Source organism: Mustela nivalis (genome assembly GCF_964662115.1).
Source record: "Mustela nivalis genome assembly, chromosome: 16".
Lineage (NCBI taxonomy): Eukaryota > Metazoa > Chordata > Mammalia > Carnivora > Mustelidae > Mustela > Mustela nivalis.
In genome coordinates this window covers 20456163-20517110 of record NC_139035.1, presented here as the reverse complement: position 1 = coordinate 20517110, position 60948 = coordinate 20456163, and the positions used below count along the sequence as shown (strand labels likewise).

Below are 60948 nucleotides of genomic sequence, written 5' to 3'. Positions count from 1 at the left end.
AGCAAGTATTTCTAAGTAGAAATGTGAGGGGATTTTAAAAAGACACCTTTTCTCATCTAGCATTTCAATTATTTCATGTTTAGATATTTAAATCAGAATCCTGACCCTCAATTTCCTAAAATGTACGAGGGAAACATGACCTTCACAGGGTTCAAAGAATTTTAAATTATAATGTAAAACTTACAACAAAGCTACAGTAATCAAAACAGTGTGGTACTGGCAAAAGGACAATCATATATATAGACCAGGTGGAATACAGAGCCCAGAAATAAACCCTCACATATACAGTCAACTAATCTCAAGTAAGACTGCCAAGACAATGTAATGGGAAAATGGCAGTCTTTTCAACAAACGGTGCTGGAAAAACTGGATATCCAAAAGCAAACAACAAAGCTGAATCCTTTCCTTTTACCATGCACAAAACTCAAAATGGATCAAATACCTACATATAATAGCTAAATCTATAAATAAAACTCTTAGAAGAAAACATATATAAGACGTTCCTAACACTGATTTGATAATGCTTTCTTGGATAGGCAGGACACAAAAAGCATAGGCAACAATGAAAACAACACAAATAGGCAAACTAGACTTCATCAAAATTAGAAATTTTGTGCACCAAAGGACACTACCAAGAGAATAAATAAGCAACCCACAGGATGGGACAAAGTATTTCTACATCGTATATCTGATAATAGATTAAAAAACTCCACAATTCAACAAATCACCACCCAATTAAAAATGAGCAAGATATGAACATTTTTCCACAGAAGATACACAAACAGCCAATAAGCATATGAAAAGATTAGAATCACAAGCTTTTAGGGAAATGTAAATCAAAACCACAATGAAATAACACTTTACCCTCATTGGGGTAACTATTAAAAAACAAACAAATACCAAGTGTTGGTGGGAATGTGGAGAAACTGGAATCCCAGTACACTGCTGGTGAGAATATAAAACCGTGCAGGCCCTGGGGAAAATGGTTTGGGGTTTCTCAAAAAATTAAACATAGAATTACTGTATATTCCAGCAACTGTGCTTCTAGGTATATACTCAAAGAATTTGAAACAGGGACTCAAACAGATACTTGTACAAAAATGTACAAGTAGCATTATTCGAACAGCAAAAAGTGTCCATCAATCTTAGTCCATCCAAAGATAAATGGATAAACAAAATACAACATAAATATACAACATGGATGAACCTTAAAAACATGCTAAATGAAATAAGACAGACACAAAGGACAAATATTACATGACTCCACTTATAAAAGGTGCCTAAGATAGTCAACTTCAAAGAGAGAAACAATAAAGGTTACCAAGGGCTTGAGGGATGAGGGTGGGGAAAGGAATGGGGAGTTACTGTTTAATGAATCCAGAGTTTGTTTGGGATGATGAATTTAAAGTTGTGAAACTAGATAGCAGTGATGTACACAACACTGTGAATGTACTTAATGCAACTGATTTATCAAATGATAAATTTGGTTATGTATATTTTACTATAATAAATTTTAAAATGATAATGTATCTTAAAGGCCCTTACCTCATTTGGTGAGCCTTTTGTTCTTCAATTGAAAGAGTGGGTATACAAGTTACTTAGATAAAGAGTTACAAAACCTTGGGTTGGTGGTGATGGTAAAGAGTACCCACCCACCACACACACACACACACACACACACACACACACACACACACTACACTCAGTGCTCTACCAAATACCTATTATATTTTGCAAAGAATTACACATCTAACGAATTCACTAACGACGCAGAGTTTACATCCTCCCATACCAACAGAGAGAAACACATACACTCTAAGCACAAAGCTTATATTCACAAATAATTTTCTGCTTCAAGACAAAATTTCAATTAATCACAATGGGAATTTAGTTATTTAATGCAACCACTAATCTAATATCACGAATAAAATCTAAGCAGTTATATCACAAAACCAGGGTTATATGCAGTGGACATGCATTAATAATCTATACAACTTAACATTACACCAGAAAAGGAATTGAATACAAAATTTCCCTTGATTTTTGGTGGTCTTCAAATTTCACGGCACAATAAAACTATAAAAACAGATTTGAAATATTTTCAGTAAGACAGTAAAAAATTTAATGAGCCTATAAGTTTTCATATTGGACTGAAGATTTAAAACATCAAGCTGGCCCCAATCTGTCAAAAATGACAAATAAATATTTACAATGTCTAGACAGGTTATTTAGTTACAATGGAACTGGAGGACTACTCAACCCTGGCTGGCAAAAAAAAAAAAAAAAAAAAACCCTTTGAGGTTAATTTCTCAATGCAATCAAGTCTCTGTAAATACTGTGATAATTATAAACCTGGAAACATACCTGGAATCAGGACAGTGATGAAAAGCAACACACAAGTCAATCTTATTTCTGATCTGTCGTCATAAAGCCTTCTGGCTCTAAAAGCCCAACACTGTCCCTAAATATAAAACTAAATTAAGAACAAAATGACTTTACCCTACTTGCTCACATTCTTCTACAAAATAATCTCTCATTAGGGCAGGGCTCAAGCTCCTTTAACTTGCTTCTCTAGTGTGTGATTAGCAGAGCACCAAATTTATAAAGTGATAGGGCCACCCAAAATGCTGAACACACTTTTCAAACGGAAGAAAACTTTTTTTTTCCAGTTGTTAGTTAGTTCTATGTGCCATGTTATTCTTGAAACTTTCATGGCTACCAAGAAGAAAAGAATTAGGGAAGCTTTGAACATATCTTGTACTTTTCATCAAGGCTAAAGTGCAAAATATCTCCATATCTCTGGTATTTTAATAGGAAAAAACATCAAACACACATAATAAAGGAACTGAAGTGACAGTAAAGCTAATACAAAAAGACCTCTTTAAATATACACTTGAAGACTACATAAGACCAATTTAATTTTTCTTTCTTCAGTGAAATCTGTAAATGAACCAAGTTCTCATAGAACTTGACATTTTATTTCTCTTTCCCAGGATCAGAAATTCCAAAATTAGAGGGGAAAAATGGAAAAAAATAACATTGCATGACAATGGACACTAAGTTCATAAAGAACCTTTTTTAAAAAATGAGATATTATGGAAGAAAATACCATGAAAATAATAATCCTATGAGAATTGTTTTTTAAGCACAGTAAGTTTGAGCCTTGGTCTTCATGAAGATACTACAGCTTATATAGAAAACTATAAATATACAAGACTCCAGGAAAAAAAGTCAAAATACATATTATTTAACACTCTGTAGGCCTAAAAAACTTTAGAGGGGAGGGAAAAGGACAGCCAACTGAATCTTCACTTAAGAAGATGGAACTGTGAAAAATTCCTGGGTCAAACGGGTGCTCCAAATGGAACCATACTTCATGAAAACATAAAACTTAGATATATTTTTAAAAGGAAAGAAAAAGTCCTGAATAACTGCAGTCCCTTCCAAAAAGGAAATTTTAAATTAAGGGGAAAAGATTCTAATAGTGTAAACGAGTCTGGCTCAGAAAGAAAACTGAACAACATATCCAATATTCTGTCCGTAAAAGTAAAGACGTTACATCTTTAATATTAAAGAAATAGGCTATAAAAAAAGTTCATTCTCAGACTTGGTTTTAGTAAAAGCTCATTTGTGCTCCTTTGTGGGTGCATAATAAAGTTCCATGGGTTTGTTCACTTTCCAGTATTTCTCACTGACCAATTCCAGAGAAAAAGAGCCATTTAATACCTAAAACAGAAAAAGAAACAATTAAAACACTATTCAAAGCACAGCAGTGAGATGAAACAAACATCAAAGTCCATTTTTTTTACTCTTAGGATAAAACTTGTCACATACTATTCATAAAAGGACAACCAAAAGATATCAAAATAATTACCCCATTGCAATTTCTCATTCTGTCAGGATCTCAGTGTCCCGAACATTTTTATTAGGCCCCACCAAAACACCTGCCAGTCTCAGATGGTGAATGTGCTCCCGGTTTCAACAGCCTATTCTTTTAAATACTCACAGTGAACTGCCCACTGGCTGTTGCTATGTAAATGGTATACTGCTTCTCACTGGCTGTATCAAGGTTCATCTGGTTTGATTCTCCTTTGCTTCGAAGTTCCTCCAAAGCTAACCTCACAGCCAGATACTTGGATAAGTGATCAACAGTGGCATTACCTGAAGTCTTTATGTATCTGGAAAAATAAATCATTAATAATTTAACTTCTACACTAATGATAAAAACATACTCAAATTATAGAATACATTTCTAACAAGCTGAATAAAATGTAAATGTCTCAATTACTGATAAAAGAGTACCAAAAATTTACTCCTCTATTATCTAAACATTTTTTATTGCAAGGTGCAGAAAAGGGGCAAGTACACACACACCATCTGTCTCCAAGAGCATGAAAGCTCTACCTTACCATCTGTAAATATGACAAAGACAAAAATCAAATAAATACAAGGAGTACTGCAGCCTTGGGAAAGAAAATACCCCTCAACCCCAAGAAGCAGAATTCTCCCATCTACAGCAACAAGAGGAATAATAAAATTCTGAGCAAATTTTATACTAAGAAGTGATCAATTTTCTGGTTTTTAAAACAGAGCCAAGAAGCACTAATCTTGAGACTTTTTCTTAAAGCATGGTTTATAATTCAATCACTCTTTGAACAAGTTAAAGGACTCTTCTTCCCCCTCTACCTAGGAGGCTCACTCCTTTTGTTTATTCATTTATTTTTAAGATTTTATTTATTTAAATGAGAGAAAGAGAGAAAGCATGAGTGAGTGGGGGTAGGGGCAGAGGAAGAGGGAGAAGCAGGCTCCCCACTAGGCAGGGAGACCAACACAGAGCTCAATCCCAGGACTCTGGCATCATGACCTGAGCTGAAGGCAGAGCCTTAACAGACTGAGCCACCCAGGTGCCCCAGAGTCACTCCTTTTAGATACACAAATGTGGGTAGGAAGCACATGAAGAAGAAGGAAAACTGTAATCTAGGCAGCCAGAACATCCAAAAGAACCCTGGCAATCAATGGCATGACAAATACTGCCCTTATTTCTTACACAAAATTGCCTTTTAACTCCAAATTAAGTATTATGAATTCAAATAATCTGAAGCTAACCTTGCTAACACTTACCTTGTCTGTGCACTATCATCTTTTTCCATTAGTGTGGGATGAGGCCTGAATACTAATTCAATTTCACTAGCACCATCCATTACTGGATCAATTGCCACTGTTGCATTGTTGTTATCAAGCTCAAGCCCGGAATCGTCAGATGTTTTGGTCCGTTTGTTACTAGGTCCTGCTTCCTGATTACTGTGTGTGGAAGCATTACTACAGTGAGAACTGTCACCATTGTCTTCTGCTCCACTGCCATTTTCGATCTGTTGTTTCTTGCCTCGCTGTAATCTAGTGAAGGGAAAATAAGGAGTTGCATAAAATTTATATTTAGACCTTCTGAATGCATTTTGAAACATGTTTACTGAACTTTAGAAGTCTTCATAACTGAATTTGCTCCAAGCTGGATAATGGCATTTATTTTGAAACTTCATGTCCCAGAAATTTCTAAAGAACCTTACTCACACGGATATATCTGAATGACTTAAACAAATGTTTGTTTATAGTCACAAAAATAATTTTCTTTGTTGACTATAGGAATTATATTATTTACATGTAGATAAATTTTTTTGTTATGAGATTTTAAATCTAAACAAAGACATGATTCAGAAATGAAAATGTAAAAGTTCTAAAGGAAGATATTCATGCCTCTTTAATTAAAGGTTCTTATGGAAACAAGATTTAAGAGAACGTTAAGCAGTCCCTCCCTGCCAACCTCACTCAAAGTCTGCTAATGCAATATAAAATTATGCTGATGAGAAAAATGAGATATAGCTAAATCACAAGCATGGATACAGAAGCAGTCTAACAAGCTCAAAAACAGAAACAAACAAAAGAACACCAATAACTGGGCAAGGTGCTTTGTATACAGATCTGTCTTACTCATCAAAACAATGGTTATGGAAAACGATCATCACGGTAGTTAACATTATCGTCATTTTATAGTTGAGAAAATCAATGAAAGTGAAGTTCAAAGCTCTATGGTTAGTTATAAGCTAGTATAAGTACCAGAACTAGAGCTAAGATGTGATGCACATTCTACCACACTGCCCCCCCTCTCTACCTGTATATGAAAGAAATATGAGAAATGACCTGCACTTCTAAGATAGTATCATTATTACTTGTTTACTGCCAGTACAAGCAAATCATAGCCCACTGCTTAGGAAACATGCTCAAGAACCTGTAATTTTTGTTTTTTTAAACAAAAACACAAAATACTGTTTATGAAATCTATATATCATTTCAAATTTAAGTGGGGATCATTTTTTTTTAAGACAGAGATCACAAGTAGGCAGAGAAGCAGGCAGAGAGAGAGAGAGGAAGGGAAGCAGGCCCCCTGCTGAACAGAGAGCCCGATGCGGGACCCGATCCCAGGACCCCAAGACCACAACCTGAGTGGAAGGCAGCGGCCTAACCCACTGAGCGACCCAGGCGCCCTATCATTTCAAAATTAAGTGGGGAATCATTAACATATCAAATGACAAAACTATGATCCAAAAAGATGTAAACAGATAGTGAAATATTAGTCTTAAAAATGTGAAATAAGGAGCACCTGGGTGGCTCAGCCTCTGCCTTTGGCTCAGGTCATGATTTCAGGACCCTGGGATGGAGCCCTGCATCAGGCTCTCTGCTCAGCGGGGAGCCTGCTTCCCCCCTCCCCCGGAACTCTCTGCCTGCCTCTCTGCCTACTTGTGATCTTTGTCTGTCAAATAAATAAATAAAATCTTAACAAAAAGTGGAATAAGCCAGTCACAATTCCATGTATATGAGGTATTTAAAGTAGTCAAATTCATCAAGACAGAAAGTAGAATGGTGGTCACCAAGAGATGATGAAATGAGTTGTTTAATGGGTACAGAGTTCTGGTTTTATAAGATGAAGAGATTTCTGGAAATTGGTTATACATTAATGTGAATGTATTTATAATACTGAACTGTACTCTTAGAAATGGGTGAGATGGTAAATTTTACATTATATCTTTTTTTATCACAATTTAAAATACATATATATGATATGAACAGGCCAAAATTATGAAAAAGAAAAATACAACAGTGAAAATATAAAGACCACACTTAAATATTTCCTAAAATCTACAACTAAAGCAAAAGCAAAGTTGTTTCAGTTGATTATAAAGTAAGCTAAGAGGGTTACTTGTCTTAATGTATTTATTTTTATCCCAAACTTCTTTCCAAAAAAGTGTGAGGTTGACAGACCTAGGTCAATTTATTTCAGGAATCATTCTTAAAATGATGTTCATAATAGAGATTAATAGCTTATTATATCTTGCATTTATCAAATCATATGTATAATACTCCACACCATTCTAGAGGTAGCATTTCAAGACCTACACCATCAAACTTAAAAGTCATTTGAGGAATAAGAACAGTAATTAGGAATGTCAATATTTAGCTTCTACCCTTGCCTGGCAGGGAGCCTGCTTCTCCCTCTGCCTGCTGCTTCCCCTGCTTGTCCACACTCTCTCTCTCTGACAAATAAATACATAAAATCTTAAAAAAAAAAAAATTAGCTTCTACTATTTAAAGAACTAGTAGAAAGAAGCAGAATCTGAAATAAGTAAAGAATCCAACATAAATATTTTGACACAGATCAAGATTGCTACACATAAGAAACTAATTTTAATTCAATATAATAGAACTTTAAAAAATTCATACATTCAGAAATATTTACTGAGCAGCTATCTGAAGCCAAGCATTGTTCTATGCACTGCAATTATAACAATCAGAAATACTGACAGTCTCTCTGCCCTCTAAGGGCTTATATTGTTCTATGTAGCAGGTAACACATAAATGTCAAGAGAATAAGTAAGCTCTGTGGAGAAAAATGAAGAAGGGAGGGTAAGATGGTTGGGGTCCTGAGGTAGAAGATGGGAACTTAGCAGACATCTGAAGAAAGAGTGTGCCATGTGGATTATCTGGAGGAAGGTTCCTTAAAGAGAGAATAATAAGTATAAACGGCCTGAGACAAAACCATGCTTCGGAAATCAGAAGATCAGCAAGATAACTGTAATAAAGTTGTGAATAATGAAAGGAGCTTCCATCACATACGCCCACCGTTAGAAACGTTCAAGCAAAATCAAAGGACTATCTATAGAAGATTTTGCAAAGGGGACTCTTTGTCCTGCTTAAAATGGTATCTAAAATGAGCACCATTAAAGTCCCTCAACCTCTTAGAAATGCATAACTCTTTCAAAATAAATACACTCAACACTTAATACTTTACTTTACTCAACAGAGTTGTAGGTCAGTTTAATACAGTTACAATGTAGCACATCTTCAAAACCACTTCCAAACCTTAAAAATAGCAACGCCTGGAACTCAATCAAAGATTCTGGTTTGTTTGGTTTGGGATGATACTGGAGGTCCTAAAATTTTAGAACTTTCTGTGATTCCGATGTTCAGCCAAGGTGAGAAACACTAAACTGGGATGGGGCTTTACTGGCATCTCTTACTTTGGAAAACAATGACCCTCACTGAGGCCTGAATATATTAGGAAGTATCAGAAAGGAAACTACAATGTGGGTAAGAAAGTGGCCAGATTATGCAGGGTGCTGAAAGCCATCATTAAGGTCATTTAACCTGAAAGCGAAGAGAAGAAAGATATAAAAGGCTTCAAAGCAAAGGAGAACCATGATCTGACTTTCAATTTAACAGAATCACTCCCGCTGATGTGCTGAGAACAGACTCTGTAAGGGAAAGCGTGGAAAATAAAAAGACCAATTAGGAGGCTATTTCAATACTTCAAATCAAAGATGGTGGTGCCTAGACCAATGTGGATATATTATGGAAAAAGTTAAATATATATTTATTCACAGGTTGGGATATACAATGTGAGAAAAAAGAAAAATATTAAGGGTGACTCCAAAGTTTTTGGCTAAAGCAAGTGGAATGACAGTTGCCATCAACTGAAATGAACAAGAATGAAGAGGAGTAGGGGGTAAGAATAAAAAGTTCAGTATTGGACATGCTAAATTTGAATTAAGGAATAAGCTAATTTATACAAAAGGAACCAGGAGAATATTGTCTCCTGAAAGCCAAGTGAAGAAAACCATTCAAAGAGAAATTAAGTGTCAAATGCTGCTGAGGAAGACAGGAAAATGAGGTCTGAGAATCAGTAATTAAATTTTGCAATTTGGAGGTCAATGGAAAATTTGAAAAAGTGATATGGAGGTAGTGGAGGGGAAAAAAAACCTGAATACAGGGGGTTCAAAACAGAATGGGAGAAGAACTGGAGATAGTGAGCACGACTTTTTCAAGCAGTTTTGCTACCGAAATAAAAGAAAAAGAAATGGTAATTGGAGGGGGAAGTGGATACAACAGAGAATAGTATTGTAAACCAAAAACCCTATTAACGCCTGGAGGTATACATTATGCCTGCATGGAAAGGAAATCATGCAGAACTTTTATTTATTGTTACGTTGTATCTTTTTCAAAGTGGAGGCTGCTAAGTAAATTCAATACTTTAAAAGTATTCAGAAAAATGGCCACCATCACTGGCCTTCTTTCTCATGTACCTGTTCATGGCCTGTATCTTCAGTCCTTCCTCAATGCTGTGACTGAGTGCTTGCTGATTATTGTGCTTGTTGATCCTGGCTAATACTCTCTCTTGATGAGCTTCATACTCATCACGACTTGGATAAATTTTGCTGATAAGCGCATCAAAGTTTGGGTCTGGCCTTAGTGATCTTTTAGAAACTAGCTTTTTCCGACAGGTAGGACATTCTTTATTGCTAAATAAAAAGAGGGAAAAGAAAATGTAAACAATGTCAGTATCTTTGAGCTAAGGACAAAAACATCCAACTTCTGGATAGTTATCTCTACTCTAATACCTTTACTCAGTCACAGAAATTTAAACGGATTAATCTGAATTTCTTTGAAAATCTGATTGGTTTGTAAGCAAGATTTTGGGAACTTCAGGCAGTATTTGCCAACAGGCAAAAATTCTATTACTTTCCAATGATAATTCAAACATAATCATTTTAGAAATAAAAATCTATTCCTTAAAAAAAAAAAATCTATTCCTCGCTAATAAAAATTTTCCTTGATATCCATGCCCTACAAGGAAAATTTAATCACTAATGCATATTAATTTGTTATTGATTCTTTTATTAAAATAGCATTCATAAAGATACTTTTTATATAATTTAGAAGTGGAAGAACCACTGTTTCATGCTTTGTAATTTCCTCAAATACTCATGCTATAAAGCTTTTTAAACTATATAAAACCAACTATTTCAAAACAAAGATTCTCCAATAATTAAAACTTAGATTTAGAAAAATTTCCAATTCTTAAATGAATACTTAGAGAGTATTTCTCAAAACCCATATAAGCACCATGTTGGTATAATTAAATACCTAGTATAACTCATTTCAACATACCCACTTCTGAGGGCTGTGATAATGCAGTCTGCACAAAAACGATGTAAACACTCCTTTGTCGTCATGGTGTTTTTCAACATATCCAAACAAATTGGACACATTAATTCACTGTGTAGACTTCGAGGTGAAACCACAATTTCCAAGCCATCCGTTATTGCCTCCTATAGAAGAGTCACTTTAAAATTAAATGCTACCTATTTTTTTTTTATTATGGACAAGTTCAAACATAACAAAAGAACTGAAAATGACAAAAACCAACTATGTGCCCATCACCCAGCCACCACCACTATCAACTCAGTTTTATCATAATCTTCCCCAACATACCAACCCCACCAATTATCTTATTTTAACGCTAAAAAATAACATTATAATGTGTTGAAAAGCCAAGTAACATAAAAAAAAAACCACTGAATTTAGAATCAGATGCCTTACGTTCTAGTTCCAGCCATATTAACATGACTCTAAATAATAATTTAACACTGTCTTCTTACCTTCAAAATGAGGAAGGTAAAGCAAAATAAACTTTAATTCTTCTATCTCCAAAATTCTACCATTTTGATAACAAACTATGTATTTCATGCCATCCATTTAAATATTTTAAGATTCCAATACAAGTATTTCTAATTTACACACAGTTTAACAGGGTTTCATTTTGAAAGCACTTCTTGAACCTTAAGTCTTGATCCACAGAAGCAGTTTTATACAAAGTGGTCAGGTTCTCAGGCTAACCTACAAACTAATTTAATCCACAGTACCAGTATTAGTATTTCTAACTGTTATGTGTAAAAATGTTTCAGTGCAAAAATGCAATTGGAGTTCCAGTGTAGAATTCCAGCACATCTCCCAGCGGCAGAGAGGACTCCTGCTTTCTTCACCATTACCCACCTTTCCCACAAGGTGGCACTGAGCACAAATTATCTAGCTCTAAAGTTACCAAATCCTGGCTCCTATGGATTGGGGAAAGATGTCTAATAGGTGGCTCCTGAAGAGGAAGGTGCAGGTAGAAATAAAAGGCTTCCCATATGTTACTTCCTATTTTCACTGGCTTGCCACACTTGTTTTTCCTCAGGGAAAGACACAGAAACTACTGTCCATTAAGATACTGTCCATGAAGGACTCAAGTAAAATATCTTTACATTTACAATAACTACCACTATTTTTGAATGTCTTATTATGTCTCAACCTCTCTATAGAAAGCACTTTCAGTGTTTTTACCTAATTCAATACACACAAACTTTTGATTCAGGAATTAAAACCTCCATTTCACAAATGAGGAAATTATCAGAGTATGACAATGACTCAGCTAGTAACTAAGTCTGTCCTTTTCCTCTTTAAAACTTGCCTAGCAAAATCCCAGCCCAGGATAAACTCGACCATCCACGTTCTTGATCTATGTACCTGTGCAGGTGTCTAGCACTGTGGTAGAAAAAAGGGCGGGGGGGTCAACCAGACTGGTATCACTAAAAATTTCACAAGTCTCAAACTGGCGTTCAACACCCTCAGCAATAAGTTTCTCTTGTAACAAACTTGTTTTTTCTACGCTATTTCACACCTTTTCTTCTATTGCAGAACTTCCTACATCTAAATATTCAAAAGTTTACCTTACCTCAAATTTCACTGCTGAGTTCTCTCATTTTCTGACCTTTTTATAAATCATTTTCTTTCTTGCTACAAAGAGAAAATATGCCTCTTCCTATCAAAAGTACCTTCCTTCCTCCCTTTTCAAGTATATCCTTTTTATTACTTTATTTGCTCTCAGGCTTCAGCAATCTCTGGACTCTCCACTAGATCAGCCTAGAGTAGTATCTGCATGGGGCTGCTGTCTAGTGAAATCTGACCGATACACCTGAAAGCCATGTGGACCACGGGGATGTCCTTGGTGCACCTCTTATCTCCCATCTTATAACAAAATTTTAAAACTTCCCAATTCCATGTTTCCCTCCAGTTTCTACTCCCATTTCTCTGCTTCTCTACAAAATGAAACTTCTCTGAAAAATTGCCTACACATTTTCACTTTTTTCCCCCTTCAACACAGCACAATCTATTCAAGTGAATTTACTCCTGCCAAGGTCATGGAGTACACACTGCCACATACAACGTGCACTTCTGTAATCCTACGTTACTCATCCTCTCAGTAGTGTTGAACACAGTAACTACACCCTCCCTCTTTAAGACGTCTCCTCTTAGATTTTGATCCTCTCTCCATCTCCTATTTTTCTTTACTTTGCCTATTCCTTCTCAGTCTCCTCTGCCAGCCTCTTTTCCATTTTTTCCTTTATTTCTAAACGTTGAAGCTCCTCGGATGAAATTCTGGGCCCCTCTGCTTATCTCTCTCTCTAGGTGATCTTATCCTATTTTCATTGCTTAAAATGTGCTGACACCCCCCAAAATTTTATATTTAGTACAGACCCCTAGGTTAACATTTCTGCCTGCCTAACAGGCATCTGAAAATGAGTTCAGTTTAAGCATGTTTATCTCCTTCAAACTTGCTCCTCCCCCAGTCTTTCCCATCTTTCCCTTCTTAATCTCTCTAGTGCCCCCTCCCATTGTTATTATAGCACTGAGCACTTTCCCCCTTTACACTTCTCAAATGTGTACTTCTGTGGATTTATTCATTTAATGTCTCTAAATTCCATAAGCTCGTGCCTCATCTATTTTATTCACTTCACCTAGTGCCTAGTGTAAGACCTGGTATAGAGTATACACTGACATTATTTGTTGAATCAATGAATGAAGTGTAAACCAAACATACACAAGACTACCTATATATAAGTTCATTATTATCATTTTGTTCTTTCAAGCTTTCATTTTCTAAAAATGTATCCCAGTTTCCGCATGTGTTATATTTCCCCCAAATTTATCTTAGTCATCATTACCTGAGGTGTTCGTTGTAATTCATATAAACTGAGTTCCCATGTTTTGCTTAATGGTTGAGTTCCGTTTGTCTGCACAGCCTGAGACATTGCTAAGAATAAAAAGGAAAGAAAAATAATTTCAGTATCCAGAAGGAAAGTAAATCTCAAAACTGATTTTTTGGAATTGTGAATCCTAAAAATAATCAAATGACACACCAGCTCCTCAAAAACTGAAAGTGCAAGAATCTTTTCATTTATAAATGCGAGCTATCTGAGTGCAAGACACCATGACTGATCTCTGAATGCCTAATAGGTAGCACAAAGAAAGACCTAAAATTATTACTGAATGTCCAGAAATCAAGTCTTAATCCCAAAAAATAAGTATGCTTCTAAAATTCACGGTCCTGGAACTTAGAACTATACCAGGAAAACTTAAGACTCTCCAGTATGGTCAATTCTTGCCAGAGATAACAAAATCTACTTCATAGTACTTTAAACTCCTGATCATTTGCCTCTACTTTCACAGCTCCACTCATGAAAAAAATCCCCTACTTGATATAATATATCAGTTTATAATGTACAGAAAGCTCTTCCTAATGCTGAACCCAAAACTGCTACCTATTCAGCCCACAGCTGCCCTCTGGAGGTACACGGATTATGACTAATAATTTTTCTGTATGACAGTCTTTCAAATATTTGGGTACTGTTATGTATCCCACCTGATTTTTCTTTCCTTTTGGCCAAACATTCTAGTTCTGCCTATGGCCCACCATTAAATGTGATTTCAAGGTCTCCTCACCACCCTGATATTAATTCTGCCTCTCCCCTCTAGTTATAAATAAACTGAACAATGTTAAGGCCAATTTCTATGCTTGTCTTTGAATGGGATCTAGGATACATGAGAAGAAGGTGGTCTTAGAAAACTAACTCTTGGGGCACCTGGGTGGCTCAGTCATTAAGCGTCTGCCATCAGCTCAGGTCAAGATCCTAGGGTCCTGGGATCCAGCCCCACATCAGGCTCCCTGCTCAGCGGGAAGCCTGCTTCTCCCTCTCCCTTTCCCCCTGCTTGTGTTCAACTCTCGCTGTGTCTCTCTCTGTCAAATAAATAAATAAAATCTTAAGAAAAAGAACTCAATAAGCAATTAGTGCAACTTTGCTTTGAGAACTAAAAGCACTTCTAAAAGCTATTCTAGCCCCCTCTAAAATTCTATATACCTTGCCTCTTCTTTTAACAAAAGCCACATTCCATATGAAGTTTCTCCCTTGCCCAAGCACAAAATTTGAAATAAATATAATGAAATGTTTCAAATGAGCAAGTTGTGGGTTTTGTTTTGTTTTGTTTTGTTTTGTTTTTAACAATTTCAAGACTGGGGTGCCTGGGTGGCTTAGTTGGCTAAGCCTCTGCCTTCAGCTCAGGTCATTATCAGAGTTCCGGGGATTGAGGACTGCATTGGGTTCCCTGCTCAGCAGAGAGCGTGCTTCTCCCTCTGCCCCTCCTCCTGCTCATGCTCTCTCAAATAAATTTTTAAAATCCTTAAAAAAAAGAAGTTTTACAATTTCAAGGCCATCCGCTGAGTGTACCTTGAGTATTCTCAGTCGTTTTGCTTATCAGAACTAGTGGACTCCCAAACAAGCAAAAATTCCTTGAGCCTCTGTGCTTCCTGGTAGATACATGTGCCATTATTTCTGCCATAAATCCTACCACAACATAATGAATCTCTCAGAGAACTAAAATTACTCAGGTGGAATTTCTAATAATTTCAAATCCTAATCCCATGTCCCAACCTTTAACTGTTAACCTAAGGTCCACTATAAACAGAATAGTCCTTTCTTCTGTCTCCAGAAAGCTCCCCCAGCAAATTAACGGGAACCATCAAATAAAAGCCTTCTGCTGAAGGCTCACTTCTAGAGATATCAGCTCTCCTGAACATAAACAAATTATATCTGATTTATATATCTGTATTCCTGTGACAACAAGACTCAGGAAATAATTCACAAGTTAGTTGTAGATGCAGATTGTCCTGTATTTGGAAAAACTAGGATTTATGTGGCTTTGGTAAGTTTTCCAGTCTTTCTGTTTGTGTCTATATTACAATCATATGTTTCCTGGTATCTGGAGTCTTCACTGCTATTGCATGTATGTTACCTTACCAAACAATACAGCAGGTTATCCTGAGACCCAAAAAAAAGATACAATCTTGCTGACTGTCAAAACCACAATCTCTATTGAGAACATATCAGCAGTATAGATCTCAATAATATCTAGTGGCCTCTCCTGTGACCTGGCCAAGGAGGGTCAATGGAAACTAAGATTTAAAAATTCCTTTTTTTTTGTCTCAAGATATAATTAACACACACAGAAGAAGTCTATACCTAATTCATGACCTAAAGGCCATGCTCTATCTGTGTAAAAGGAAGCTCAGATTTCTACTTTTGGCAGTCACTAAACAGAAAAACTTTCAAGAATTAGTTCCTCTTTATGTCAATATACTGTGGCATTTAAATTTAATCTAAACTCTACCCTTCCCCAAAATCACTTAAAACCTTTCTTCTACTTTCATTTGGTTAGAAGCCGCATTTCTGCTTGTCCAAGCCAAGAATGTGAAACACATATAGCTTCTGTTTTTCATAAGAGAATGAACTCTCATTTTAATGAACAGTATTTGGGAGTTATCTATGTACAGATATTACTAATATATAGACAGAGAAAACAAGAATGGGTCACCTAGGAATAATTATAACCTGAAAGGACGGAGAGAAGACATGAAGCCAGAGAAGATGAGAAATGAGGTCAGAAAAAGTAATCTTAGAAATTCTTTGCAGCAACAGGAATGTGGTTCCTGGATGACTACTTCCTGATGATCTTTGCAGAACAGAAAAAGATCTAGGTCTACCTGGCCCAATACCCAACTTACAACACCTCAATTATACTTGAATAAGAGATATCCAACAAACTGCCCTAACTAGGCTCTCACTTTTGTGGAGAGAATGTACAAATGAAAAGTAAGCATTAGTCTGGACAAGATAACCTGGGAGAGATAGAAAATAAATCTGATAAAAAACTTAGTTATAGGCAGATTTTGAAAGCTTGCAGCTTCAATAACCAAAGTTGAAGAAATATCAATACGATATTCCCAATATTCTTTTAGTGACTGAAAATACCTGGCACTTTCATGCTGACTTATGTGTCTTCACATGTATGGCAGATCATGCAATCCTTCTGCAAGGGGCTCAAAGTTATCTCAGAAGCTTTTTCAAGATAGCACTCCCAAGAAGTGACTACCCAGAATGAGGAGAATATGCAAAAAGAGATGAGAAATTCTTACACGTTATACATAGCAAGATTTAATAAGTTTATCTTTTTTCAAAGATTTGAGAGAGATTCAGAGAGCACACATGTGTTGGGGACAGGGAGCAGAGGGAGGGAGAGGGACAAGCAGACCCCACACTGAGCACAAAGCTGGCCGCGGGCAATCCCAGGACTTGGAGCTCACAACCTGAAATGAAACCAAGAGTCAGACACCCAACCAACTGGGCCACCCAGGCACCCCAAGTTTATCTTTTTTAAAACAAGAAAAAGGTTAGACTTCTGGTTTCCAGTTCCATATGTTAGTCACCACTTTGTCCTAACAAGTAAAAAACTGTAGAGTCTAGAAAATCAAAAACTCTTTTTGAGTCCATAAGCAAGGGGACAACCCAAGAAAACCACTGCCTCTAAGACAGGAAAGACAAAATACAGGGAATCTCAGCTTACCAGAGCAATTCAGGAGTGGAAACTCCAACAGGAATTAGTGTCAGGTAGGGAAGTCTGAAGTGCAATAAAAAAAAATTGCTGGACACCTACGTGGCTCAGTGGGCTGAGCATCTAACTCTTGATTTTGGTTCAGGTCATGATATCAGAGTCGTGAAAGAAGTCCCACGTTGGGCTCCATGCACTGTGTGTGAAGTCAACTTGGGATCCTCTCTCTCTCCCTCTACCCCTCCTGCTTTTTCTCTAAGTAAATAAATAAGATCTTTAAAAAATTGCTGGAGGCTCAGGGCCAAGAAGTCTGATAGTTTAAAAACTCCAGGAGGACTCAGTCATAGGAGAACCCCCAAAATACTATGAAATTTACCTCCAGAAGCTTGACCAGAGTCCCACAGGAAATAATTGGAAAAATCCCCCTTATGCTTGCCTGAGCAGTATGTTCTTCTTAACAAGGCCTACCCTTAGGAAAAACTAGTTAATCAGAACCAAACATGCTGGGATATTATCAGAACCTAAATGACCTAGGAAAGGGCAATACCCAACTCCACCCTATTCTAGCCATCCTGTCCCAACTAAGTGGGGAGGAAAATAACTGAGAACCACTACTGAAGCCCACAGTCCATACTATTAGTCTCACTAAAAGACTGAGACCTAATTATAAGACTATAGAGCCCTACCTCTCCCCTTACATCTCACTACCACATAACTAAAGGCCTATTTACAGCAGTTCCTTGTACCCAGTACATCATGTCTGGCCATCTAGAAAAAAATGACAAGGCATACTAACGGCAAAAACACAATCTGAAGACATAAAGCAAGCATCAGAAGTAGACATGGCAAAACAGTCCTGGAATTATCACACCAGGAATGTAAAGGGCTCTAATAAGTAAAGTAGACATAAGAACACGTGGGCAATGTAAGCAGGGAGATAGAAATCCTGAGAAAAAAACAATAAGTAATGCTAAAGATCAAAACACTGTAACAGACATGAAGAATGCCTTTGATGGGCTTATTAGTAGCCTGGATACTGCTCAGGCAAGAGCTCTTGAGCTAGAGGATGACAAGATCAATAGAATCCTCAAAAACTGAAAAGGAAAAAGAACAAAGACTGGAAAAAAAAAAAAAAAGCCAGAACAGAATATCCAAGAACTGTGAGTTAACCTCAAAAGATGTAACTACATGTAATGGGAATATGAGGAGGAGAAAGGAACAGAAGAAATCATTAAAACAGTAATGACTGTTTCCAAAATTAATGTCAGATAACACATCATAGATCCAGGAAGCTCAGAGAACTCCCAGCAGAATAAATGCCAAAAAACACTACACCATGGCACATAATTTTCATACTACAGAAATTCAAAGATGAAGGGAAAAAAGCCTGAAAGAAGCCAGAGGAAATGGTTACATTTGCAAATAAATAAATAAATAAATAAAGTTTTTAAAAATCAAAAAAACCAAAGTACAATTTATATCGCATTATAGTTGCTTACATATCTACCCTTCTAGCTGGACTGAAATACATCTTTTTTTTTTTTTTTTAAGATTTTATTTATTTGTTTGACAGAGAGAGATCACAAGTAGACAGAGAAACAGGCAGAGAGAGAGAGAGAGGGAAGCAGGCTTTCTGCTGAGCAGAGAACCCAATGCGGTACTCGATCCCAGGACCCTGAGATCATGACCTGAGCCGAAGGCAGCGGCTTAACCCACTGAGCCACCCAGGCGCCCTGGACTGAAATACATCTTAATATCTTCTCCCATGCTAGAGAGCCTGCTTTTCAACAGAAGTTAAATAAATGACTGAGGGAAGATACTCAGAAAGGAAAAAATGAACCTTACATGATACGTAACAGTAGAGAATGACTGCTTACTAAAGCTGATCTTAACATGATTTAACCAGGTATCTTCAAATTGGGGTATGCATGTATATTCCTGACCTAGACAAAAGCTTTCCAGTATGTTATCCAGGGCTAGGACGGTTTTCCAATAATTTAATTTACAGGTTATCAATTTTCCTGAAGTCTTTCTATCCAAACAACCTAAGAATAGGCCTATGTATCTGGGTGGGTCCCTCTCCTTCCCTAATCCTTTCATAAGTTTAGAAATCGTTCATTCACTCACTCAAATACTGATTTATCTACTGCGCACCATGCACTGTACAAGGTGCTAGAAATACCAACAATAAACAGAACAAACATGCATACAACAAACTAGTAATTTTTTTTTTTTTTTTAAAGATTTTATTTATTTATTTGACAGAGAGAGATCACAAGTAGATGGAGAGGCAGGCGGAGAGAGAGATAGAGGGAAGCAGGCTCCCTGCTGAGCAGAGAGCCCTATGTGGGACTCGATCCCAGGACCCTGAGATCATGACCTGAGCCGAAGGCAGCGGCTTAACCCACTGAGCCACCCAGGCGCCCCAAACTAGTAATTCTTGAGTGCCATATAAAAGATACAAAAAGGGGCTCTGGGTTACATAATCAATAGGAGAAAGGGAACTATTTAAGGCAGGGAAATCAAGGGATGCCTGAGTGCCTCAGTTAACCCTCAGCCTTTGGCTCAGGTCATGATCCCAGAGTCCTGGAATCAAGCCCCACATCTCCCCACATCAGACTCCCTGCTCACTGGGGAGCCTGCTACTCCTCTCCTCCCCACTCGTGTGTTCTCTCTCGCTATCTCTCTTTCAAATAAATAAATAAAAATCTTATTTAAAAAAAAAAAGCTTTTGCACAGCAAAAGAAAACAGTCAACAAAGCCAAAAGACAACCAACAGGATGGAAGAAGATATTTGCAAATGTCTTACCAGATAAAGGGCTAGTATCCAAAATCTATTAAGAACTTACCAAACTCAATACCCAAAGCACAAATAATCCAATCAAGAAATTGGCAGAGAGGGGTGCCTGGGTGGCTCAGTGGGTTAAAGCCTCTGCCTTCAGCTCAGGTCATGATCCCAAGATCGTGCAATCCAGCCCCACATCAGGCTCTCTGCTCAGCAGGGAGCCTGCTTCCCTTCCTCTCGCTCTTCCTGCCTGTCTGCCTACTTGTGATCTCTGTCAAATAAATTCAAAAAATCTTTAAAAAAAAAAAAGAGGGACGCTTGGGTGGCTCAGCGGGTTAAGCAGCTGCTTTCGGCTCAGGTCATGATCCCAGCGCCAGGCTCGCTCTCAGTCTCTCTCTCTCTGACAAATAAATAGATAAAATCTTTAAAAAAAAAAAAAAAGAAAGAAAAGAAAAGAAATGGGCAGAGGACATGAACAGACATTTCTCCAAAGATACAGAGATGGCCAAAAGACACATGAAAAAATGCTCAACATCACTTGGCATCAGGGAAATACAAATCAAAACCACAATGCGCTACCACCTCTACACCAGGGAGAATGGCTAAAATTAGCAAGTCAGGAAATAGATGCGGGCAAGGATAGAGAAAATGGAACCCTCCTACACTGCTGGTGGGAATGCAAGCTGGTGTAGCCACTCTGGAAAACAGTATGGCGCTTCCTCAAAAAGTTAAAAATAGAGCTACCCTATGACCCAACAAATGCACTACTAGGTATCTACCCCAAAGATACAAATGTAGTGAAGTGTATAAACATTGCACCCCAATGTTTACAGCAGCAATGTCCACAATAGCCAAAATATGGAAAGAGCCTAGATATGAATAGATAAAGATCGGGGGTTGCGCGCGCGCGTGCAATGACTACTACTCAGCCACCAAAAAATGAAGTCTTGCCATTTGCAATGACATGGATGGAACCAGAGGGTATTATGCTAAGCAAAATAAGGCAATCAGAGAAAGACAATTATCACATGATCTCACTATATGTGGAATTTAAGAAACAAAACAGAGGATCACAGGAGAAGAGAGGAAAAAAAATAAAACAAAATGAAATCAGAAGAGGAAGACAAATCATAAGAGACTCTTAATCGTAAGAAACAAACTGAGGGCTGAGAGGGCATGGTTGGGAGGGATGGGGCAACTGGCTGATGGACATTAAGGAGGGCATGTGATGTAATGAGCACTAGGTGTTACATAAGACTGACCTCTATCTACCTCTGAAACTAATAATACGTGTTAATTTCAATTTTTTTTAAAAATGAGAAAAAATATGATTTACTCCCCAAAAAAGTATTAATAGTAGACAGACACATTAGCCCAGAACTTCAAAACATATATACACATACTTATACATATATATGTATATACACATATATATACATATTTTTTAACATACACAGGTACTTTAAACTCTGAAATAATCTCATTTATCTTTTTAAAAAATTCAATAAAATTAACGGTTATGAATCAAAAAACTGTATCTGACAAATAGATGCCAATGAAAGAAAATATACCAAAAGAACTGTCTCTGCTCTTTAGCCAAATCAAAAATAACACTGGGGGCACCTGGGTGGCTCAGTAGGTTAAGCCTCTGCCTTCGCCTCAGGTCATGATCCTGGGATCCGGGGATCGAGCCCCACATCGGGCTCCCTGCTCCACGGGGAGCCTGCTTCTCCCTTTCCCACTCCCCCTGCTTGTGTTCCCTCTCTCCCGGTCTCTATCTCTGTCAAATAAATAAAATCTTTAAAAAAAAAAAAATAATAACACTGTACTGTATTGGCTGAATCTTCACCTCTCAAAGGAGCCTCAATCTGTCAAAAGTTCTGACCTTGTAATGCTTCTCTCGGGAAATCTATCCAACAAAAATTCTCATACAGGTGTACAATAAACATATATACAAGAATGGTGATCACAGCATTGTCTGTGACAGCAAAAAAATCGTGGAAGTCTATATGTGTCTGTCAATAGGAATATGGCTAAATGGGATACAGACGAAGCTATATAGCTATACATGCTGACACAGAATTCAACATACATATACAATATACATTAACTTTTTAAAAAGCATGTTGCAAGGCACCTGGGTGGCTGAGCCTTCGGCTCAGGTCATGATCTCAGGGTCCTGGGATCAGGCCCTGTATCGGGCTCTCTGCTCAGCAGGGAGCCTGCTTCCCTTCCTCCCTCTCTGCCTGCCTCTGCCTACTTGTGATCTCTCTCTCTGTAAAATAAAAAAATAAAATCTTAAAAAAAAAAAAAAAAAAAAAAGCACGTTGCAGGGTGAAATGCATGTAACATGACCCTATTTTAGCAATACCAGAAAAGAAAAAAAAATCCAAACACCTAAATGTACATTTGTGATTTTGAGTTCTGTTCACTCTGTTTCATCCATATTTGCCATCCTTCTATCTATCTTGCCAAGCTCATTCTCATTTTAGAATTTTTTTACTGGTGCATCATTTCCATCTGGACTGAATGCTTTGGTCCTACCCCTCCCCCTAAGATTTTGCCATCGCTACCTCCTTCATGTGTTCTAACAAAATTCTATCTTTGCCATTTGCTCATGTCTCCTCTCTTTTTCATCACAGCACTTTTATAGTCTCTAAGCCCCTTGAATGCAGAATATTTATCTTATTCACCACAATATCCCCAAAACCCTGCACTGTGCTTGGCATACAGGAATTAATAAATATTTGCTGTACAACTCAGCAGTGATCACTCAATAAAGGAGCTAAAATTAGACAACCTTAACATTTCATATTTTCATAACCAAACACACATACTTCAAAATAACATGGTAAAAAAGACAAAGGGAAAAATCTATCAGTTGGTCTATTTTCTATATAGAGAGAAAGTATCTTTATATATCTACATAGTTAGAGCTACCAGAGCATACAAATCTGTCCTACAAAAGAGAAGTCTTGAAAAATTAAAGATAACTGAATAGATAAGAGATTTACCTCTTTAGAAGTATATGTTTATACTTCAGGGGGTATAAGACTATGGAGACATTCACGGATTGTAAATTCTAACACCTGTCTGATCTCCCTACCCCTCCCCACATTCATTTACATTCCAAAGTGTAAGAAACAGGATCTTCCCCTCTGTAACCACTGAGAATTTGTTCATATTGAAAGCAAAGGTCTCCCTCCCTCTTTCAGGAGGGAGCAAACATCTATACAACCTCCCAGACTCATGTTCTTCAGATTCCTTACCTACCAAATGAACATCCGGGTTTCACTGCATCACTGAGAGGGGAGAACTGGGGCAACGGGGTTATTACTTTAATAATTAATCCATCCCTGCCTGAGAAATTTTGTGTTTACTTTCAGGAAAACAAGAATACAGCTTTTAAAGATTTATCATTCTATTATAAATTTGGCTCCTAAAATTTAACACTGTAATTCAAGCTTTAAGAAAAATAATTTTTTTAGGGGCACCTGGATGGTTCAGTCATTAAGCATCTGCCTTTGGCTCAGGTCATGATCCCAGGGTTCTGGGATTGAGCCCCACATCAGGCTCCCTGATCGGCGGGAAGCCTGCTTCTCCCTCTCCCACTACCTCTGCTTGTGTTCCCTCTCCCACTGTGTCTCTGTCAAATAAATAAGCAAAATCTTAAAAAAAAAAAAAAAAAAAGACAATTAAAAAAAAATAAATTTTCAGGACAAGAATACATGAAGTCCCCAGCTTGGAAACTAAAATTTCCATCCTAAGCTTTTCCATTAAAAACATACTATAGAGGGCGCCTGGGTGGCTCAGTGGGTTAAGCCACTGCCTTCGGCTCAGGTCATGATCTCAGGGTCCTGGGATCGAGTCCCGCATCGGGCCCTCTGCTCAGCAGGGAGCCTGCTTCCCTCTCTCTCTCTCTGGCTGCCTCTCCATCTACTTGTGATTTCTCTCTGTCAAATTAATAAATAAAAAATCTTAAAAAAAAAAAAAAAAAACATACTATAGAGGTGCCTGGGTGACCCAGGCGGTTAAGCAGCCAATACTCAAATTTGGCCCAGGTCATGATCATTGGCCTCTGAGATCAGCAGGGACTCTGCTTCTCTCCCTCTACTTCTGCCCCCTCCCTGCTTGCATGATCGCTCACTCTCCCTTCCTCTCCAAAATAATTAAAATAAAATCTTAAAAAAAAAATACTATACTTAGGGGCGCCTGGGTGGCATAGTTAAGTGTCGGACTCTTGGTTTCAGCTCAGGTCACTGGGTGTGGAACCTGCTTGGGATCCTCCCTCTTCCCCCCCGCCACCCCTCCCCCCCCCCCCGTCCCATCCTCTCTGTCCCACCAGCAAGCATATCCTCTTCTCCCTATAATAAATAAATCTTTAAACAACAACAAATAAAGACATGCACACTATCCTGTAAACTTTTTTTTTAAGATTTTTTTTAATTTATTCATTTGAGAGACAGAGACGGAGAGAGCACAAGCATGGGGAGAGGCAGAAGCAGACTTCCTGCTGAGCTGGGAGCTGGATGTGGCACTGGATCCCAGAACCTGGAGATCATGTCCGAAGCCCAAGGCAGACACTTAACTGACTAAGCCACCAAGGCACCCTAAAAACATACTATACTTAAGTAATAAATTTAATGAAGTGTATGAACTACTGAAAAATTTGCACACTAGGTTCAATCACATGATGGATTAGTCTTCTGAAGATTAGTCTAAGAACCTAACCACTAATCACAACACTGTTCCTACATACGTATTCTTTTAACAGTGCCTGGCAAATAGAGGCTTCCTAAAGTGCCATTTTTTTTTAAAGATTTTATTTATTTATTTATTTGACAGATAGAGATCACAAGTAGGCAGAGAGAGAGAGAGAGAGAGAGAGGAGGAAGCAGGCTCCCCGCTGAGCAGAGAGCCAGACATTGGGCTAAATCCCAGGACCCAGGGAACATAACCTGAGCTGAAGGCAGAGGCTTTAACCCACTGAGCCACCCAGATGCCCTGCCATTTTTTTTTTAAATCCCACCCCTAATCTACAATCCTTTAACTGGTCAAGGGGAATTTAAAAAATCATGGTCAAGTCTATTAGAGATTACATGTGGTAAAGAACAGGTTTCTGAAAAACTGAAAACAATAATAATAATAAAACATTCAATTCTTCGAGACCCCCCCCCAAGACCCTCAACTCCCTTGAATAAGCCATACATTTGCTCCTGAGACTATTCTCTAGCTCCCCTAGAAGGAAAAATGGACAGACTAAATCATAAATTCCTCAACAATAAGGACAGAGAACTCTGTATTTTAGGTATGTCTTTATTTTATGGTACAACAAACAAAACACCCAGAAAGTACAGTAAATGATTTTTGAAACTGAATCAGCTTGCATATGCATCATAATACTGGCTGCTACTGGTTATGGACCTATATTCAAATTTTTCAAGGTCTTTTTTTTTTTAATCTGCAAAGTGACAGAAATGTTCAGGGTCATTGGCAAAGTTGAATGAGGTGTTCATATAAAGTGCCTGGCATATTTCATGAATGATGGCCATAAAACAGAGAGGGCATCATTTCCTTGATTTATTTCAATAAATAAGAATTCTTATTTCTCATCCCCCGGCCACCCAAAATATAAAAGACCAGGAAGAAAAACTACTTAGCCACTCCCTAATGTACTAAAAATATTAATCACTTTTTTAAAAAATTAAATTACTTTAGAAAAAAACATGAAAATGTTTGGTTATGTGCTTCATGTGATTAAAAAAAAAAAAAAATCAAACAGCAGGCCAATTAATCCAAGACTACTCTTTAAGGCCTTTTCAGTAACAAAAAATTGCCAGAGATTTGTCAGTTGCCTACTGCTAGTAAACTGTATGGGCTGAATATTAAGTGTAGCTCCTGGAAGTTTAAAAGAAAAAGAGAAATACTAAATAGAAACATTGCTGGCCCAGACTTTATTAGAAACTTGTAGAATCTTTTAAAAAGGGACATAAAGTAACATAAAGAAGCTCATCCTGAACCACAGTTTTGCAGAACATTCAAAGACATTCAAATGTCTCTTGGATTACCCCGCCCTCTTCGAACACAATCTTTGAGGGACTAAGATTATATAAAACAGGTACATCTGAGTCTGAACATTAAGTGTATAAGACGAGGGGCGCCTGGGTGGTTCTGTTAGTTAAGTGTCTGCCTTTCAGCTCAGGTCATGATCTTGGGGTCCTGGGATGATTCCTGCATCAGGCTCCCTGCTCAGTGTGAAGTCTGCTTGTCTCCCTCTCTCCACCCCCCCCCCCATGCTCTCGCACTCTCTCTCTAATAATAAAATCTTTTAAAAAAAGAAAAAAAAAATCTTACATGGCCTTTATTTATCGTCTGGTCAGAGTCCCAATACATCAAAGTCTTAACTGAGACCCTAGTACGTGCTGGGTCACAGTGAACTTGTAACATAATTCTCAGTAAAAGCTTCACGTGTAAATTTTCTGTAATATATTGAAAGAAAAATTCGTATTAAATAGAATCTGTGCAGCCAAAAAGGCAGGCCATGTGCTGTAAAATTTTAGGAGTCTAAACTGTATTCTTACCAAAATATAGCTGTAACAAAGCAACCACAAGGGAGCTTCCAGACCGGATAATACACTTTACCCAAAAAAGGAGGCTTTAAATATAAATTATTTTGAGCTAAAACTTCAAAGTTCTGTGTCAAAGAATGTTCACCAGTGGCTTTAATCATAAAAACTGCCTGGTGTACAGAATATTTTAAATAGAATTAAAGACTAATATGAGTAAGTTATAAATGACAGCTCCCCCACCAAAGGAGAAAGAGTTTACATAAATGGAGTTCTTTAGAAAGGTCCATTTGCACTTTGAAAAATGACTGCTGTATCAATTTCCTACATCTCTAACAAATTACCATACTCTCTTACTTCTGGAGGCCCAAAGTCCTAAATCAGTACCACTGGGCCAAAATTAAGGTACTGGCAGGGCTCTGCTTCTTCGAAAGGTTTTATTGGAAATTCTGTTGTTTCTTCCAGCTGGCATTCCTTCCCTTGTGGCCACATTGCCTCCTCTTCTGTATAAGTAATCTCCCTCTGCCTCACTCAAAAGATACAGAATGACATTTAGAGCCCACCCAGATAATCTGGGATAATCTCTTCATAACAAGACTTTTAATTTAATAACATTTGCAAAGACTTCCTCACACACACAATCCAGCCCCAAACAAAGCAACATTACAGATTTCAAGGATTAGAATGTGGACATTTCAGAAGAGCCCATTTTTCAGCCTACCACACTTGCCAAAGCAAGCTTAAATGTATAACCAATTCCTTGCAGCCAACACTTATGTCTTTATCCTGCACATGATTTGTTTCCTTTGTTTTTCAAATTGTAAAATATATATCAAAAAATACAATAACTTTAAATTAGATTATCCCATCTTCCCATGAAGCATTTTTCCTCATTTGAGATTTGCTTCCCTAAGCACTATGAAACAAACAAAACTAAGAAACTCTTTATTTTTAAACAAGAAATATATCTTCTTCTTTCATGGTTATTGTCCTTTCTTGAACATAAAGTAAATACACATCATTTCAAATTAGATCTCTCAAGCTTTAGCATTTTTCTTTTCCTCTTTATACAACATGTGAATGAGCAAACTATTTGTTACTTAATTAAAACACTGCTTGCTTACAGGATACAGGTGTTCAATTTTAGAAACTGTATTCAAGGCTAGGCAAACCAGGGAGCAATAATAAATTCTGACTAAGCAATCCAACTGCCATCATAACATTGCCTGCAGTAAGTATCACCTCATAAAAACCACTTGCAGCAGTTTAATCTAAAACTACAGCTGTAAAACAGACATTAATTTTTGTAAGCTTCTAGAGTAAAGACACAAAGGCAGTATTCTTTATTGAAAAAGATACCACTGTACTAAACATCTGGAATACTCATCAAAATTACTTTGGTAAACTAACAGCATCTTCATTTAAAAAGGTAACATAGGGGCGCCTGTGTCACTCAGTGGGTTAAGCCTCTGCCTTCTAAGTCATGATCCTGGGACCGATCCTGGGACCGAGCCTGGCATCGGGCTCTGCTCAGCAGGGAGCCTGCTTCCCCCCTCTCTCTCTGTCTGCCTCTCTGGCTACTTGTAATCTCTCTCTGTCAAATAAATAAATAAAATCTTTTTTAAAAAAAAAATAAATAAATAAGTGAAAAATAAAAAGGCAATATAATCAATTCCTAATTGGATTATATTTTTTACATATCGCAGAGCAGGAAACTTTCAAAGATGACTTACCAAATCTTCATTATCCAATCTTAAGTTTTTTCAAGCACTGGTAACAAGGTTTTCTAGTCCTATATAACAGAGTTATTGTTACAGGGAAAATAATTGTTTAAAGAATTTTTAAAGCACCAATTAAAATTCAGATCTAGATAATTAGTGTGATCTGTGTCCTCCTACCATACTTATCACCTATCACTATCTCATCTCCTCTAACACTACTTCATTTTCCTGAACCTCCACCGTCCCCCCAACAAATTTCTTAATGACCCAATTCAGTCTCTCCTACCAAGGTCTAATATTAGTCAACACCAGTTGAAGCAGCAGCAGCCATCTTGTTTTCCTTCTGCTCCCTCTGCCTATCCATATTAGAAGCTAGCTAACAGACCCATAAAGAAAAACAGCTGAGTTCAGCAACTTAGGAAACATTTACTGAGAACTACCATGTGATAGGAAAAGAGACCCTCCAAGTGCTCATTGACTAGTGGGTCCTGAACATGCTTTCAATACCATTTGGTAAATGCTACAAGAGTACCAAAAACCAAAACAAAACAAACAACAATAGTCAAATGGAAAACCAGAAAGGTTTCCCAGAGAAAGAGATTCTTCCTTGAAAGAAGAGACTTGGGGCACCTGGGTGGCTCAGTGGGTTAAGCCGCTGCCTTCGGCTCAGGTCATGATCTCAAGGTCCTGGGATCGAGTCCCGTGTTGGGCTGCCTGCTCAGCAAGGAGCCTGCTTCCTCCTCTCTCTCTGCCTGCCTCTCTGCCTACTTGTGATCTCTCTCTGTCAAATAAATAAATAAAATCTTTAAAAAAAAAAAAAAGAAAGAAAGAAAGAAAGAAGAGACTTTTTAAGGTCAAGTGGAAGTTAACCAAATGAGGAAAGAGAAGCAGTCCAGAAGGCTCATCATAATAAGCAAAGGCACAATCAGTATGGTGTGCTGGGGAACTCTAACTAGATCACTATTAAATGAGTGAAAAGAGAGGGGTAGGTAGTGAAGCTGAAGAATTAAATTGTGAATGAGATCAGGGAAGTCTAAAAGCCATGCAAAGGTCTCAGGAAAAATCTACAATTCGATGACAAGGTGAGATTTGCTTCGGAGACAGACCAACTCTGGTAACAGTGGAGGATGGACTTGCAGGAGGCAAGAATACCAATTAAACGGCTTGTGCAATATTTCAAATAAGAAATGAATACGGGGTGCCTGAGTGGCTCAGTGGGTTAAAGCCTCTGCCTTCGGCTCGGGTCATGATCTCAGGGTCCTGGGATCAAACCCCACATCAGGCTTTCTGCTCAGCGGGGAGCCTGCTTCCCCTCTCTCTCTGCCTGCCTCTCTGCCTACTTGTGCTCTCTGTCTAATAAATGAATAAAAATTAAAAAAAAAAAAGAAATGAATACAATGAGTCTGTTAATACTAAGGGTGAATTAGGGGCAGCAGAGCTGCAAAATACATAGGCAAAACACTTGGGGTATAGGAAAAGAGAAAGAAAGGAGAAGAAATCCATAAACTCCCAAAGTTGTGGCTGTTAAGATTTTGATACTAAAAAAAAAGTGAGAAACCAAAAAGGAAATGGTATTTTTGCCACTTCTATTCAACATATTATACTGAAAGTCTACCCACATCAATTAGGCATCCACACTAGAAAAGAAAAAGTATCTGTTTACATATGATATGATTTTATTGATAGTGAACCCTACAGACTCCACAAAAAAAGTTAAAAACTAAACTGATTAAATGAATTGAGCAAAATTGCAGGGGGGGGGTCAACATACAAAAAACAATTGCATTTCTATATACTAACAATAAACAGTCTAAAAAGGACATCAAGAAAAAATTCCATTTGCAAAAGTATCAAAAAGAATACTAGGAATAAACTTAACTAAAGCAAAGATTTGTACACCGAAAATTACAAAACACTGTTGAAAGACATTAAGTAAATATCAAGATATCCCATCTATTTTCATGGATCAGAAGACTTAATATTGTTAAGATGACAATAATACCCAAAGCAATCTACAGATTCAACACAATTCCTATCAAAATCCTGATGGCTTTTGCAGAAATCGAAAAACCCATCCTAATAAAGTAAAGTAAAGAAAATCAAGGAGGGGCGCCTGGGTGGCTCAGTGGGTTAAGCATCTGCCTTCGGCTCAGGTCCTGATTGATCTCCACATCCTGGGATTCAGCCCCAAGTCAGGCTCCCTGCCAGCAAGGAGTCTGCTTATCTCTCTTTCTCCCTCTCTCAAATAAATAAATAAAATCCTTAAAAAAAAAAAAAAAAAGAATCTCAAGGAACCCCAAACAACCAAAATAACCCTAAAAGCGAACAAGTTCAATGACTCAATACTTCCTGATTTCAAAACATACTACAAAGCTACAGGAATCAAACTAACTGGCTATTGATACAAAGACAGACATATAGACCGATCAAAGGAGTAGAATACAAAGCCCAGAAGTAAATCCTCACATACACAGGAAGTTATTTTGACACAAATGCCAAGACCATTCAACAGGGAAAGGTCAGTTTTTTCAACATAAAGTACTGGGAAAACTGGATATGCCCACAGGCAAAAGAACAAGGCTCGACAATAACCTTCTATCATTTATAAAAATTAATACAGATCGGGGCGCCTGGGTGGCTCAGTGGGTTAAAGCCTCTGCCTTCAGCCCAGGTCATGATTCCAGGGTTCTGGGATAGAGCCCCACAGCCCACTTCCCTTCCTCTCTCTCTGCCTGCCTCTCTGTCTACTTGTGATCTCTGTCTGTCAAATAAATAAATAAAATCTTTAAAAAAATTAAAATCTTTTAAAAAAATAAAAAAATCTTTTTAAAAATCTTTAAAAAAATAAAAAATAAAACAGATCAAAGATCTAAAGGTTAAGAACTAAGACTATAAAACTCTTAGAGGAAAACATGAAGACACTGAATTTAACAATGGTTTTTTTTTTTTTTTTGTGATAGGACACCAACAGCACAGGTGATAAAAGAAAAAAGTGATGAACGGGACTTTATTAAAATTAAAACTTTTTAGGGGTACCTGACTGGCTCAGTCAGTAGAGCAGGCAATTCATGATCTGAGGTTGTGAGTTCAAGCCCCAAGTTGGTCATAGAGCTTACTTTAAAAAAAAAAAAAAAAAAATCAAAACCTTTAGTGTATCAAAGGACACTATCAAGATGGAAAAGGCAATTCACAAAATGGGAGAAAAATTCACAAATCATGTATTTGATAAATGATTAATATCCAGAATATATGAAGAATTACTACAACAACAAAAGCAACTCAATTAAAACAATGGGGAAAAGACCTGAATAGACACATTTCTCCAGAGAAGATAAACAGACGGCCAACAAGTACATGAAGAAATGTTCAATACCACTAATCATTAGAAAGATGCAAATCAAAACAACAAAATATCACACTTTATACCCATTAGGATGGCTACATAACTAGTATTAAAAAAAAAAAAAAACAGAAAACTGCAAGTATTTATGAAGATGTGGCAAAAGTCAAACCCTAGTGTGCTGCTTTTGGAACTATAAAATGATATAGCCAGTTTTGAAAAAAGTATGGCAAGTCCCTCAAAAAATGAAACACAGAATTACCATATGATCCAGCAATTCCAATTCTAGGTATATATACCTGAGAGACAAAAATCAAAGTATGAAATCTTGCCAGGGCTGAAATAAAGCACCTACTTCACAGACTCCTGTGAAGAACATATGATAGCTATTACTGTTGTAATAAAAATGAGACAACACAGCCTACCCTATTCAACCCACATTTCTAGCAACAAAGACAAAAACTGCATATTGCTCCTAAGGAGTAATAAACATTAATCATAACTGACTATGTAGAAACTAATTTACACTGTGAGATAAAATATGATATCAATTTAAGATAAACTAAAATATTGCATTTATAAACTTTTAGTGGCCTTCTCACGCCTCCAACTGCGGTACACTGAATGGCCCCCCCCAAAGTGTCCACATCTTAATGCCCAGCATTTGTGACTATGTCACCTTACGTGACAGAAAGGACTGTGCCAGTGTGATTAAATTAAGAATTTTTGAGATGGGGAGATTATCCTAGATTATGTGAGTTTGGGCCAAAATAATCAGAAGAGTCCTTATAAGAGAGAAGGCGACTGTGATGAAGGAGACAAGGATAATCAAAGAGTGAACATCTAAGATGCTATGCTTCTGGTACGCAGAGCAAGGACCCATGAGCAGCCTCGTCAGCAGCCTCTAGAAGCCAGAAAAGGAAAAGGTATGAATTCTCCCCTAGAGCTTCCAGAAAAAATGCAGACCTGCCAACATCTTGATTTTAACCCCTTATGACCCATTTTGGACTTCTGACTGTCAGAACTGTAAGCAACAGGAACCTAATATACCAGCTGAACCCAGATTATCATGAGAAAGTCAATGGCAGAGTGAAAGAAATTGAAAAAAATACGTACAACAGTTTACATGCCCAGTGGAGTACTGGCTTCTGCCAAAAGAAAATCCAACACATCCACAGGAAAAATGGTCTTCCTCGAGAGTAAGTAGTTTTCAAATCTGGCTGTGTACAGGTGTCACCTGGAGAACGTTTAAACAATTCAGATCATAAGGTCCCATTTCAGATCAATTCGGTCATTACATCTGGGGCTCCTGATATCGTCAGAGAATCAGTCAGGTGGTTTTTATGTACAGCCAGGGTTGAAAACTTGCTATTCTAGCTAAAGATTAGTTTTGTTTTGTTTTTTTAAAGATTTTTATTTATTTATTTGGCAGAGATCACAAGTAGGCAGAGAAGCAGGCAGAGAGAGAGAGGAGAAAGCAGGATCCCCGCTTGAGCAGAGAGCCCGATGTGGGGCTCCATCCCAAGACTCTGAGATCATAACCTGAGCCGAAGGCAGAGGCTTTTAACCCACTGAGCCACCCAGGCACCTCTAAAGATTAGTTTTTAGCAACCTAAGGAAACCTATGGCATTTCCAAATACTACTAGAAGTTCCTGAAACTGTCCCCAATAAAGATGTGGTTCACTGTTCATTGGTTTCATGTATGTTTTGCTAACTTATTTTTTTTTAAGAATTTATTTATTTATTTGACAGACAGAGATCACAAGTAGGCAGAGAAGCAGGCAGAGAGAGAGGAAGAAGCAGGCTCCCTGCTAAGCAGAGAGCCTGCTGCGGGGCTCGATTGAAGGACCCTGGGATCATGACCTGAGCCGAAGGCAGAGGCTTTAACCCACTGAGCCACCCAGGCACCCCGCTAACTTATCTTTGGCAATAAGTTACCCTAAGTAAGAAGTTGCACAAATTCCTAAAGGAAAAACTACTGGATCAAAAGCAAGCAAATTTTTTTTTATTCTGACAAATACTTCTAAATTCCTATGCCAATTTACCCTTCTACCAATTAAGGATTAGCAACATTTTTTTTTTAAACCTGCCCAATCTAATAGGTAGGAAACATTTCACTGATGTTTTAATCTGCAAGGCTTCAATCATGAGTGATCAAGTGTATTTTATTGTCACTGCTTTACTGACCTTTTTTTTTTTTGCCTGTCAATTACTACATGTTTATTTCTATTCGTTTTTTAAAAGCTGATCTGAAGATGCATGAACAAAATCCACCAACTGTACATTTTGGAAAATAAAACTTTATTAAATCAACAAAAAAGCTGATTTGCGGGGTGCCTGGGTAGCTCAATCAGTTAAGCGTCTGCCTTCGGCTCAGGTCAGGCATGATCCTGGGGTCCTGGGATGGACCGCCACTTAGTGGGGAGACTACTTCTCCCTCTGTCTGCCCCCGCCTCGTTTGTGCTCTTTCTCTCCCAAATAAATAAGCTGATTTGCAAAAATTTTTTCTGTTAAAGAAATTGACCTTTTGTCTGTCCATGAGTGTTTAATATTTTACCCAGTTTGTTTTTCTGTTCTTTGGCTTTGACTTCTTAAGGTCAGAGATTTTTGTTTTGTTTTGTTTTTTAACCATATTTATCTTTCCCTATATGGCTTCTTTGGAAAGCTAATCCACACTCTAAATCTATACTCTAACATTATAAAAACGTCCACCAGCCACCTAAAGTTTTTTTCTAATATTTTCAGAATTTCATTTTTTTACATTTAAGAAATCAGAATCTCTGCTCCTTTCCCTGCCACCATGTAACTTACTGGGAACATCATTTATTGTATAGTTTCTCTCTTCTCCACTGATGGAAGTTACCATGCTATCATTTTAACTCATTACAAAGATAAGGAGAAAAAAAATTTAAACATGTGACTATATACACTTATACATGTGTATATGAAAATTTAAAAATACACGCTTAACATACTAATAACTTCTTACACTGTCAACAATAAACGTGCTGCCGAACTCAGGTATACAGAATTTACAAATTCCTTAGTAAGGTTATGGAATATGAAAATAAGCATCAGGCACACATCTCTTCCATTTCTTTGCAAAAGCAATACAACTGTCACTAACCAGGCTGACTCTTCCTTAAAAGCTGTGAAGAACAGTTGTCCCTAGCAGTTTTTCCAAAGTTTGTAGGCAGCTTTGCAAAATATATGTTTCCACTAGGTGGAGACAATTTAATAACAGGAATATTAGTTACTGAAATGAGAGTAGCCCTAAATTTTCTAAAAATATTATCAATTGGTAAAGAAGTTCTACCTCTAAATTCTTGAGTAAACCAGGGCTAGTTACTTTTGCTGAGGATCCGGCTACCTTATTTGTAAATTTAAGAATTTAAAGTAGCATCAAAAGCCCTCTTAACTGGGATGCCTGGGTGGCTCAGGTGGTTAAGCAGCTGCCTTCGGCTCAGGTCATGACCCCACCGTCCTGACCCCACCGTTCGGGGATCGGGGATCGAGTCCCACATACCCACATCGGGCTCCTTGCTCGGCAGGGAGCCTGCTCCTCCCTCTGCCTCTGCCTGCCATTCTGTCGGCCTGTGCTCGCTCTCCCCCCCCCTCTGATAAATAAATAAAATCTTTAAAAAAAAAAAGTCCTCTCAACTAGTATATCAAGAAACTTATTTAAAAATGTCTCTAACAGTATAGTGCTTAGAGTCCTGTCCTCTTAAGCTGAAAAGGTATTCTACCTTTAGCAACTTCTTTCAACTTGAATACTTCAAACAATCATAACCAGTTTCCTCCAATCTTTTCTTTTTAAAGCAGGTCAAAAGAGACATACTGTTCACACATCTAGGATTTCAAGTTAAAGCCAAGGTTATCTGCACTTTTTTCCCTTGTCTTAAAGAAAATAGCTGATACCATACTTCTCCACATTCATTTGGTTTGTTTGCACACATACTTTAAACAATGAACTATTTATTTTCTCTTTAACTAGTGTCCTTGGAAGTAGAGGCTATATACTTGGGGGATTTTGTTTCTTTTCCTTTTTTTTTTTTTCTCGTGCTATTTTATACTTTTTGCCTCATTTGGTAAAAACCTTCCATTTTTGTTAATTTCCTGAATTCTTAACTGTCCCTCTGTCAAGACATTGCTTACACTGGTACTTTACCTCCTGGTTCTCATCTGCCAGTCTAGATTTTTTAACTCTCCCAAGGATGTCTCAATCTCTGCTTGCCTAAGGGGTTTCCAGTCTACTGCTTCATCCGATTACTTGGATCTAGTAACCTAGATTCAACCTGCCAAATCACTGACTCACTAGTAATTTAGATCTCAGACTTTGGCATAATCTAGGTTCTCAGCTCTGAACACACACCAACTCTATACCACAAACTAACCACATTCTTAGAAAGGGACTTTTAATTCTCCCAGTACCTTAAGACCAAGAGACACAAAGAACATTGATACTTCCCGAGCAAAGCAAAGAAAAAAAAGGTTTTGTTGAGTTCCTAAAGTAGAACAAGGGATGCTACCAACTTCATTTCACATCTCTCCCCAGATTAGAGGAAACTAAACAAAGGAGCATATTAATGTGGCAGCAGTTACCAGCTTACTATTGGGCTGTAGACTATTGCTCTGGGTCAGCAGCACATAGGAGTGGCCCCCCAAAAACATCTGCAGATCTAATGGCACAGACAGATCAGTACTTCTATTTTTTAGAGAGAGATGTCAAACACAACTAAGGCATAAAAGCAAAGCTTAAAAATTTAAATAAGCTTATCAATAATGACAAAGCTAAAAAGTCTAATAACTACTGAGTTTTAGTCCAAAGCCCCATATGCCAGAATAAAAGCTAACTTCTGAAAAGTGGTATAGCAAGGGTGTTATCCTTTCCTGGGAAGAGAAATGTCCATAAAGTGCGGACTCTTGCCAGACACAGAAGTGTTGATAAACACACACATCAGCATTAGCAAATAACAGCATAGGAAATCACAGCAACACTCCAATGTGTCACTGAAAATACAGTAACAGGGTCTACACTTCTGACAAAGGCATATCTGCTGAAAAATTAAATCTGTGGTAATGACAAAAGAATATGATTAATGAGGATAATAGAGAAAGCCGAAGGCTTATGCCCCCAAATGCTCTTATAACAGCAGCTAGAATAATGGAATAACACTTTCAGAAAGAAAGCAGTGAGGCAATTCAATTCCACAAATACAAAAATATATGAATGCTTTTACCCAGTAATCCCAGTCCTAGGAAATGTTAATAATAATAAACATTTAGGGGTGCCTGGGTGGCTCAGTGGGTTAAGCCGCTGCCTTCAGTTCGGGTCATGATCCCAGCGTCCTGGGATCGAGTCCCGCATCGGGCTCTCTGCTCAGCGGGGAGACTGCTTCTCTCTCTCTCTCTCTCTGCCTGCCTCTCTGTCTACTTGTGATCTCTGTCAAATAAGTAAATAAAATCTTTGAAAAAAAAATAATAATAAACACTTAGAGGGTTTATCATTTCTCTGAAATTCTGCTTAATCAAAACAACCCTATGAAGCAGGTACTATTTTCCTCACCTAAGAAATAAGGAAATTGAGCTAAAGTGTAAATTAATAAGCAACTTGCTTAAAGGTCTCACAGTAATAAGTGTCAAAAGCAAGACTCAAATGTAGGTCTATTTGACTAAGGAGGCCATGCCCTTAACCACATCAAAGACTACTGGTACTACTACAATAGCAACATCACCATCAGCAAGGAGACACACTTGCAACATCAACATCAGGAAATTTCCGCAGTCATTAAATGTAACAATTGTTAATAGGATATGCAATGACTAATGATACTCACAAGATAAAATGATGACAGGAGGCCACCTATTTGCATCTGTGCTACAATTATAGCTATATAAAAGTTACGTTCTAAGGTAACACAGTGTTAGGAGTTTGTGGAGGGAGTTTCCATTTTTCAAATCTCAAAATAGTAAGCACAGACTTATAACAGTTTTAAGACAATGAAAGATAAGAACAGAGAAGTGAAGAACGTGTCTCTGGTATCCCTTTGTCACACAAGGTAGATTTTCTCTTGCAAGAAAAGAAAAACTATTATGTCCCTATGTATATTCAATAGTAGCAGACAGACTGGGATCCAGGAGACCTCGATTCTCATTTTGGGTTCTTGAAACAATTCCAAAAAATAAACGGATTTAGGGGCACCTCGGTGTCTCAGTCATTAAGCATCTGCCTTTGGCTAAAGTCATGGTCCTGGGATTGAGCCACGCACATTGGGCTCCCTAGTAGGCCGGAAGAGTGCTTCCTGCCCCATCCCCCCCACCCCAGCTTGTGTTCCTTCTCTCGCTGTGTCTCTGTCAAATAAATAAATAAAATCTTAAAAAAAAAAAAAAAAAAAAGATAAATGGATTTAATTTTTCTTCTGTTCTGGACTTTATCTCTAGGTTTCTACAACTTGCACCAAAGAAAGTTTTAAACGGAAAAAGCAGTCTGGGGTTCCAAAGACCAGGATCTTAGAAGCATGAAAAAGAAATCAGGAGCTCTGAGGACAGAAAGAAGTTTTACAGCTCTGATAAATCTAAAGATTAGCATAGGGGTGCCTGGGTGATCAGTGGGTTAAGCCTCTGCCTTCTGCTCAGGACATGATCTCAGGGTCCTGGGATCAAGCCCTGCTTCTTCTCTCTGCTCACCAGGGAGCCTGCTTTCCCCTCCTTTCTCTGCCTGCCTACTTGTGATTTTTCTCTCTTTCTCTGTCAAATAAATACATAATCTTTTTAAAAGATTAGCATAATCTTTACGTTCATGAAAGCAGCAAAAATTGGCACAGCTCATCAATACTGGAAATCAACATGGTTCTGAGTTAATATATAGATTTAACCTTTTTAGGGGCACCTGGGTGACTCAGTGGGTTAAAGCCTCTGCCTTCAGCTCGGGTCATGATCCCAGGGTCCTAGGATCGATCCCCGCATCGGGCTCTCTGCTCAGCGGGGAGCCTTCCTCCTCCTCTCTCTTTCTGCCTGCCTCTCCACCTACTTGAGATCTCTGTCAAATAAATAAATAAAATCTTTAAAAAAAAAATTTAACCTCTTTATAAAATAAACATGTTTTAGGTAGTGTACAGATGTATATATCTTATGTCCATTAAGGCAGAGTTCCTTATCAGCAATGAAAATATATTTAAATCTGTATATATCAAAATATTTTTTAAAAGCTACTTACTAGCAATTACACTTTGGTAATCTTAATGTGAGTTCAAATAATGTTAAAAAGAGAAAACCATATAATACTATAATAAAAACTTGGGATGGGCGCCTGGGTGGCTCAGTTGGTTGAGCGACTGCCTTCGGCTCCGGTCATGATCCCGGAGTCTTGGGATCGAGTCCCGCATCGGGCTCCCAGCTCCATGGGGAGCCTGCTTCTTCCTCTGACCTTCTCCCCTCTCATACTCTCTTACTCTCTCTCTCAAATAAATAAATAAAATCCTTAAAAATAAATAAACAAATAAATAAATAGAAAAATAAAAACTTGGGGTATCTGGCTGGTTCAGTCAGTGGAGCATGCAACCTACTGGTTTTTTGGGGTTGTGAGTTCAAGCCCCACACTATGTTGGGAGATTACTTAAAAATAAAATCTTTAAGAAAAAAGATGTAAGTAGCTAAAATAGTGAAATCACCCGTTCATAAGCAAAACTGATTCTATATTATTAAACAATGAACAAAAAAGAAAACTGACATTAATTCAACACAAGATACTGTTTGCAGGCACTTTTTGTACAGCTTTCCCTCTACATCCACTTTTTAACGAAATCCTTTAAGTCCACATTTCTTAACTTTTGAATCCGCAACTCCATTAAGAATCTGAAAAAAGTTAGGAACTCTCATGTTGGGGGTGGGAGGTGGGGTGGGATACCATACACAAAACACATGCCCTAAATCTCAGAATAATGGTGCCTTAAGAGAGCCCAGAACTGAAGGCTAAGAACACTTGGCTCCAAAAAAGAATCCCAAAACCTAATATACAGAAAAACCAGAGATTATCTGCTCTTAATCCTTCTCAGTTTTCATCAGCTATACTGCAACAAAGCTACTGCCAAGGATTAGAGATTGATTCTTGTGAATTTATGGAGACCAAAATATTGCTTGTTTACTTTGATCTGACTGTCACAATGAATTCTGGACTTTCCTACAACCAACATAAATACAAAGCTAAAAGGAACCCCACGATCCAACCACTGTTAAATCCATCTGAGGTATCATACCATTGTCAAAACGTTACCAGACTGGTTATGGCATAGAAAATGTTTGTGATATCAAAAGAATTTAAAAACACACATAAATTCAGGTCCATAATATAAAATCAGTCTAAACTACATTTTAAACAAAACGAAAACCAAAAGATAAAATTTCCAAAAAGAAATACATCAAAATTTAAGAGGAATTAAAACTGAGTACTGAAAACATGATTTTTAACTTTCTTCTTAAAATGCCCCCAAAAATACACTTAAAAAAATTAAAGTGATGACTGAAACTATATTTAATTAAAAAGAAAAATTCAATACATTATCAATTTTCCCATCAGCTCCTAAGCTATTTTTTAAAGGACCAAGAAATATTTAACATGAGTATTAAAACTAAAAACAATCCATTTAAGAGATGAATAACATGAAGCACCTGGGGGACTCAGATCAAGATCTCAGATTCCTGAGACAGAGCAGCACATAGGCTCATGCTTAGCCCAGAGTCAGCTCTCGGAAATTCTCTCACTCTCTGCCCTTCCCCGTACGCTCACACATGCGTGTGCTTCTTCTCATTCAAATAATTAATAAATAAAATCTTAAAAAAAAAAAAAAAGAAATGAAAAACAGCTAGGTTACTGTGTGACACTTTTTTCCCTCACCAATATTGTCTTCTTAATTTTCCTAAATCAATTACTGCAACAGATTATCCAAAAGGTTTCAGAAGAAATTAAACTAGTATTGATTGTCATGTTATCTATACATTTATAGTATTACCTTTCCAAAAGTTATGGAGACTACTGAGAAAAAAAGTATTTCAGGAGGCTACACTGGTAATTTATCACTGGTTAACCCAAACTGGAAATGAGACCTACATTTAAATACAAACATAATCAATTATAATAACATAAGGACAGAGAAACGGAGTCTTAATATTTTAGACAATACTCAACTATCAATGTTCAAGAATCTTTAACATATTTCATTACTTTATAGCCACATGAGACAACATTCCTGGAGGACAGTACCTCATAAAAATAAAAAAGCTAGAAAAAGGCATCTTTCCACTAATTCAAAGAGGCATGTTTTCTTCACAAATAGGCCAATTAAAATTTTTAAGAACAAGGATAAGAGGGTAAGTTCATTAAAAGTAAACAAGAGATATATTTTCTAATTTTGCTAAGTGTATTGTGAAAAGCAGATATTTTCTGTAATTGATATCATAAAATAACAAATAAGTAAAACAAAACCACTAGAGTAGTTTCCAGTCAAAACAGTAATACAATCTGTTTCCCCTACTCTCCCAGGTCCTTGTCATTTAAGCAATCTACAAAGTGGTAGTTTTGCTCCTAATGTGTAAGTAAAGCTTGGGATATTACTACCTAATGATATAAGGAAGATATCTGACCCTGGTGTAAAGAAATTAATGAGACAGGTCAACCTTAAAATGCAATTATTTAAGGGGGAGAGAATATTATACCATAAACTAGACTTGGGGAAAGGGTTAGGAGACATCCACAACTCCTCCCACACTCCATTCCACCCTAACAACTTTGAAATAAGAAAACTCCCCTGAAAGTAGACACAGAACTATAACCAGGATCTATGCCAGAGATTAATCCATCTCTGTCTCTCTTTCTTCACCTACACGCCATATATTTGCAATGTGCTTTGCTGTTTACAAAACCTTTTACTTACACTACCTCTTATGTCTTTACAAATAATCTGTGAGGTCAGCAAGAGTGGCTTTTTTTTTTTTTTTTTAAATAGAAAACAGAAAGGCCAATAATCTTGCTTGTAGTGAAACCAGACCTAGAAACCAAGACTCCTGGCCTTCAGTTCTGAAACTCTTTCCACTATACACAACACTACCCTTTCTGTAATATAGTAAAGCCTCCTATAAAACATTTGGCCGGATTCCAAGACAGCAGTCCCAGACTGAATTGGACTCTATATAGCAAACAGTGTAAATAGTGAAGGTTTAATGCAATTACTGGCATGGAGGCATACATCTTTTTAAAAGTGAAGAATCAGTTGGTTTTAAGTTGATTTAAGTTAATAGTATGTGTATGGTAGTAGAAACAAACAGAACACTATTCTAAGAGAAGTCAAAATGAAATACTACAGATTTGCATATTTTACAATAGCTAATAGAGACAGTAGTAAGTAACAAATGGAATAGGGGGAAAAAAGGAGACAAAAAATGGATAATTAAAAAGAACAACATAAAAAGAAACTGATCATATTTTTAGGAAATAAAATGAGGAGCCTGTCTTTCTGCCAGAAGTAACTGTGAGACTTTAGATTATTAGCCTACAAAATAATGAGAGGTGTAGAAGAGGATTTTTTTTAGCCATTAAATGAATCCCTGCCAAAATTGCTGGCTCTGGAATAAAAAATCCAAACTCCTATTTCTAGATCAGCTGCTGGTACTATACAGGTTAAGTTAACCAATTATTTTAATCTTTCAACTCTCACATCTGTAAAATCAAAAAACACTCTACTCAAAACTACTTTCTAATGACCTTGGAAGGAAGAAACAATGTCTGCAAAGTAATAATCCACATTTTAATTCCCATCATCTACTGCAAAAACAAAATTTCTCAAACATCTTCTATGTTACAGCACAAGGCTAGGCTAAAAGTGCGGAGAAAGTGATAGCTTTACAATCTAAATCAATACGGCACACAGAAATGCTTAACTAGTAATGATTCTGACTACATAACAATATTGTGGTATCTCCGGTAAAGAGCCTTCATAGTTGAGCTGAACACAGCAGAGAGAATAAAGTTGGATTTGATCAAGATACAAAATAAAAATAGTAGTCATTAAGTTTAAGAAGGCAAAGAGGCAAGTAGGTTGCAAGGTCCTTTGGGTTCTCAAAGCACATCACTCGTCTGTTATTGCATTTAACACACTGTAAGATGGTTTATTTGTCATCCCTACTTAGACTCTAAATTCCTTAAGGACAGAGACCTTGTTCAATACATTTTCTACCCCTAACCCCTTGAATAGGGTCTGGCACACAGAAGAAAATCAACATGTTTTTTGAACAGGCAAGGTAAGGACAAAAATCCCTATTTAAATTATTGTACTTTAACCTACACTATTTTGTGCCAATCATTTACTCACTCTCTCAACTCCAAAACCACCATTCTAGATACTGCACTTTGGCACTGGGGCTGAGACTGCACAATTTTATTTCACGTACTCTTCTGCCAGCTCTCCCTGTTAGGCTTCAACAGTGGAGGTAGTAAAAGGAAAACTGAAAAGCAAAAAGAGGGGTGAAAGGACTTGCTTCCAGTTCCTGGCAGCAGCAGCAACTGCAGCCCCTCACCCTGGCAGAAACAACAGTTTTTAGTCTCCAGCGACTCTGGGTACTTTTAGGTACTTGCAGAAACTGATCAGCAGCTGAATGGTGACCTCCTCAAAGGTTCAGAACCAGGCCAATGGACTCTTTTTTTCTGAGCTCTTAGGTCAATTACACTGTAACGTTCTTTTTGCTCTTAAAACCATCCAACCAACTCCCCACATTAAAACTCCTATGCTGAAATTCTTACTCAAGTTACTGTTTTCTCTACTAGGACTAATACACTATCAAACAGCTCTCCTTTTAGAGATCTTGCACCTTCACTGAAAAGTTAAGAAAATTTGGAACTATTCCTATAGATAAAATCTATTTTATAAAGGATAACTCAAAACCCTTTAGATTTGTCTGCTAAGGAGTGCCTGGCTGGCTCAGTTGGTGGAGCACGAAACTCCTGATCTCAGGACTGAGTTCAAATCCCATCTTGGGTATAGAGATTACTTAAAAATCTTTTAAAAATTTGTTGAGGTGCACCACAAAAATCATTCCACTTTTGTGTTTTAAACTATCCAACTTGGAAAGAAAAAAAGAAAGAAAATGAGAATTATTTAAATAGCACAAGGTATTCTAAGCACACAAAACCATCTCCCTTTACTAGAGCTCATATCCTACAGAAAATATGAGATGGTAAAAGCTCACCTGCCGCTCTTCAAAGGTCTCAGCTGGCACAAGCGTCTACTCACATAAGCATGACCATGCTGTGATTCTTACATTTAAATACATTTTTGGAGGGGCACCTGGCTGGTAGAGTTGGTGGAGCATGCGACTCTGGACCTTGTGGACGAATTCAAGCCCCAAACTAGGCACAAAGCTTACTCTAAAAAGAAAATAAAGGGCACCTGGGTGGCTCAATTGGTTGAGCAACTGCCTTCAGCTCAGGTCCCCAGATCAGTTCGGGATCAGTTCTCATCAGGCTCCCTACTCAAGCAGGGGGTCTGCTTATCCCTCTGACTGTCCCCCTCTAGTGCTTGCCCTCTCTCATTTTCTCTCTCTCTCTCAAATAAATAAATAAATAGAACCTTTAAAATAAAAAAATTAAAAAGTAAATAAAGATTTTAAAAATTTTAAAAAAAATACATATTTCATTGTTCAATATGGCCCCAAATGCAATAGAAAGCTGTTTCTTTTGTTGAACACTAATCTTTTCCAACACTAAAGGTAATCTAGATTTATTGGCATATTGTTCTCCCTTCCTAAGGGATTTTCAAGAAATCATTTTCTTTTTTTTTTACCACGTGTGACTTTCACTTTATGCATCAACTTTAGAATCTAACCTCTTCATAAAATGCAACGGCACTCTGTAGCATAGTAACAAAAAGAAATCCCCCTTGCAGGAGAGTCCATAATCAACACATCTGTTGAAAATCAATGACCAAAATGCTCTGATAGCTTTCATATGGTCTGTTACTTAATAAAATAGCCTCATTAGACAATTTAATCTAAGGTGAGCTACAAAAATAATCTTTCATTATTGTATCTAACAAACTTATATTTTTAATTATGACAAAATGGAAGATACGGAAAAGCAGCAAACACACTGTTAATCCATTTCCAAATGAAATGGGAGAAAGCAAATGCAAACAACAGGAATCCTTCCTGTAATTTTTAGTAATGTTCACAGCTGAGCTTCCAACATAGAGTATCACTAGGCCCAGACATACTAGCCCACTTCACCTGCCTATAACATCCGTAAGGCAAAAGAGAAGTGAAAAGAACTTTAAACTTGAAAATCCAATGCCAATTCTACTGGAGTTCCTCCAAGTAGCATAAAAATGGATCGTGGGCCACCTACTTCCCTTACCACCTACATCTATAAAGTCAGGGACTCATTACCTAGCTCCTGCTACCGATGTAAAAATACTAACACCACCTTCTCTTTATGCGCCAAGAGTTGTATTACCATAGTCAGTACGTCCATGTAAAATCAACCAAGCTCTATTCCTTTCAACAAGAAATACCCAAGGACCCATCTGACACATTACATGGAAACCTAGGGATGAAGGGGATAAATAGGATATCTTGACCTATAGAGAGGGAAAGGACAGGGCAAATGTTATTGTACCTCTGCACCGCCCCCCCCCATTATATGGGGATCTGTTCAATTAAATGCAAAAAAAATTCAGTAAGTTACTATGCTAACTAGGATTTCAGAGAAATGGGGAAAAAATGAAATTGAATAATGTGTCTGTCTAATAAAAAGGCCTTCACACCAAGTGTAATAAACACTCAATGTAGATCTGTATGTGGGCAGAACATACATAATCCGACAGTATTTTTCCTTTTCTAAAAATGGCAAACCGTGATGCATTGTTTAGTTTCCCCAGAATTAATAAATGAGTTGCCACAAAATTGAGTGCTTTAAGTCATACTAAAAATGTGTCCATAACTTTAATAAAGTACATTTTCATGTTAACTCACTTCTCTTGGTGGAAGGAATTATGCTTCTTTGCTTAATGTACAGAAATGAAACTGTCACTGAAACATCTGGTTATATATTATTCATTAGACATAAATCACCTTTACTCCAAAGACCACATAATAAAAACACAAATCATGAATAAATCAGAGAATGACCTCACACTACACACTAAAGGTCAATAATACAAAAATGAAATTCCTAAGATATTTGCTGACCTGCTCTATACAGTATTTCTATCCACACAAACCTAGGAACTAGCTGAGTGCTCAATACAGGCAGAGAAAAACTCAAAATTCTCAAAATGTCTCAGTATTTTGAATGTGTGCATTGTCTACATAATATTAGTGGCTCTAATTTGAAAATTTTCAGTGCAGCACATATGAGGACCACAAGCATATTTTTAAAATACTCAGGCTAGCCTATTCAGGCACTTCTCCTTCATAAATTCTCCAAATCACTCTCATACATACTATAATTAACCTCAAGGAGGATTCCACAAGTGTACCTGAAGGAAATAACTCAAATCTTCAGAAAAAGTAAGGGGCCATATTTGCTGTGCTATCGCTGGAAAATGGAGTCTTATAAAACCACCCATCATTTTACTTTGAACACGTTAAATGTACAATCCAGATTTTAAAAGATACCTGTTGATTGTGACAAGTATAAATTCCGGGGGTGGGGTGGGGGGGAAATCACCAAAAATCTTATTGCTGCCATTTAAATTCTTTGTAGATCAAAGGGTCAAATATTTACTGTAAGAAGCCTGATCTGACACCAATCTAAGTTATTAAAAAATTCAACAACTATACCCCAATGCAAAAAGGGGAAAGTAGATTACCTACCAATTACACTAAGTATTCCAGCTTATCGTCTTGGAACTCACCAAAAGTAGATTATGTAATGCAAATCACTCAGACATGAGTTTTAAACATAATGCTCAGTCTAAAACATCCAACCCACGTCTCAATTTTTTTTTTAATTTTTAAAAGTAAAGCGTATTACCAAAACACTGAATGCAAACCTATCCTGTTACAGCAAATTTATTCAGACACCTCAAGGAAACCTAACATTTTCAAGCCACTTTACCCCCTTAAAGGCACACATTCTCTCAAAACTTTCTGACAGCCATGCAGTATATACCCCAAAAAGGTCTAAAGACGGGAAGACCATAAAGGTCTCAGCGGGCGGATAATCGGAATGAACCTCGGAAGTTTCAAAGACCAATTTTTACTAACAGTATCTCCGGGAGCAAGGAAGCTACTTCCAGAGGAGGCAAAGTCTCTTGACAACCAGGTCTACGGTTCCCTGGCGACACCCAATACCGAAGATCTCGGCGTCAACGACAGGGTTCAAAACGCGAGGCTTCCATCAGAAACAAACCAAGACACCCCCTCCCCCCACGACTCCTCCGGGGCAACCTCGCGGTTTCAGAGAGCAGCAACAGATACTCGCGGGCAGGCAGGCGGCACTCCAGGAATGTTTTAACCCGGGGGGGCTCTCCCCGCAGCCCACAAGGAACCCCGACGCCGAGGAGCGCCTCCACCGGCGAACCCAGACTCCAGCCCCGCGGGGGGGAAAAGGGGGCATTCCGCACAAAGCGCCCCTACCCCACCCCCACGGTGTAGACACAGACTGCCGGGCAGCGAGGGGAAGCCCGGAGGAAAAACCCCGCAGTCCACGCGGCTGGCCTCGGAGAGGCCCCGCAGAGAGGCTGGAGCCCCCACCCCGAGAGGCGAGGGGGCCGCAGAGTGGCCCCGGCCTCCGCGGAGGAGCGGACAGCAAAGGGTTCCCAACGAAGGAAGGAATTCAATCCCTGCGCTTCGCCCACGGGGTCCTCCGCAAGCCGGACCCTTGAAGAACGGGAACAATGAGAAGCTGCCTCCCCCCACCATCCCCGCCCCGAGAGCGGCCGGGGGCGGCGGCGCCATCTCCCCTCACACCCCCGCGGGCAACACACCCCCGGCCCCCGGGCCGCCGTCAGCCGCCCGCAGCCCCGCCGAGCCGACGCGCGTCCCGGCCCGCAGTTCCCGGGCCCTTCGCCTTCTCGCCCGCCCCACTCACCGGCTCCTGCCCCAGCCCGGGACTCAGCTGGCCGCGGCCAGACCGAGACTCAGGTACAAGCCGCCGCGGCCGCCGGCGCCGCCGCACAATATGGCGAGCCTCGGCTTCCGCAATGGAGCTCGGGAAATACAACAGGGGCCGCTCAATATTCATGAGAGACTGAGGGGAAGCCGGCTCGGCCGGCGCTGCGGGGAGGGCGGGAAGGAGCGAGCCAGCGAGGGGGCGGAGGCGCGGGACGCGGACGTACACCGCGCGGGGAGGCCGCGGCGCGAGGGGAGGGGGCGCCGCCGCGTGCTGGCCTGGAGGGCGCGAGCCGCCCCTCCCCGGGCCGGCCGGCCCCGCCCCTCGGCGCCCTCGGCGGGGTCGATGCAGCCCCCGGGCAACGCCCGGATGTCGACGGCGCGGCCTCGTTCTCGAGCTTCAGGCTGCTGGAGCTTTCTGCCCCCGCTTCGGCCCACCCATTACCCCTCGTCGGCCGGCATTTAGGGTTTGGGCTGGGAGCTGTGCTGTCTGTGACTGCCTCCCCTTCTTCCTCCCATCCCACCCGGCAGACGTCCTCGTTAGGCATTCAGCCCTAGAACTTCACCTGAACTTCGGCTGCCTGCCTCCCCGTTCAACAGACACACACTTACCATCCTGGCAGAGTGACCCTACAACATCTAATTATTACAGGGTAAATGACCTTCTATCCTAGAAGTACATTGTTGGACGTAAGTATTCCGATCGTTTTCATCAGCTCTATTACACCTTGCTGTTTTCTTCCTTCTTGGCCCCTTCCAGTATTATCTTCTGAACGTGAGAATATGAGAAGTAATAGATTAAGTAGATGTAATCATCACCTAAAACACAAACAATTAGCCAAAAAAATTAATGTGAAATGCGTACAAATTAAGCGATACACTGAAGAAGTTAAGCGAAAGAGTTCCCTGACCTCAGGGTATGCTATTGGTGAGATGTCCTATTCTCTTAAAAAGATAATCCACAAAATCAGACAGTAAATATGAAGGCATTTGTGACATAAAGAAATGGACCATCCTATAAAACTAGGTTTATAGCCTCCACTGTGTCTCTAACCATGAGACTTAAGTAAATTGCATAACCTCTCTGAACTGAATTTTCTTCATTTGCAAAATGAGAATATTGTGTTGGGTAATTCTTAGGTCTTTTCCAGTTTTTGAACTTTCTGAAACTCTCCAAGCAATGCCAAATAAACGGTATGAATTTACTTAGGATTTTGGAAAAGAAAGGAATCCATTACAGCTGGTGTGTGGAAGGAAGATTTCCTAAGGAGCTAGGGTTTGATTAGTACTTTGGCAGATAGTTTTTGGATGGGTAGAAAGAAAGAAGACAGGTATTAAAATGTTAAAGATAACACATTATGTATCCTACCTAACGATCCAATAAAGCAAAACATTATTCTTTTTCAGTGACTTGAAAATTTTCACTGTCTATAGCTTTAAATAGAAATGACAATTCTTGGGAGCCTGGCTGGCTCAGTGGGTAGAGCATTAAACTCTTGAACTCTGGGTGGTGAGTTCAGCCCAACATTGAGCTTGGAATCCCCTACTTACAAAGAAAGAAAGAAAGAAAGGGGGGGGGGGAGGAAGAAAGGAAGGAAGAAGGACAATTCTCAGACTCTAAGATCTTCAAGGTCAAGCTCTGTCTCCAGTATGAAAAAAAAAAAAAAGTCAAAATACAGATGGTCCCAACTTACAATTCCATGTAGGACTTTTCAACCTAACAGTGGTTGAAAGTGATACTGTTCAGTAGAAACTACTTCAGGTTTTGAATTTTGATCTTTTCCTGGGCTAGCTATATGTGATAGGATACTCTTGTGATACTGGGAAGCAGCATTGAGCCACAACTTCCAGTCAGCCATTCGATCAAGAGGGTAAAATCTGATACAATCACTTTGTACCCATATACAACCATTCTGTTTTTCACTTTCAGTACAATATTCAATTATATGAGCTATTCAGCACTTTATTATAAAATAACTTTGTGTGAGATGATTTTGCCCAACTGTAGCTAATCTAAGTGTTCTGAGCGCGTTTAAGGTAGGCTATGATGACAGTAGGTTTAGGTGTATTAACTGGATTTTGACCTATGATGTTTTCAGCCTCCACCAGTTTAGCAGGATGTAGCCTTGTCGTAAGTCAAGGGAGAACTACAATCAAAGCATGCTTCTTCTTCTCCCTTCCTATAATGGTCCGCTTTCTAAAGATAGTGCGGTTGCAGAACCATCACTTCTTTACTCATGACAACTGCCTGTGTCTTCATAATTCGGAACCTTTTGCTCCAGTTATGCCTGTGAAGATAATGGTGTATGGTTACATTAAGAAATTCAATCGATGTTGCGAAAAGTGATCATTTGTTGAAAGCATGGGAACTTTATGGATAAAAGTTAAATATAGTACTTTTAAAAGATTCACAGGAGAATTAGTGGGAAATGGAAAACTTATGGGATATGTGGATTAAATGTGATTAAAAAGCTAGACCTCAGGCTAGCATCCTTAATATGAAAGACACGACTGTCAAATTAATGGAACTCATATTATCTATTTTATCTTACTCAAAAACTTGGCATTGAAAGTGCTATACGCCACCCGTGACTATATTAATCGGGAAAGATTTTGTTATGGTATCATAATAAAGTTTCCAAAATCTCCATGCCTTAACACAACAGACATTTATTGCTTGTTCATGCTTCATATGGATCAAACGCCCTCTGTTCCAGTCACTCCATGAACCAGATTGACAGAGGGTCCACTGTTCTGTAACTATCTCACCTAGATAATAGCAGCTGATTCCCTGTGGAAGAGGAAGAGATGAAAGAATCCCAATGAACTTTTCATAGCCTTATATTGGAGAAAAAAAAAACACACAACACATTACTGCAAAAAAAAATTTAAACACACACACACATTACTGGTAGAATTTCACTGACCTAAACTAGTTACATAGCCTCTGCCATCTGCAGAGAGACTGAGTCCTTGAACCAAGTCAGAAGTAGGGATATTGGTGAACAATACTAATGTCACCCATCCCGGCCCCACCAGTGAGCTCCTATATATTTTGAAAAAACTCCCAAGAAGTTTTATTCCATAACTGGAAGTTATGCTTCCAAAAGTAAACTCTCTGTGCTTGTTAAGAATTGACTATCATGGGGCACCTGGGTGGCTCAGTGGGTTAAAGCCTCTGCCTTCCGCTCAAGTCAGGGTTCTGGAGTCCTGGGATCGAGCCCCGCATGGGGTTCTCTGCTCAGCGGGGAGCCTGCTTCCCCCTCTCTCTGTCTCTGCCTGCCTCTCTGCCTGCTTGTGATCTCTGTCTGTCAAATAAATAAATAAAATTTAAAAAAAAAAAAAAGAATTGACTACCATGTAAATAGAATGGACTTGCCATTTTCTTCCCCTTTGTTTTAGTTGTATATTAAATCAATGTCAGTCTGTCTAGTGATTGACATATCCAAACTACATTCCTTTTGCTAACTTTTTTACCTGACCTAAGGGATATTACCCTAAAAACATTTCCTACTAATACTCTGCACCCATGTTACATTACTAATTGAAGGTAATAATCATATCTTCAGTAGGAAAATGCTAACACTACATAATACAAGTATCATACTATAGGTAGATGACTCCATGAACTCTAGGTTAAAAAGATTCTTTTTGAGGTGGCCGGCTGGCTCAGTCAGAAGATCGTGCGACTCTTGATCTTGGGGTTGTCAGTTTCAGCCCTGTGTTGGGGGTGGAGTTTACCTTAAAAAGAAAAAAAGATTATTTTCCCTCAAAACTTGAGAAGTGTGCCCTATTAATCACATGGTGAACTGAGTATAGAAATCATTTCTGATCACAAAATTCACAGCTTTACTGGCTTTCTGCTATGGTAATGATACAAAATTAGATTAGTTTAGCTCAACCAACGTTTATTGAGCATCAACTATGTGCCAACACTTTGCCAAGTTCTTGGAATAAAGATGCAAATGTAAGTAGGACATAAGTTCCTTGAGAACAGAAATCCTGTCCACCAGTGTATACCTAGAGATTAGTGTGATGCTAGGCCCATATACTAGATGCTCAATAAATAGGTGTTAAAAGAATGAAAGACGAATCTTTGATCTCAGTGTGTAATGAAATAGAGCAGTGCATATGAGCTGGGTTTGCCTCAGTTTTATCACTGACAAGCAGAAATTTCTATTAAGATTGCTGTTAGTCCTTCCAGAATCTTTCTCTATTTAGGCAGTGTGTTTGAAATGGGAATATATGCCGGCCTATTCTATATATACCACATGGATTTCTTTTCAGTTGTGCTCCAAATATCTAATTGTTAACCTGCTTTTCTAAAATGAAGATTTAAGGCCACCAATAGCTTGTTACCGATAAACTATGTATGTCTCACAGTTTCTATAGCACATTTATATTAATTATTTCACGGAATCCTCAGTTCAGCCCTCCAAGGTATAATTCCTACTTTATAGACAAGGAAAATGTGACTTCTGTGGTTAACTAGCTTTTGCAGACATTGAGCTCATAAGTGGCAGAGCTGAGACTCAAACCTAGGTCATCTGAATTCAAGCCGAGGGATACCTTACCTTCGTACCACAGGTGCCTTCCCGCTCAATGCTGCATACTAAACTTCAGCATTTTCTTTCTTTCTAATAGGTAAGCAGCATATAAGAGAAACATCTCCAGAGCTTCCTCTCAACACTAGTATTATTCCAGTCCTCAGTGTGGTCTATTTTTAAGAAGCTAGGGATGATGTTAAATATAAGTGTGTAAACTTGATCCATTGACAGAAAACCAGCAGGTCTTGGTTTTGTTTTCTTAGAAAATTTGCTTTACAGGGGCACCTGGGTGGCTCAGTGGGTTAAAGCCTCTGCCTTCGGCTCAGGTCAGGATCCCAGGGTCCTGGGATCAAGCCCCACATCAGGCTCTCTGCTCAGCAGGGAGCCTGCATCCCCCCCCCTCTCTCTCTCTGCCTGCCTCTCTGCCTACTTGTGATCTCTGTCTGTCAAATAAATAAATAAAAACCTTTAGGAAAAGTTTGCTTTATGAAAACAAAACAAAATTAAAAGTTGGGTTAGAAAACAGGAATAGCTTGGGATTTAATCACCATCTATATATTTACTGTTGTCAAAATATATCTCCTAAAAAAAATTCTTTATTTGCCATCCTTTAGATGTGTTGTGCTTTCTTTGAAGGGGTCAACTTAAGTAGGGACATTGTAGAAAGGCCTAAAGAGACCTATAATTCAAGGTGACTTCAGGAAGCCAGCAACTCAAGATTTACAACCTCTTCAGCTGAAAAAATATAGCTGTAGCCACAGGCTTTAGTGAAGTTTTATTTGTATTTCAGCATAGTGCATGTCTTCTTGTGACATTTCCCTTGGTGTTTTAGTTCATTCCTCTTTATATTCCCAAGACAACCCAAATAATTGGTGCTACTCTTAACGATTCAACTTGAAGAAGTTAAATAGATTAAATGAGATGGGCAAGTTAGACTTTTGGGGAGAACTACACAATACTGCTACTTCCCTCCTTTGGAGACTTGGAATGGTATTTTATGTGTCCCAGATGTGGCCACATTCTGCCTAACATCTGGTAGTGCATTTTATTAAAATAATGAACTAGCATATGTTTGAAAAGTCAAAAGAAAGAATAAAAGTTTTCATTCTGATGCAACACAAATAGCCAACTGTTTCTTTGTAGTTAATAATGGGACATATAAATGGGAAATATTACTGTGATATCCAACTTCAAGTATAAGTTAAAGTATGATTTAAAAATTACTGGCTTAAGCTTTCTAACATGAAAAATGTTTATTCCATTCAAGTAAACTTTGAAAGTATTTTCCTTTCAAAATGTTTACTGGAAGGGAAGAGAGTTGTGTCTTGGCGTTGATATAGGAACACCAAGAATCATCCTGGAAGCTAACAAGGAATAGATAATTAAGATCAAAACTCAGAACTAAAATGGAAATTTCTCGGGAGAAGAAAGCTGGACGATCCTTATGGGAAAGTACAGCTGAAGAGTGCAAAATACTCAAGTCAAATGACACCTGCTCAAACTGCCTTTTTGGACATTTTAATTTTTTCCACTTAAAACAAGCATGGTGCTAGAATGGTTTTTGTGGGGTGAGAGAGCAGAGGGTAAAGACATCTCTTACCTAATACATTTCTGGGAAATGTTTTTAGTAAAGAATCTGAAAGAACTGCCAACTCCCACCCATACAAAGAAAATTTTGTTTTATTTTAGACTACATTAAGATCTGGAAACCCCTGCAGTATCCATCCATCTGCTGGGTCATTTGCATTTTACACTCTACAGAAGCAAGCCATTAAAATATACATCAAATAAGACACTAAAGTAGGTTATAATTCAGGTAAATCCAAAAACCATTCTGGTCAACCTAGAATAATGAGGTTTTGTGTGTTACACCCAGGAAGAGACATTTTTTAAGGATTTTAGTCTGTACAAAATTTATATCATTTTTAAAATAAACATTTCACAGACCGTCCTTATGAGATCAGGATTAACTATTGTCCCTTAAGGATTATGAAATCTGTCACATATGAAGTATGGGATAAAGATGACTGCAAAAGAACCTTCTTGTCATAGTATCCTGTTAAGGATATAGGGTGACCTAACACACTGTTATATCCCTCTCCAACACTCACAGCTATGATCTAATTAGTTCTTGTCTTAAGGCAGTACTGATGCTCTCCGTGTATTTTCAATTCATTGACTTCTTGACATTTACACATCCTTAGTCTCCGACTTCACTCTTGGACTTTATTACATTAGCTTTCCTGGTTTGACCCTTTCCTAAAATTTAAAAAGACGACTGTGGGCCTGACTTCAACACAGCTGTCCCTTCTTCCACATGATCCAGTTCTTAGCTATTTGCCAACCTATTCATTTCCTGACTTGCTCTTCAATTAGGCGTGGCCATATCCTTACCCCAGCCTTGAACATGGGGCTTGACACACAGTGAATACAAACAGCATTACAAGAACATGCCAAACATAACCTGTAGACACCATGCCATTTATGGTACGGGAAAAGAGCCATCTTTATCAACAAATACAGAAAATACAGAGCTCTTTAGTGGGAAAGAACAGAGAAACAATGAGGAAAGACATTTGGAGAGACAATGAGGAGGACATTTGGAGAGAGCCCAAATGTCCACTGACTGCTGTCTGTGGTACAGAATACTCCAGGAACAATCCTGGATCAGGAGAACCCATGTTAGGAATGTCATGTGGTATCTTGCAGCTGCCCCCCACCCCACCAAAAGAATAATGACCAACAAGAAAGTTTGTTATTGGTGGATCTTCAGTTTGAACGTTGATTTTTGAAGAGTCTTGTCAAAACATACTAATATTTCATACCAAGAGTAAAAGTTTAACATGCTATATATTAGTCCCAATATTCCATGTGGAACTTGAAAGTTGATTACTTCTCAAGCCAGATTTAGCATTTTCTCCCCCATTCACTTGCCTAGATTTGTTGTATGGAAATACGTCCCCCTAACCCACCCAAGAGAATGAAAGTAGCATGACGGCACAATGTTAGTATTCATCTTTCAGTGCCAGTCATTATTCATTTTAAGTGGGCCCACTACTTGAAACATTATAATCTATGGATATGCATAGGCTTTGCTCCTAAGATACATCTGGAATGTCTTCAGGTAATGAGAATAACTACAGTTTTTAAAAAGCAGTCACTAAATATACTTGTTTTGCGTATTTTACAAAGAGTGTTTAATAATTACAACAATACTTAGAAAGGGAAACTTTAAATAGGCATAATTTTCTACCTACTACGTTCACACAATTATAATACAAGTTGTTGGTCTGTGTTTATGAACACATATATTACATATATTAATGATGTGCATGAAAATGACACAACCCCCTAAGAGGGCAATTTGGTAGTTCTCAAAATTTTGAGGGGGTATATCTTTCAGCCTAAGAGATCCAGTTCCAGGAATGTATCTTACAGAAGTACTCACACGAGTGTGCAAAGAAATATATACATGGATGTTAATTTTTACATTGCTTACATTTGTAAAAACCTGACTATAATTTTATTTTTGGTTAAATAAATTTTATTTATTTATTGGTTAAATAAAATTTAGTATTCAACACCGTATCTTATAACTGTTAAAAAGAATGAGATAAAGCTACTGCTTAACATCACTCATCAGGGAAATAAAAATCAAAACCATGATGAGATACCACCTCACACCTGTCAGAATGGCTAAAATTAACAACACTGGAAACAACAGATGTTGGCAAGATTTCAGGGAAGGGGAAGCCTCTTACAGTGTTGGTGGGAATGCATATTGGTGCAGCCACTCTGGAAAACAGCATGGAGGTTCCTCAAAAAGTTAAAAATAGGGGGTGTCTGGGTGGCTCAGTGGGTTAAAGCCTCTGCTTTCGGCTCGGGTCATGATCCCAGGATCCTAGGATCGAGTCCTGCATTGGGCTCTCTGCTTCGGTGGGGAGCCTGCTTCCTCCTCTCTCTGCCTGCCTTTCTGCCTACTTGTGATCTCTGTCAAATAAATAAATAAAATATTTTTTAAAAAAATAGAACTACCCTATGATCCAGCAATTGCACTACTGGGTATTAGCCCAAAGGACACAAAAATACAGATTCAAAAGGACTCATGCACCCTGATGTTTATAGGAGCATTACCAACAACAACCAAACTATGGAGAGAGCCCAAATGTCCACTGACTGATGAATGGACAAAGAAGATGTGGTATACATACACACGCACGCACGCACGCACGCATATACAACGGAATATTACTCAGCCATCAAAAAGAATGAAATCTTGCCGTTTGCAATGACATAGATGAAGCTAGAGTGTATTATGCTAAGTGAAATAAGTCAGAGAAAGACAAATACCATGATTTCCCTCTTGCGTGGATTTTAAGAAACAAAACAGATGAACATAGGAGAAGGGAAAAGAAAGGGGAGAGAGGCAAAGTATAAGAGACTCTTAACAATAGGGGCGCCTGGGTGGCTCAATGGGTTAAGCCTCTGCCTTCAGCCCAGGTCATGATCTCAGGGTCCTGGGATGGAGGCCCGCATTGGGCTCTCTGCTCAGGGGGGACCCTGCTTCCCTCTATCTCTGCCTGCCTCTCTGCATAATTGTGATCTCTCTCTCTGTCAAATAAATAAATAAAAATAAAATCTTAATATTATTAAAAAAGAGAGACTCTTAATAATAGAGAACAATGGGGCGCCTGGGTGGCTCAGTGGGTTAAAGCCTCTGCCTTAGGCTCAGGTCATGATCCCGGGGTCCTGGGATCGAGCCCCACATTGGCTCTCTGCTCAGCGGGGAGCCTGCTTCCTTTTCTCTTTCTCTGCCTGCCTCTCCGCTTACTTGTGATCTCTCTGTCAAGTAAATAAACAAAATCTTAAAAAAAAAAAAAAATAGAGAACAAACAGGGTTGATGGAGGAAGGTGGGTGGGAAATGAGCTAAATGGGTGATGGGTATGAAGGAGGGCACTTGTGATGAGCACTGGGTGTTATATGTAAATGATGAATCACTAAATTCTATACCTGAAACAAATTTTACTATATATGATAAATAACCAGAATTTAAATAAAATCTTGGAGGAAAAAAAACTACAAGTACTGATATAGAAAGATATCAAAAATATATTATCAAGTGAAAAGTCAAGTCTCTCAGCAATGTATGTAATGTGTACCAAATATCCTATCCTATTTTTGTAATACAAACATATTCAAATGAATATACACCAAAATATTAAGAGGAATTATATTTAAGGAAAAGAGAACTTTTGAGGACTTTCAGTTTCTGAATTATTTTTTAATTTCTGTATCATCTGCATGTTTCACACTGGAATAAAACATTAAGCTATAAATAAATAAATAAATAAATAAATAATGTTTAAATAAAACATTAAACTTTATCATAAAAGTAAAGATACAATTACATGTAAAAAGTAAACATCTAGGAGCACCTGGGTGGCTTAGTCGTCAAGCGTCTGCCTTTGGCTCAGGTCATGGTCCCAGGGTCCTGGAATCAAGCCTAGCGTCTAGCTCCCTGCTCAGTGGGAAGCCTGCCTCTCCCTCTTCCATTCCGCCTGCTTGTGTTCCCTCTCTCACTGTCTCTCTCTCTCTCTGTCAAATAAAATCTAAAAAAAAAAAAAAAAAAGTAAATCTCTAATAAAAATGAGTGAAATTTCTGCACATATCCACCTATTATTAGAGGAAGGGTGGAGGTGAAAAAAAAGCTGTTCTAGATCAGGCAATATCAGCCAAAGCAAACAGAAAAACTAGAATTTGGAAATTCTTTGGTTCTAGAGCTCCAGTTGTGTAGTGACCTTGAAAATCAGGAAATTAATGTCTTATTACTAAACTTCAATTTCCATTCCCCTAAACATTCCTGACCCTACTTAGTAAGAATTTAGGCTAAGCAGGCTCCAAGCAATGATTACACAACCCTCAAATAGCAACCCTTTAAAAGAGTTCTAGGACCTATATAATTATCTTGGAATTCTATTCTTCTCCTACTAATTTATATCCCACAGTCTCTAGGAGAAATATCAGATGTTGTTTGCTAATTAAACTTCTAGTACTCCCTCCAGAAATTCCTGCTGATTTAGCTTGTGATTACTGGAAACAAGTACAAATTGTAGGTTGAGAATCACATATTTGAATTTTCCATCTTATATGCATCTACTCCAGGGAATTCTAAGTTTCTAGACTTTTTGAGATCACCATATGGTGAAAAGCTTGGGCAGTATGTTAGGCCAGGTTCAAGAGACTTGACCTTTCTCCAGATTGGATCAGATGACCCAAAGGGTCAAAGCAAGAACACTAGTCATTGCATTTGGGGTAGAATGGGGGTGGGGTTGTGCAGAGATAAACTCAGGAACTGGCTGAAAAAAATAGGTTGTTTGTCCAAAGTGTCCAGATGCCCAGAGCAAATACACAGGCAAGAAGGAACTCCAAAAAGTGGGGCATAGGATAAGTTTAAGGGGGTAAAATACACCTACCTGAAAGCTGAATCAGGGGGTCTGAAGCCAGTTCATCAAGAGTAGCTATCTTTCCTTCTCCTCCAGGAGAGGATGACAAGTGAGATGAAGAATAAGGGTAAAGTCCAATATGGCCGGTGTTAGCTGAGACTGGCAAAAGGATACCCCTGACCTTGACTCTAGATCCTAAAGATTCGGAGGGGCCTAGTCTGAAGACACATGCAGAGCAGAGTATCAAATGAGGGTTGTAAGAAACAGAGTGTTCGTTAGGAAAACTAGAGATGGATCCAAATAGCATACCGAGAATGTCTGCTGTGGAAACAAGAAGACAAACGGGATGTCATCGTTTGGAAAGCATCGCCGTAAGATGCACACATTGTGCCGCTGCTGGGGTTCAAAGGCCTACTACCTTCAGAGGTCCACCTGTGGCAAAGGTGGCTATCCTGCCAACCGCAAGGGAAAGTGTAACTGGAGTGCCAAGGCTAAAAGAAGAAACACCACTGAGACTGGTCGAATGAGGAGGCACCTAAAAATTGTAGACGGCAGATTCAGGCATGGGTTCCATGAAGGAACAACACCTAAGCCCAAGAGGGCTGCTGTTGCAGAGTCCAGTTCATCTGAAGGATTTCAACTACTAGTCACACAATAAATGTTCTGGTTTAAAAAAAAACAAATAGCATACCAAATTTGTGAAAATCTCCCAACACAGATGCGAGCAACAGCCAATGTCAGTGAGAGCTGAGCATGTGATAATTGGCTTTTTCTTGGTTCCAATTTCTTGGATCCTCTGACCCTCTCCAGGTCAGTCTCTGTTGTGGCTTCACATCATGACTTCAAGCTCTAAGTTTTGGAATGTTCAAGGTTTAGTCTTAGTACTTTTTTCCCCTTTTAATTTATATCCTCTGTCTGGGTGATTCTCTTCAGTACTGTGGCTGTAAGTATATGTTAACTACTCTCAATTTTCTCCAAACTTACGGATTTCTCTAAGTTTCCTGGAATTTAAGGACGTCTCTAAACTTATATCCAATTCCCTTTTCAGCCCCTCTTCTTAGATGTCTAATTAAGTATCTCAAATATAAAATGTCTAAGCTAGATCTCCTTTTTGAAATGTAAACAGAGAACAACATGTGATTTCTTTTTAAAGATTTTGTTTATTTGACAGAGATCACAAGTAGGCAGAGAGAGGGGGAAGAAGGCTCCCTGCTGAGAAGAGAGCCTGATGCGGGGCTTGATCCCAAGACCCTGAGATCATGACCTGAGCTGAAGGCAGAGGCTTAACCCACTGAGCCACCCAGGGGCCCCCAACACATGATTTTTAACTGTCTTTTATTTGTAGCTATAATATCTAAATCACTTTAGAGACCCAAGGGAGTTAAAAGAAATTACTCCTTATGATTACTCAAACCACATAAATAACTCAAAATGTAATATTAATGTTTTAAGTATATTTGCATACATATTCATTTATACATTACCTTCGCAAGAGTCTATAACTCCTGACCACACTCAGTAATTCAAAGACAGAAAACATAGACCCTCTCCTTAAAGAACCTGGCATCTAGTAGGGGACACAGACACATACCAGATGTGATGAGGTAAATAAAAGAAAGGCAACAGGAATGATTCTTCCTTGAGGCCCATTTTTAATTACACACTATGGGACAGCACCTCTCAAAGGACTCCAGTCTTGGCAATATTAGCTTTATCCTGAAAACGATTAAAAAGTTGTAGGTAAATTTACAACTGTGCTAACAGTTGTAAGTTGTAAGTAAAAGAAAAAGTTGTAAGACAGTAAGTAAAAGTTGTTGCACAGTACCTTACACATACAGAGTAAAGTAAGTAAACACAACTACATTGTGCTACATTATAAGATTGTTGGCTATTGGATTATAGCCAACAGTCTCATAATCTCTGTATGTGTCAGTTACTGTGCTAAGTATTTTAGAAGCATTATCTCATTTAATCTTTACGCCAACTTTAGGAAGAAGTTACCATAATTACTACCATTTTATGGATTAGAAAACAGAGGTGAGGTTTAATGCATTTTGGTACTTAACTAAGTCACCTGAAGTCATAGGGTGGGCAAATCCATATCCTTAACCACTATTCTAAAATCCCTTCTCACAATTGATGACCCTCCTTTAACTAGTAATAATGGTGCTAGGTCTTTAAAAAACATTTGTACTAAAATAAAAAATAAATATGCAAATAATCCAAATAGTGAATAACCATTATATTTTACTAATAATAACCCCCAATTATTAAATATAATTGGATAAAAAGGTCTATAGCATAAGAAGTCATGAAATGTTGGGCTCAGTTTTTCAAAGCTCATAAAGATACAGG

The 60948-nt window shown here is 38.3% G+C and overlaps 1 protein-coding gene and 1 pseudogene across 4 annotated transcripts; one reads left to right on the top strand and one right to left on the bottom strand.

Annotated features, from left to right (window-relative positions):
- Positions 1 to 1814: 1814 nt before the first annotated feature.
- On the bottom strand, positions 1815 to 47922 carry RNF2 (ring finger protein 2). 3 transcript variants are annotated; one of them, XM_082702980.1, is made up of 8 exons: positions 26800 to 26968; positions 26231 to 26355; positions 13374 to 13462; positions 10498 to 10658; positions 9633 to 9848; positions 5122 to 5394; positions 4007 to 4178; positions 1815 to 3726 (listed from the first exon to the last, which is right to left on the bottom strand). In XM_082702980.1, exons 3-8 carry the CDS (start codon positions 13458 to 13460, stop codon positions 3625 to 3627), a joined length of 1011 nt encoding a protein of 336 aa, XP_082559106.1. In that variant the 5' UTR covers positions 13461 to 13462; positions 26231 to 26355; positions 26800 to 26968; the 3' UTR covers positions 1815 to 3624. The 3 variants fall into 3 exon arrangements, with proteins under 3 accessions (XP_082559106.1, XP_082559105.1, XP_082559107.1); XM_082702979.1 differs by lacking the exons at positions 26231 to 26355; positions 26800 to 26968 and adding an exon at positions 47583 to 47922; XM_082702981.1 differs by lacking the exons at positions 26231 to 26355; positions 26800 to 26968 and adding an exon at positions 46757 to 47134.
- An 11020-nt stretch (positions 47923 to 58942) lies between these two features.
- On the top strand, positions 58943 to 59251 carry LOC309849559 (large ribosomal subunit protein eL37 pseudogene; annotated as a pseudogene). The gene has a single exon. The product of its transcript is annotated as a large ribosomal subunit protein eL37 pseudogene (transcript).
- Positions 59252 to 60948: the final 1697 nt, after the last annotated feature.

Bases quoted from the DNA above. Each gene is read 5' to 3' on its own strand.
- RNF2 (XM_082702979.1), bottom strand. From the start codon at position 13,460: ATGTCTCAGGCTGTGCAGACAAACGGAACTCAACCATTAAGCAAAACA. The intron at 10,659-13,373 runs GTAATGATGACT...ACTCTTCTATAG, and splicing joins AATTACAACGAACACCTCAG to GAGGCAATAACGGATGGCTT. The intron at 3,727-4,006 runs GTGAGTATTTAA...TTTCTGTTTTAG, and splicing joins CAGCCAGTGGGCAGTTCACT to GTATTAAATGGCTCTTTTTC.